General features: G+C 36.4%; 2 pseudogenes; both read right to left on the bottom strand.

Annotated features, from left to right (window-relative positions):
• Positions 1-54,391: 54,391 nt before the first annotated feature.
• Positions 54,392-54,593, bottom strand: LOC126757723 (small nucleolar RNA U3; annotated as a pseudogene).
• Positions 54,594-70,855: 16,262 nt separating this feature from the next.
• On the bottom strand, positions 70,856-71,058 carry LOC126757688 (small nucleolar RNA U3; annotated as a pseudogene).
• Between the last annotated feature and the right edge of the window lie 1,031 nt (positions 71,059-72,089).

The following is a 72,089-nucleotide window of genomic DNA, read 5'->3' as shown; positions in this document are numbered from 1 at the left end:
TACGTCATTTACATATTTTTCAAATACCGTATTTTTGTAAAGTTTTATTCCGCTATCATCATTGGTTCCTAATGTTTATACTCGTATTATACAAAGAAGGCATCAGATGGAATTCAAAATAGCTTTATATTGGAAGAAGGGGTGGTTGTGAACCGATTTCAGCCATATTTCGTACATGTCATCAGGGTGTTAAGAAAACATTATATACCGAATTTCATTGAAATCGGTCTAGTAGCTCCTGAGATATGGTTCTTGGTCCATAAGTGGGCGGCGCCACGCCCATTTTCAATTTAAAAAAAAAACCTGGGTGCAGCTTCCTTCTGCCATTTCTTCCGTAAAATTTAGTGTTTCTGACGTTTTTTTGTTAGTCGGTTAACGCACTTTTAGTGATTTTGAACATAACCTTTGTATGGGAGGTGGGCGTGGTTATTATCCGATTTCTTCCATTTTTGAACTGTATATAGAAATACCTGAAGAAAACGACTCTGTAGAGTTTGGTTGACATAGCTATAATAGTTTCCGAGATATGCACAAAAAACTTAGTAGGGGGCGGGGCCACGCCCACTTTTCCAAAAAAATTACTTCCAAATATGTCCCTCCCTAATGCGATCCTTTGTGCCAAATTTCACTTTAATATCTTTATTTATGGCTTAGTTATGACACTTTATAGGTTTTCGGTTTCCGCCATTTTGTGGGCGTGGCAGTGGGCCGATTTTGCCCATCTTCGAACTTAACCTTCTCATGGAGCCAAGGAATACGTGTACCAAGTTTCATCATGATATCTCAATTTTTACTCAAGTTACAGCTTGCACGGACGGACGGACAGACAGACATCCGGATTTCGACTCTACTCGTCGCCCTGATCACTTTGGTATATATAACCCTATATCTGACTCTTTTAGTTTTAGGACTTACAAACAACCGTTATGTGAACAAAACTATAATACTCTCCTTAGCAACTTTGTTGCGAGAGTATAAAAATCGTAGTTAAAACTCAAAAAAGACGGGGAGCTAGTTTGCAAAAAATAAGGCAACCATATAGTTTATAAGCGAGCAAGTAACAACTCATCAAAGCGTAGCGAAAATGTGTCGAATGTTTCGCTGTATTACGATTGAAAGAGTGAGGGACAAGTGTGGTGCGGTGTTTGTAAATTTGCGTAACAAAGCGAAAAATGTGGTACTCTTACAACATTGAAGCCAACACATTGAATTACAGTTGTTGAACTTAAACTTGAGTAACTTATTATATGTGGCTTGCATGTTGTGCTGTGACAATGACCTTGAAACATAAATATGCTTGAATAAATTGAAAAAATTAGGTGCGAAAAATGAGAATGTCTGCCACGAAAATGTTGCAACAATTACTGTAAATGAAATTCGGTCACCATTTATGAGTAGCTGCAACACACAAGGACACACGTACTAACGACAGGGGGGCGCCACACCACGGAACGGTAATGGAAAAAAATTCGCGCAATGAGCACAAAGAATTGCTGGGGCGCACACAGTTGTAGAGTTGCTGATTCACCATTCGTTTCATTATATGTACTCTCGCAACAAAGTTGCTAAGGAGAGGATTATAGTTTTGTTCACATAACGGTTGTTTGTAAGTCCTAAAACTAAAAGAGTCAGATATAGGGTTATATATACCAAAGTGATCAGGGTGAAGAGTAGAGTTGAAATCCGGATGTCTGTCTGTCCGTCCGTCCGTGCAAGCTGTAACTTGAGTAAAAATTGAGATATTATGATGAAACTTGGTACACGTATTCCTTGGCTCCATAAGAAGGTTGAGTTCGAAGGTGGGCAAAATCGGCGCACTGCCACGCCCACAAAATGGCGGAAACCGAAAACCTATAAAGTGTCATAACTAAGCCATAAATAAAGATATTAAAGTGAAATTTGGCACAAAGGATCGCATTAGGGAGGGCATATGTGGACGCAATTTTTTTGGAAAAGTTGGCGTGGCCCCGCCCCCTACTAAGTTTTTTGTACATATCTCGGAAACTACTATAGCTATGTCAACCAAACTCTACACAGTCGTTTTCTTCAGGCATTTCCATATACAGTTCAAAAATGGAAGAAATCGGATAATAACCACGCCCACCTCCCATACAAAGGTTATGTTGAAAATCACTAAAAGTGCGTTAACCGACTAACAAAAAACGTCAGAAACACTAAATTTTACGGAAGAAATTGCAGAATGAAGCTGCACCCAGGCTTTTTTTGGAAATTGAAAATGGGAGTGGCCTCGCCCACTTATGGACCAAGAACCATATCTCAGGAGCTACTAGACCGATTTCAATGAAATTCGGTATATAATGTTTTCTTAACACCTTAATGACATGTACAAAATATGGGTGAAATCGGTTCACAACCACGCCTTCTTCCAATATAACGCTATTTTGAATTCCATCTGATGCCTTCTCTGTATAATATACTATATGTACATTAGGAACCAATGATGATAGCGGAATAAAACTTTACACAAATACGGTATTTGAAGAATATGTAAATGACTGATAATGAAATTTCGATTATCACTTTATCATGCGAGAGTATAAAATGTTCGGTGACACCCGAACTTAGCCCTTCCTTACTTGTTTTTCTCATACATTTAAATAGGGTTTTTTCCAATTAATTTTTTATCTCTAAACCAGATAAACACTTAATATTGGAGAGATAATATTCTGGTGAAAAATTTAACGCTATACAAAAAAGTTATAGAGGATTTTTTAATATAAAATCATTCCTTTAATAGTTATATGCAGATAAAGTTATGCACTGTATTCACATAGTACACCATGTCGTATGAGCAACACGGAATCTAAAAATCACTTGCATGAATGTTTGATATATTTGATGTATGGTATAACTTTAACTGCGCAGAACATTTAGAGAAACATTTTATAGTCAGGAAGATCTGTTTTCTGGAGCTAAAAAAAAATTACTAGAATATGATATTTTTGAATGTTTTAGATTTACTCGATTGATACAATATAAAAAATTCCATTTAATATACATTTGAAAATAAACATAATTTAGTCACAGTTTAAATTGTAAACTAATAGCTTGTTGCTTGCGGATCTTGGTTTTATGGCAAAAACTGAAATATCAAAACTTCAAGGAGCGTTTGCAAAAAAGCAATTAACTTGGGAAATAAACTAAATCCTAATATTGTATATGCTATACATGTATTAGACTGTTGTTCAATGAGTTTTTAATCGATCACGTTTCTAGCACACACATGCTCCATGAATCACATATATGTGTTTACATCCGTTTGCACTGAATTTCGTGATAATGAGATATCAAATATATACATACCACATACATATTGCATTATTGTTACGTATTAACAAATGGATCTTCTAGAGAGAAATTAGTTACAATTTCCAAAATGAAGAAGTCATTTGATTTTGATGCTAATTTCTATATAGATCAGTGCAAAAACCTTTCGAAATGGTAAAAAGTGAAAAAGTTCTATTCTTTATAAGTTTAAATTCATAGGAAATCCAGGATAAAATATGAAGAATGGAAGGAGAAATAGTTTACGGCTGATCTGAGGTCGGGCAGAGGAAATAAGAAACCCAAAACCAATTTTTGAGATTATGTGAAGAAAAGTGTCAATACAAAAGTTGTAAACCTTTCAGTACCTATAACTTACAACTTTTTTCTATAGGGCTCGTAGTTTTGCCAGAAATCGAGTTAAACGCTCTTCTCCCGTTCTTCGTAAGTACTTTATATACACTTTGTTTCACTGCTATAAAGACCTTATATTTTCGTGAAATACTGAAAAAATGTGTTCTCATTCCAAGAGTGAATGATGTTATTTTAAGCTAATTCTAAAACATTTATTTTACTTTTCCTACTCTTGTAGGTAGAAGCAGAATGTTCTGAAAACCGGTCAGTGTCATTTAGAGTTATAAATTAAATATGTTAAATTGCGTAAGCTAATTGGAGAATGCCTCGCAAAAGCATACTTAACGATAAAGAAAATGAGCTATATAAGCTTTGAATGATAAAGGATTGACCAATCGCTAATTTGCTCGGATTTTTGAAAGTCAATATCAGTGGTGTGTAATTACCGGAATTATAAAGAAAATTATGGCCAGAAAATTTCTCTGGCCGAAAAAAAAGTATTAACACCCGACAAGAAAGTGAAATTTGTCTACAGCTATCAAATAAAACGACGTCAATGCGGAATGTGAAAAGAGAGATCCAATTAAGAATATTTGCAGTGGACAAATCTTTTCGACACCTGAAGATAGTTAAAATCGGATGACTACGCCCACTCCCCACACAACGGTTTGTTTAAGAACTACTAAAAGCGCGATAAATTAATAACTAAGACAAAAGCTGAACTAGGGCTCATGAAAGTTTTAAAAAATATTTTGAATTAATATGTTAGTTTCGTAGAATGTTGAACAAGCTTGAAGTTTGCATCATTCTGTAAGAAATTTTTTACTCTTCAAAAGCTTTGGCTACATTTTTATAGAAATTCTCACAACAATCTAATATAATCTTGTATTAAATGAAATTTCCAAAGTGCCAATTAAATACCAATTTTTTACTAATTTTCTTCTCTCCTCTCCTTGCAGGTATGTTTCCATAGTAGTTGTTATAAATCAACAGCAGAATAATCTTATTTTTAATATCAACGAACGAAGATCTAAACATTGCCTGGTGAGTACGCAGAAGTAAGTAAGAGAGAATGAGTGAGAAGCAACAAACATAAGAGAAACCACAAATTCATTTTGTTTCACGGCACTGGCGTGTGAATTCTACGGAAAATAGATGTGCCGTATGCAAATAGGAATTTGCATATACTCGTATGTATATGTGTAAATATATACACCACAACACATTGATTCAATATTCCAACTAAGGCTACCCATTAGCTATACTTACATACATAGTTTTCTAAGTGTTTCACTGTCATTTGATATTTCTATTTCCATTTTGGCCAAAATCTGCTGTTGCTAAATCTATTCTTGTGCATATTTGCTTTTGAGTGTGATATGACGGCATCAGCTATGCCAGATAAAAGTGAAAATTGGTACTGAAATATGTACTCAACCTCATCATATACGCTCAATTGCTTCGAGTGGGAGTGTGTGAGAGGTTTACTTTGCATGTGGCACTTTCGCTGGCATATCATTCTTCTTAATACCTCATTTCTTGCCTAGAAATAAACACTTTTATTCCTTAGATGAAAATCCAATAAAACAAGCACTTGCTGAAATGAGCGCATATTAAGGGTGTATGCCTTCGTATAATTGTAAAGAATAATACAGTATTTTAAGGCTTTGGTCTGTTTGTTCGGTGCCACTTGTGCACTTTGAGTGACGGCAGGTAAAGTTGATTTCAGTCATATTTGCTGAATAAACAGAATATTTATATATATTAGTTATTAGAAGAAAAGGCGCATGAGACTGGATTCTTTTCTACCTTACCTACAATATATGTATGTAAAAATATGACCATCATTTAAGTTAGCCTTTTATTCCAGTATTGTATATAAAAGGTAAAAGTTAAATCGTCGTAATCAATCAAAAAAAATATATATTTTTCAAAAAATACTAGAGCAAGTATCTTCTTCGCGCCCATTGTTCCAAGAGATATGTGGGAGGGATGGAGACGCTGGCGAAGAGACGTAATTCTTGCTTCACACCGTCAGACCACTGTAGTGTCTTTCAAACAAAAGTAGTAGCCACCAAGGTAGAAACAAATGCACTTCTGCGGTTTTTTTTCTTTTGGGAAGTATGCATCCACTGCGATTTCGACACGGCTATCCAGGCATTGAGCTCACTGAGTGAGTTTAAACTTAATTAGGGAGTGACGATGAGCTTGCAAGAAAAGTCATCCTTACCCAAATTTCGTAAATATGGAAATCAGCTAACCGTGGTCTCAGCTAACCGTGGTCTGCAACCAGCACTTGTGGAGTTGCGAATGCCTTCCGGCCCAAACTGGAACGTAAAAAGTCCACTGAACTGCTAGCTCTTAGAAGGGCTCAAATCGCTGCTTTCATAGGTGTCCTGTGAAACATGTCCCACTGGCATTCACGCGGTGAGGGTAAAGATTTTCTTCTTCTTTATTTGCCAATTCGTATTCGAATATTGGTGATCATATAACATTTAATAATATGTACAGTATTAATAAGCTTAATATTAATATAATAATGTTTTGTTTACATGTTAAATATATACTATATTGTATATTGAAAGAAAAAAATTAAAAAATATCACAGATTTTGAATTATCGCAGCATATTTCTCTCTATCTCTCGCCACATCTATAAGGTTGCCAATGTTCTGGATTCCTGTCCATTGTCGAATGTTTCGAAGCCACGAAAGTTGTTTACGACCAATACCCCGTTTTCCTTCAATTTTTCCTTGGATAATTATTTGTAGGAGCTCATACTTAGAGTGCCTCATAATATGTCCTAGGTAGGCTGCTTTTCTTTGTCTTATAGTCCTTAACAACTCTCTATTGCGGTTCACTCTTCTCAAAACTTCACTGTTTGTAACTCGATCTGTCCATGGGATTTTTATTATTCTTCTAATAAGCCATAGCTCGAAGGACTATAGCTTGTTCATATCTGTGAACGTTTCCATCGCATAGAGAAGCACGGACCAAACATAACATTTTAAAAAACGTATTTTGGTTGTGATGTTGAGGTCTTGGCTACATAATATGTTTTTGTATTTGAGAAAAGTTGTTCGCGGAAATTCGATTCGACATTTTATTTCTTTTGAACAGTCCCAACTTTCATTGATCTGACAACCAAGGTACTTGAAATTTTTAACTCTTTCGATTGGATTGTTATTAATCATGAGGTGTGAGTCATTGTATATGTTTTTCCTACTAATAATCATGTACTTCGTCTTGTTTATGTTAATGCGTAGGCCATATTCGTCACTACGTAAGTTAACTCGGTTTACAAGTTCTTGTAATCCCATCAAGCTATCGGCTATAAGTGTAGTGTCATTTGCATAGCGTATATTATTTATGAAAATACCATTAACTTTCACACCTTGATCAATACTGGTTACCGATTCTTGAAATATTACTTCAGAATATATGTTAATTAACAAGGGTGACAGAATGCATCCTTGTCTTACACCTCGTGAAATAGATATTTCTTCGGTTATATCACCATTGATGCTTACATGGGCAGTTTGTTGCCAATATAGATTTCTTATGCAACGAATCTCTTTGTCATCTATTCCCATAGAATGAAGAATTTCCATAAGTTTATCGTGTTTAATGGTGTCGAAAGCTTTCACATAACCAATAAAGCATAAAAATACATCTTTTTGGACATCTTTACAGTTTTGAACCAAGACTTGTAAACAGAACAATGCCTCGCGTGTTCCAAGACCTTCTCTGAAGCCAAATTGCGTCTTACCCATTGACTCTTCACATTTCTTATATATTCTGGCGTGAATGACTTTAAGAAATATCTTAAGAGCATGTGACATTAGACTAATTAGTCTGTACTCACTACAATGTTTCGCATTATTTTTCTTAGGTAGTGGTATGAATGTTGATTTTAACCAGTCTTTTGGATATTGGCCATTGTCATAAACTTGGTTAAAAAGCTTTACTAAGAGAGTCATATTTTTGTCATTTATTAACTTTAAAATTTCAGCTGGAACCTCATCCGGACCAGTTGCTTTGTAATTTTTCATGGATTGTATAGCTCTCTCTATTTCGCCTTTCGTAATATAATTGCCAGTTGGTCTGTGATGAAGATGAAGATTCTGGTTCAATCTACTGTCATCCGAAAAAACGTTTTCAATGTATTTTTTCCATATACTTTTCTTTTCATTTATATCAAATACCACCCCATTGTTTTCATTTATGAAGATAGAGGGCGGATTTTTACGATGAATACCTGCGGCTTCTTTCAATTTTTTGTGTTAATGGAAGGTATCATGTAAAAATTGTAGTCTTTCAATTTCTTGGCATTCATTGTTTATCCAGTTTGTTTTTGCATTACGGATCATCTTCCTTATTTTCCTATTCAGTTGTTTATACATGTCAGTGTTTTTATTTTTATATTCCCGACGTTTACTTATTAGTTTTAATATGTCATCTGTCATTCAATTATTTTTATTTTTTTCTTTCTTTTTTATTCCAAGAAAGTTTTTTGCTGTAGTACAAATTATCTCTTTTAAGTCGCTCCATATACTTTCCGCACTTCCTGATGGGATATCATTTATTTTTTCATTGATTTCATTTTCAAATAGGCATTTCACACTTTCGTCTCGCAACTTATCAACATTTAGCTTAAATTGCGGCTTACTTTTTTTAAAGATTTTGGAGGACGCATTTTTTCAAGGTTTCAAGGAGGAAAATGAGTTAGAAACATCTAAACACTTTCTCCAGATTAAGATTGAAGCAACTTGGTGGTACTATCAGTTCGCTCATTTCCCGATAAACGGCCATTGATATACGAGGCTATACGTGCGTTTGAAAATATTCGTATAATTTGAGGTCATTCTAAATTGCTCAAATGTAATTTTGGTTTCATGTTTTTTGCTAGATTTGTGTAAAATTTGAATTTTCCTTTCCACTTTTAGAGCTGCCGCCGACCATGTTGCACATAACACCGTTATATACTCGCATGCTTTGTATGTGCATTATATTTTTGCAAGCACAATATATCAGCTTCTGAGTACAAAAGCTTCTTTAGCGGTCTCGGTCCAAGATTTTTTGTAGGAGGAGATTACAATGCTAAGCATCCCTGGTGGGGGTCACGTATTCTAAACCCAAAGGGTAGAGAGCTTTACAAATGCATTATAAAGAATAATTTAAAAACTCTGTCAAGCGGTGAGCCAACTTATTGGCCAAGTGATCCATTGAAAATTCCTGACCTCTTAGATTTTGCTGTATATAAAGGTATCCCAACTCAGCTTTTAGAAGCGGTTAGCTCAGAAGAATTAAGCTCTGATCACTCGCCAATTATTGTCAGCTACAACACATTAATCAATGTTAAACCACGAAAATATTCTGCTTTAAGCAACAAAAGTAATATTTGCATATTTCAAGACTGGTTAGCTCAAAATATGGTACTTAACACCTCTATTAAAACTTCAGCTGAACTGTCATCCAGTTGAAAGGTTTACAAATTTAATTCATAAAGCTGCTTTTGCTGCTACTCCCCAAAAGGCGAATGCATTCTTGCCTCACAACTCATTTCATGTGTCTACAGAAATTAGAGCATTAATACAGAATAAAAGACGTTTACGAAAAAAATGGCAAACCAGCAGAAATCCAACTGACAAAACTATTCTAAACAAAGCCACAAAGGAGCTGAAAGAAAAATTAGCTGATTTCAAAAATAAATCGATATCCGAATATATTGCGAGTTTATATTATAGAAATAATGAAGACCATAAGATATGGAATTCTACAAAATACATAAAACGGCCTAAAAAAAGAAATATACCTATCAAAGACAGTAACAACGTTTGGTGTAGAACAGATAAAAGTAAAGCAAATGCATTTAGTAAATACCTTGAAACAACTTTCTCTCCTTTTGATAACAGTGGCAGGAACAATAATGCTGAAATATTAGAATTCCTTGACATAGCATGTCAAATGTCTTTACCACTGAAGCATATTACACCCGCCGAAATACGTACTGAAATAGAGAAATTGTCTAACAAGAAAGCCCCAGGATATGACAAAATTGATGCCAAAGTAGCTAAATGATTACCTAAAAAAGGAATTATGTTGCTAACACTTATATATAATTCTATTTTAGGCTTAACCATTTCCCTACCCAGTGGAAATGTGCTGAAATTGTGATGGTGCCTAAACCAGCTAAATCTGAGAACGAAATCACTTCATATAGACCAATCAGTTTGTTGTCTCTATTCTCCAAAATATTTGAAAAAATATTTTTGCGCAGAGTATTGCCAATACTAAAAGAGAATAAGGTGATACTTGAACACCAATTTGGGTTTCGTCGATATCATGGTACATGAGGAAGATCCGATTAAGTCGGAAGAAATTCAAGCTACGACAATTTCAGTTAAATTGCACAATCACCCATTGTATCTTATTGCTCTGTATAGTCCACCTCGACATAACATAAAAATAGAAACGTATATGGATTTATTAAAAAAATATGACGGAAGGTACATTATTGGTGGCGACTTTAACGCAAAACACACTCATTGTGGATCTCGTTTAACTACAACCAAAGGTCGAGAACTTCTCAAAGCTATACAAGCAGTTGGATGTAATTTTGTTTCTACAGGAAGACCCACTTATTGGCCTACAGATAGTCAGAAATTGCCAGACCTTCTGGACTTTTTTATAATCAATAAAATACCGAAACTCAATTTATGTATAAAAGATTGCTCAGACCTAAGCTCTGACCATTCTCCAGTGCTACTAACTCTCTATGAAAAGCCAATTATTTCGGCCGGCAAGCCAACTTTATGTAATAAACACACTAATTGGTATAAATTTAAAAATATATTGAATAAAGTCGACACAAAGCTTAAGCACATATCGACTGGTATTGAATTGGACTGTGAGGTTGAAGATTTCACAAAAATAATTCAAAACGCTGCGTGGAAGAGTACACCAAATACCCGCGTGAATCTAAGTGGTACCAAATACCCAAAACGCATCTTAGAAAGTATCCATAAAAAGCGCAAGCTTCGACGGAGATGGCAGCAAACTAGGTCCTCTGCTCTCAAAACTGAGCTTAATAAATGTACAGCGAAACTAAGAGCACAAATTAAAGAGTTTAAAAATTTTTCCTTCAAAACTTATCTGGCTAAACTCACAGCTGATAAATCCACCGACTATTCACTCTGGAAAGCTGCAAGAAATATTAATAAACAAATAAAACATGTAGCACCATTAAAACTAAACGAAACTGCATGGGCCAAAACGAATGAACAGAAAGCTGCCGTATTTGCAAATCATTTGAGAAACACATTTACGCCTAACGATGGGTATGAAATAAAATGTGAAAATAGTTGGATGGATCCACACATAAGCATTTCTCCCGTTACTATTAAAGAAATTAAAAATCTTATCGGGAACACAAGACTCAAAAAAGCACCTGGGTACGATTTAATAACTGGAGAAATATTACGCAATTTACCAAAGAATTGTATAAAAAAACTTGTAAACATTATAAACAGTGCTTTATGCCTAAGATACGTGTCATCACTTTGGAAAGTATCTGAAGTCATAATGATACCCAAACCGGGTAAGCCAGTACACGCTGTTACATCAAATAGACCTATTTCGCTGCTGCCAGCCTTATCTAAAATCTTTGAGAATGTACTCATAAATAGGCTCAAACCAAAAATCGCTCATAAAAACCTAATACCAACACATCAATTTGGCTTCCGTGACCATCATTCAACAATTGACCAGGTACACCGAATCGTTAATTTCGTAGAAAATACAATCGATAAAAAGAACGTTTGTACGGCGGCCTTTTTGGACGTGTCTCAAGCTTTTGACAAAGTTTGGCATACGGGTCTACTGCTCAAATTAAAATACATGCTACCCAAACAATTTTGTGAAATAATTGCTTCGTACTTAAAAGATAGATACTTCCGCATTAAACAAGAGGATGCATATTCAAACTTGCAACTGATAGAAGCCGGTGTTCCCCAGGGAAGCGTGTTGGGGCCAATGCTTTATTTGCTTTTTACCAGTGACCTCCCATCTGATTCTAGTTATATGACAGCGACATTTGCGGATGACACAGCTTTGTTAGCAGCTGGAGAGTCAACTTCAGTATCTAGTCGACGAGTGCAGACAGCAGTCAACGCAATTACTAAGTGGGCATCTAAATGGCGCATCAAATTAAACGACACCAAATCAATTCATGTCGACTTTACCTTGAAAAAGCCGGCATATTGTCCAATTTTATATAAATAACATCCCTATACCATACCATAACAGTGCTAAGTACCTAGGTATCACCTTAGATGCTAAGCTACGCTGGAAAGAGCATGTAAAAAAAAGGAGCGAGCTTGATATGAAATTTGGCAAACTTTACCACCTAGTTGGCAGGAAATCCAAGCTATCAATACAAAACAAACTGTTATTATATAATCAAATCCTAAAGCCAGTTTGGGCCTACGGAGCCCAACTATGGGGTTGCTCAAGTCAAAGCTGTATTGCCAGCATTCAGCGCTTTCAAAGTAAGGTACTAAGGACTTTAGTTAATGCTCCTTGGTACATTAGATCTGCTGACCTGCACCGTGATCTAGGCGTGAATTCAGTGGTAAATGAAATCTCTAAATTAGCAAAGTCTCACGAACTGAGGCTTAGACAGCACGTTAATGAGGAAGGCTCCAGACTCATCGAAACTGCTGGGCGAGAAATCCGGTTGAATCGCAAGAAGCCTTCCGACCTAGTAAGACAACAATAGCAGCAAATGTAGTTCTTAACATTTAGCTTTTAAGTATCTCTTCTAATTATCTAGACCAGAATTGTTGTTAGTATTTTAGTTTTATATACTAGGTACAATGTAAAATAATAATAATAATAATATTATTATTTATTAAAAAAAAAAATGGTACTCCCGTACAATGCCATCATGTAATTAATCACATTATTGATGCTTTCGAACGTAAAGAACTACTATACACCATCTTTACATCTGACATTCCAGAAACTGAAAATGTATTAATTGCTACTTATGCTGATGACACTGCTTTATTGTCGTCAAGCCAGTCGCAAATTGAAGCAACTAATTTAGTGCAAAGAGAATTGAACAAGATTCAGACTTGGTTAAATTGCTGGAAAATGAAAGCAAACGTGAGTAAATCCGTATTATTTACATTAAGGCGAAGCGACTGCCCTCCTTTGCTTTTAAATGGTAATACTATTCCTAAAAGTGATAGCATTAAATACCTCGGCATGCACTTGGACAAACGATTAACTTGGAAACAGCACATACAAGCCAAAAATAAACAATTAAAAATAAAAACCAAAAAACTTTGGTGGCTACTTGGGCATACATCGCAGTTATATCTCGAAAATAAATTACTATTATATAAATCTATACTAAAACCTATATGGACATACGGTGTGCAACTTTGGGGCACTGGTGTAATTCAAATATTGAAATTCTACAAAGATACCAATCGAAAACTCTAAGATTAATTACAAACGCGCCTTGGTTCATAACAAATAAGGCCATTCATTCAGATCTGAATATACCTTTTGTTAAAGATGAAATTAAAAGATTTAGTTCAGCATATTTGCACAGGATAAGTTATCATGACAATCCTTTGGCAGTCATGTTATTAGATGATAATAATGAAACTATTAGACTTAAAAGACACCATTTAGGAATTAAGTAAATGTTTAATTATATATGTTACTACGAAATTAAATGTATAATTCAAATTTTTATATAAACATTTGTATTTAGAACATATTGTTATATTGTATATTATTTTTCATCTCATGGGAGACCAAAAATAAAAGTCAAATTATGGTTTTGTTATCAAATTTGCTTATTATTTACTAAAATAGATTGCAAATAAAATGTATTTAACAAAAAAAAACAAAAAAAAAAATAATTTAAATTATTGTGGTTTCCAATTTCTATTTTTATTAGATTCTTCATATTTTAAGCGGGCTGACACTATTCACACACTTTTTATTGTATTAATAAAAAATTGAGAATGAATGATTTGAGAAATCTTCATTATGTCCGCAAACAATGCCGCAGCATGGTAAGGCAGATTTTTTTTTAATTTTTTGTTTGCTTATGTTTGCTTATTGTATGCAAATACTAGGGTTGCCGCATGCCACAAACACAGCTGCTGGGAAGGCATGGAATCTACTGCTGCTGGTGCGACTCGTGTTTCATGATTGCTTTTGCCATTTCTTCCTTTAATGAAAATCCCTTTTTCTGTGCGCGTACTTGTTGTTGGTTTATTCGCTTTGTTTCGTTGGCACTCATTTTTTCTGCTGCTCATTCCCATGTTGTCTTCACTTGCCATCTCAACCGCATATTCGCATTTATTTTTTGTTCACTTTTGTTTTGAACAGCCATTTTACATTCTGCCAACTACAGTGCTGCCTTCCATTTACCATTTCTTGAAGCCGTTTCATTATGGTGCTTGGCAACGTGATGCAGGCGCAAGTAAGTAAATTTGCTTTCCTTGACTTCTGCAAGATTCAATCATCCAACAACTGCTATTGCTTTTGTTTCACGTCTTAGTTCATATTTCTTTTCAACTTTTTTCCTTGCTATTCCCGTTATGCTCTTCCATTACTGCCTTTTTGTGTTGCTAGTGAATGGTGGCATATGAACGCTTGAGAAGTATGCCGGCAAAGAAAGCCAATTTTTTGTTTAGTGTGAAAAAGTGCATTCGTAAAATATTTGTATGAAGCAATTGCGCCAGTATGTATGCTTCGGTGTTTTACATGCAGTGGACTGGGTAAAGTCAAGTTCCCATATTTTAATATTTTTTTATTTTTATAGGAGAGTGAGTTGCGGTCCTTCCATAGCATAAACTCATAGACTTCGTAGTTTTCCATGAAGAGTTTACAAGTAAAAAATAAGTTATTTGACGTTTCGTGTTATCTTCATTAGCTGAGAGCAAAGAGTTATCATTTGTTGTTTGTTAGCCTTGTATTGGTGTCATATATTTAATTAACAGAATAGCTAAAGTTCAGGCTCTCTTGAACATTTTTGTCTGCGTCAAAATTCCGCTGCGCTCTACTCCAAGTGTAATCATATTTATTAATAATTTATAGAAGATTCCAATTTATAGCAAAATTATCTCCCAATCAACTTGATTCGTGATTTATAATTGTCTTTTAAAGATATTTTAGTTACAGTGGCGAACGCAGGAAAAAAATTTGGGGGGGGGTTTAGGTAAAAAGACAATGTTTCATTATTTTATTCACAAATTGAAGTCTAATCTTCTTTTATTTTGGGCCATAACATTTAAAATGTCTTCCTCCGTCACGTCTATATCTCTATGGATATTCAAGAGAGCCATTCCGTTCAGGCGTGCTTCTCCAGTTTTATTTCTTAAATGTGTTTTAAGCCTGCGAAGTGAGGAAAACGAGCGTTCACTTGAAGCGACAGATATAGGGATTGTTGCTCCAATCTTTAAAACACGATGCACTAAAAAAGTTTTGGATCTCTTTGTTTGATTTAACCAGTTCCTGAAAATATATTCAAAATTTTAGTTAGAAAATATAATCTGAAGAAAAGATTTTTAACCTTTTCCACATTCTAAATTCAGCAAATGAAAAACAAATAATAAGTAAAGTTGTGTATCTAATTCAGACCAGGTTTTTCTGGTTGTTTTTATTAAAAATATAGACATTTTAGTTAAGACACTCAAGTATTTTTTTGCAAATAGCATAATTTTTTTTAATTTAAATTTATTTCACAACAGTTTGCTCATGGAACGAAAACTGAAAGTCATAATAAATGAGTTTTTATTTTTCCTGTATTATGATTAACAATAAACTGTAAAAAAAATAATAGAAACCTTATTGGTGACTTTTCAGTTCAGAACTAATTTTCAAAAGAAGTCCATTTTCGACTCACAATTCCCCTTAAATCTAAAAAAAAATCCGGTTCAGCAGCCACAGAGTTATAAGGCAAGCTCATTACTTTGAAGCAAATTAAAAAAAATGTCTCTGTCCAGTTTATATTTTTCTGGGTTTTTAATTGGCCTACATTCCCACAACTTTTTAATACTATCCAGATACAATAGGTTTGTTTTTAGTTTAACATTTTCATAGTTTCAAAAAATTAAATTCTATCAGCAGAAAAGTATCAAAATAGGCCGTTTGTGAAAAAAAAGTTTCAAATCACAAAATTTAGAAAAAAAAGTATCAAAAAAGATACAATTGTATCAAAACGGCAACGCTGTTAGTGACTAATGTATTCATTTATTTTACATATTCATAAATCGTCGGCGGAAAGATTGCTTTGAAAACAACAAATTACAATTTTTCAAATGACTATGTAGAATTAAATTCTATTATTTAAAAATTCAATTACTTTGGGGGGGGTTTTAACACCCCTTTTACTTCTCAACTACCAACTCAGTCCAAAGTAGCACCTGTTGGCAAGAGTTATCCTGCATTGGATTTCCAGGCTGACATTGTTGGTGGTGTTAATGCTGGTTCCTAAATAGACGAAATTATCTACAACTTCAAAGTTATGACTGTCAACAGTGACGTGTGTGCGGGGGTTCTGTTAGGTGCGATCTTTCCTAGGTCGGAGGTGCAGGTACCTCAAGCACAAGAGGTGCCTGTCCCTCCATTAGATGATGGGGAGTTGGGGTATGCCTTTCGCCTGGTTAGGTCTAAACGGTCCCCAGCTTTTGATGGTTTGAACGGAGAGATGTGTAAAAGCTTATGGAAGTTCATTCCGGAATACCTGGAGGCCATTTATGATAAATGCGTCTGGGAGGGATACTTTCCATGCGAGTGGAAAAGTGCCAGGGTTATTCCTCTCCTGAAGTCCCCTGATAAGGTCAGGAGCGATCCTCGATCTTATCGGGGCATCAGTCTCTTTCCAGTACTTGGAAAAGTGCTGGAAAGAGACATGGTGGAACGGCTTCAGGAGCTAACGCGGGGTATGTGGTCGGATAGGCAGTTTGGGTTCAGGAAAGGACGCAGTATAGAGGATGCGTGGTTCTACGTTCAGAATGTCGTTAGGGAGAATGTCAACAAGTATGTCCTTGGCATATTTGTTGACTTCAAGGGCGCGTTTGATTACCTAAGCTGGCTTGGCTGTCCGGAAATTACTCTTTGGCGGAGTTATTTTTCGGACAGATAGGCCTCTCTTGTCGGCATGAATGTGAGTGTGGAGATCGGAGTTGTTCGAGGCTGCCCGCAGGGTTCCATCTGTGGTCCATATATTTGGAACCTTATGATGGACACTCTGCTTGGGCAGCTCGAGCCACTCTGTAAATGTTGTGCGTATGCGGACGACCTTCTTCTTATGGTCGAAGGTCGCTCGAGGTCTGAGCTAGAACGGGCGGGAGGAGATCTCTTAGAAATCGTTAATTCTTGGGGTTTAGGTGTGGGGGTCGACATATCGATGGACAAAACGGTGGCAATGCTGCTGAAAGGTAGATTGTCATCGGGTCGTCCACCGATTGTCCGTGTGAACGGCGTCAGCATCAGATATGTGACGCAAGTCAAATATCTGGGACTGACCATGAGCGAAAGGATGTGTTTTACTCCACACTTGGCGAATGTGAAGGAACGACTGCAGGCAACTGTAGGCAAAATACGACGGATTTTGAGGAGCGATTGGCATCTCGGACGTCGTGCTGTCCCCACCTTATATGGTGGCTTGTTTGTAGCCTGTGCCACTTATGGAGCCCCTGTATGGTGGGAGACAGCCACGACTATCTGGGGGTCTCAAAAACTCCTCTCAATCCAGCGTTGCATGATGCTTGCTTGTTTGCCTGTATGTCGCACCGTCTCATCGGATGCGATGCAGGTCTTGTTAGGTGCACCCCCTATTGACCTGATTGTCATACAGCGTGCTGTTGCATTCAGGTTAAGAAGGGGCTTGAGTGTGTCATTGCTGCGGAATGACTGGATTTCCCACGGTGATAGGGAGAGGGAGGGCTATCTAGGGAGCAAGAGGCTCCTAGATGATAGGGTTAGGTGTAGGTGGGAAAAACGTTGGGACAATAGTCCTAACGGCCGAGTGACGTACGAGTTCATTCGGGAGGTGGGGTTCGTTGTGGATAACCCAGACTTCAGATTTTGTCTGAGTCTGGGTTTCCTGCTTACGGGACATGGGCCTCTGAATGCATTTTTGCATCAGAGGCTCCTTTCGGATACGTCGGGGTGTTTTTGTGGGGCGGGGTCGGAAAATTGGTCGCATTGGATTGCGAAGTGCCCGATGTACTCGGACATTCGGGATTTGGGTGGTATGGGGATTAGCTGGACTGATGGACAATTAGATGTTAGTGGTGTGATCTCCACTAGTCGGAATACCGAACAGTTAGGGTCGTTTGCGCGTGAATTATTTAAGCGGCGAAGGCGGTTAGTTGGAAGTTAGGGTTAGTTTCTGTATGATTGGTGTGTGTAAGTGATGTGTGTATGGGGTCCAACCCCTGGATCGTAGAATTTTCGAGCATTACCCCTCTCGGCCAGCTTATCAAGTTCTTCATACTCACGCATTTCGGCCTCCTTCTTCTTCTGTCTGCAAATGCGTCTCGCTTCCCTCTTCAACTCTCGGTATCTATCCCATCCCGCACGTGTTGTGGTCGATCGTATCGTTGCGAAGTAGGCAGCCTGTTTTCTCTCCGCTGCAACATGGCACTCCTCGTCGTGCCAGCTGTTCTTTTGCATTTTCCGAAAACCAATGGTTTCGGTTGCAGCTGTACGTAAAGAATTTGAAATGCCGTCCCACAGTTCCCTTATACCGTGTTGTTGACGAGTGCTCTCAGAGAGCAGGAGTGCAAGCCGAGTAGAAAATCGTTCGGCTGTCTGTTGTGATTGCAGCTTCTCGACGTCGAACCTTCCTTGTGTTTGTTGGCGTGCGTTTTTTCCTGCACAGAGGCGGGTGCGAATCTTGGCTGCAACAAGATAGTGGTCCGAGTCGATGTTAGGACCTCGGAGCGCACGCATATCTAAATCACTGGAGACGTGTCTTCCGTCTATCACAACATGATAGATCTGGTTGGTGGTTTGTCGATCCGGAGACAGCCAGGTAGCTAGATGTGTTTTCTTATGCTGGAATCTAGTACCATATTTCGGGCCCCGGCGAAGTCGATCAGACTCGATCCATTTGAGGATGTTTCGTCGTGGGAGGCTGAATTTTCCGACCGCAGTGTCGAAGATACCTTCTTCGCCCGCACTGGCGTTAAAGTCGCCAAGCACGATTTAGATATCGTGGCGGGGGCAGCTCTCATAGGTGCGCTCAGCGCTCATAGAAGGCATTTTTGATCACATAGTCCTTCTCTTCCGTCGGGGCGTGGGCGCAGATCAGCGATATGTTGAAGAACATCGCTTTGATGCGGATTGTGGCTAGACGTTCATCCACCGGGGTGAATGATAGTACTCGGCGACGGAGTCCCTCTCCCACCACAAATCCAACACCAAATTTGGGCGCCTTTATATGGCCACTGTAGTAAATGCCAAAAGACCTCCTCGTCTCAGTCCTTGTCCCGTCCATCGAATTTCTTGGACGGCGGTGATATCAGCCTTCACTCTAAGAAGGACATCAACCAGCTTCTACACATGACCCCATCCTTTCAGTTCATTTACCTTGGTATAATTTTCATCTTTTCACCCTGTTTTCACTACTTTTTATCTTACTCAATTTTTCAGCAGCGTCAACGAAAATTTGCTTCTGCTCAGCTCAACAAGACGATTGACATATTGAAGTCCTTGTGATCGCTTATGTTGTTGCTTTCTGTTTTCTTTCGTTGCCACATAAACTTCGTCTCTACTATTGCTCGACTCACCGAAGCAATGTTGAAACAAAAAAAAACAATAACAAAAACAAATGACAACACCAAAACAACAAAAAAAGCAGCAGCTGCCAGTCATTTTCGACTAACCGCTCGCTAGCCGGTTGGCTCTTTGGTGGTGCTAGTTGGTCTGTAAACTCCGCAATTCACCGCATCTCAGCCAAACGCTTGCACGCTTTGCCTAATGCTCGGGTTACTATTTACCTGAGCTCTAGCACCTTGCGTGCTTTGCTTCATTTAATTTAAAAGTGAAAAATATATTTTGCATCAGTCCACCGGATGGCACTTAATTGTGCATTGTTTTGATGGAGTATACATAAAGGGAAATGGGGAATAGCCAAGCGTTCGGGTGATCAAATCGAGCGAAAATTTTGTTGCCTGAAAACATTTTGGAATGTTGAATAACAGTAAACATAAGTATGTATAAAAATACAAAAGTGTTGTTGATTGGTGAATTCTGACAAACAGTTAGAGAGGAGCAGAGTGTTAATATATGGGAGAAGAAAGGTTGGGGTATAAACATGTAGACACAGTTATAATGTGAAGAGTCTAACGATAAATACTGTATTCTGTTATGGAACGTAAATGGTTTCATTTTAAGAGTTTGAGTAGAAGACAACTTTTGAAGGAATAATAAAAAATGAAAAAGAAACCTAATAAAATTGTAAAAGATGATGAATATGAAATATTATGTATGGTAAGAATATTTCTTTTTCCCGTGATAATCCGAAGAATATGCTCTTCGAAAACTTCTTCAAGTATGAACTCTTAATTATAATGGGACCTTCCTCCATCTTACAGTTTTTATTTCCTGTTATCATAATCTCGTTCCCAACCACTTGAAGATTTTTGGAATGCTCTAAAAAATGGTTTCTCACGATTTTTTTGAAAATCTAAACATTTAAAAGATATCAACGCTTGATGTTTGATTATTTAAAGGCAAAAATTATTTTTATAGCAAAATTAAACAAATCATTATAAATCGGGAAACTCATAAGTTCGCTCTACAAAAATGGTTGTATACAATTTGAAAAATCTCAAGCTGAGATACGAAAACGTTACTAAAAATTGGGATACGCGATTATAAATTAAGAGAAACACACCAATTGCCTGTCTCGAGAAAGTGACTCAAATATTCAACAAATTAAAACGCGTGCGTACGGTTTCACGGTTCGAACACAATAGCGCATTTATTTAATTTCATTTAGCTGCTTAGCCTAAATCTTAACTAACGGCTTAAACTAGTGGTAATGTTCATATGTCTTAAAAAAAGGGGTAAGTATGGTAATTTTCAACTTTCGTTAGATATTGTAAAAGATTACATTGAGGTAAGTAAGGTGAGTAATATCTTAGTATTAAAAATGTATTATTAAGGTAAGTATATAATAACAACAAAATTCAATATTTTATAATTTTTATACTCTCGCAACAATGTTGCTAAGGAGAGTATTATAGTTTTGTTCACATAACGGTTGTTTGTAAGTCCTAAAACTAAAGGAGTCAGATATAAGGTTATATATACCAAAATGATCAGGGTGACGAGTAGAGTTGAAATCCGGATGTCTGTCTGTCCGTCCGTCCTGTCCGTCCGTCAAGCTGTAAGCTGTGAGTAAAATTGAGATATCATGATGAAACTTGGTGCACGTATTCCTTGGCTCCATAAGAAGGTTAAGTTCGAAGATGGGCAAAATCGGCAAACTGCCACGCCCACAAAATGGCGGAAACCGAAAACCTATAAAGTATCATAACTAAGCCATAAAAAAAGATATTAAAGTGAAATTTGGCACAAAGGATCGCATTAGGGAGGAGCATATTTGGCCGCAATTTTTTTGGAAAAGTGGGCGTGGCCCCGCAACTTCTAAGTTTTTATACATATCTCGGAAAATACTATAGCTATGTCAACCAAGCTATATAGAGTCGTTTCCTTCAGGCATTTCCATATACAGTTCAAAAATGGAAGAAATCTGATAATAACCACGCCCACCTCCAATACAAAGGTTATGTTGAAAATCACTAAAAGTGCGTAAACCGACTAACAAAAAACGTCAGAAACACTAAATTTTACGAACGAAATGGGAGAAGGAAGCTGCACCCAGGCTTTCTTCAAAAATTGAAAATGGGCTTGGCGTCGCCCACTTGTGGACCAAAAACCATATCTCAGGAACTACTCAACCAATTTCAATGAAATTCGGTATATAATATTTTCTTAACACCCTGATAACATGAACGAAATATGGGTGAAATCGGTTCACAACCACGCCTTTTTCCAATATAACGCTATTTTGATTTCCATCTGATGCCTTCTCTGTATAATATATACATTAGGAACCAATGATGATAGCGGAATAAATCTATACACAAACACGGTATTTGAAAAATATGTAAATGACGGATAATGAAATATCGATTATCACTTTATCATGCGAGAGTATAAAATGTTCGGTGACACCCGAACTTAGCCCTTCCTTACTTGTTTTTATACTCTCGCAACAAGTTGCTAAGGAGAGTATTATAGTTTTGTTCACATAACGGTTGTTTGTAAGTCCTAAAACTAAAAGAGTCAGATATGGGGTTATATATACCAAAGTGATCAGGGTGACGAGTAGAGTTGAAATCCGGATGTCTGTCTGTCCGTCCGTCTGTCCGTCCGTCCGTGCAAGCTGTAACTTGAGTAAAAATTGAGATATCATGCTGAAACTTGGTACACGTATTTGTTGGCTCCATAAGAAGGTTAGGTTCGAAGATGGGCAAAATCGGCTAACTGCCACGCCCACAAAATGGCGAAAACCGAAAACCTATAAAGTGTCATAACTAAGCCATAAATAAAGATATTAAAGTGAAATTTGGCACAAAGGATCGCATTAAGGAGGGGCATATGTGGACGTAATTTTTTTTGGAAAAGTGGGCGTGGCCCCGCCCCCTACTAAGTTTTTTGTATATATCTCAGAAACTACTATAGCTATGTCAACCAAACTCTACAGAGCCGTTTCCTTCAGGCATTTCCATAAACAGTTCAAAAATGGAAGAAATCGGATAATAACCACGCCCACTTCCCATACAAAGGTTATGTTGAAAATCACTAAAAGTGCGTTAACCGACTAACAAAAAACGTCAGAAACACTAAATTTTACGGAAAAAATGGCAGAAAGAAGCTGCACCCAAGCTTTTTTTTAAAATTGAAAATGGGCGTGGCGTCGCCCACTTATGGACCTAAAACCATATCTCAGGAACTCCTCGACCGATTTCAATGAAATTCGTTATATTATGTTTTCTTAACACCTTGATGACGTGTACGAAATAGGGGTGAAATCGGTTCACAACCACGCCTTCTTCCAATATAACGCTATTTTGAGTTCCATCTGATGCCTTCTCTGTATAATATTTCCGTAGCATCTATGGTTCGAAATTGGGCGAAATATATTCACAACCACGCCTACTTCCCATATACCACAATTTTGAAGTCCATCTGATTCGTTCACGTTAAAGTATATAAGTTCAACACGAGTGAAGATAACGGACCAAAACTTTTCACAAATACTGTATTTCTGGTGTAGCATAGCCCGAATAAAAATCACCGAGATCAGACCATTTTATTGAAAATATCGGTAAATATCTCAGATATTCTAAACATATTCATAGGAGATGTGTTCCTTCCAACAGTGTTCGTCTGTGCCAAAAATGGGCAAAATCAAGCCAATATTTCTTCTTGCCCCCACATACCTCTTATTTGATTTTCACAATTCTAGTGGACTTTGTGCCGAATATATTGGTCAAATTTTGAATTACCTTAATAAATTTGCATGGAAATATGTTCATACTTAAGTCAACGTGTTGGCCCCCATATACATATGTAATAACACGATTTCTGCCTTTACTTTTTACTTTACGCCGAATATGTATATTGCGTACTTCCTAAGATATCTTTAAAATATTATAAGAATACATATATGTGACCTGGAAAACGGAAAGGGGGCTTAGGTGTCAAAAAATTAATTTTCACTTTTTAGTTGGTTCGGATGGAAGATGAGATGCTTTTTCACGTGATAGAATCCAAAAAGTCATAACTTGTTTGAAAGTTAGCTCCTTTTTCGTGGACCAGGTCACATATTATACATTAAATTTTTTAGGCACATGTAAAATCCAACTATATTTGAAAGTCAGTAAGAAATACTAACGTAAATTAATAGTAGTCTAGTATCAAAGGCACGCAATTAGAAAACCTGCTTTTCAGATGGACCAAATTAGTATTAATTGTTTTAATTTGGCTTATGCGAAAAAATCGCGATTTACAAAGCTCCATAGATAGCTTATGGACGGTTTAGGTATTAAGACACAGATGTGTACATAGACCTAATAATTTACAATATTTAGCATATATATTTAATGGGAATTAGTATTTATTCTTTAAAATTGTTTTCAATGTATTTGGCTGCAAATCCCCTTACTCAAATGTTATTGAATAATTTTTAAAACAAAAATGGCTTACCTACCTTTGTCTATTCATAACAACTCAAACTTTCAACCTTGATATATGGTATACTTAAAAATTGTTTTCACAAATTTTCTACCTACATAGTTTAGCCTTCACGAGCGAACTTTTGCGGAAGATGAACTCATTTGTTTCAGAAAGCATTAAAAAAAGCAATTTACGTAGGAGTTTTCCGTGTAAATACTTTCAAGGCTATTAAGCAAATTACTAATTTCTAAGAGATATATATATGTATGTACTATACGAGTATATGTATAATTTATATATTATTATGCTAGATGTTTATACTTTCAGTTACACTAAATAACTTGAGTAGTGAAGTCTACATTTTTAGCTGAAGTTTTAATTAATTAAGTGAAAATTTACCATAGTGGTGTTAGCATCATAAATCATATCAATATAATAAAATATAGAACGAATCTATATCATCATCCACTTGAAAAGAAGACTGAAAGAAGACCAGCAAGTTACCCTAAAAAGAGAACACAGGAGTCATTCGGAAGAAAAATCAGAAAGTATTTACACACTTGTTTTAATAGATTATGATTAAATTATTTATTTTTTTAATAGATTAAGATTAAGATTAAATTATTTATTTTCTTTAGTAAGATTGAATTTTAAGAAATTATGCCTAGATTAAATAAAAGATCTGTTGTACAAAGTCGACTTGAAAATAGAAGACGTATGCAGATTCTTCGGGCTAACTCATTATATAGAGCTAGTGAGCAATCACATAATACTCAAAGCCAGGCTAATCGCAGATTAGATCCAGAAGTCCGCCTGTCAGAACAAAGTACCAATACAGTTCAACATAGGACAAGGCGACAAAATCAAGAGGTTCGGTCTGCTGAGCAAAGTATAAATACTGTTCAGCATAGGTCTCGGCGGGAAAATCCCGAAATAAGGTCAGCTGAACAAATCATAGATACCAATCAGCATAGAACCCGGCGACAAAATCCTCAATTTCGCTCTGAAGAGCAAAGTAGGAATACCCAAGAACATAGGTCCCGCCGGGAGAACCCAAATCTTCGGTCTGCTGAGCAAAGTATAAATACTGTTCAGCATAGGTCTCGGCGGGAAAACCCAGAGCTTAGGTCTGCTGAGCAAAGTATAAATACTGTTCAGCATAGGTCTCGGCGGGAAAACCCAGAGCTTAGGTCTGCTGAGCAAAGTATAAATACTGTTCAGCATAGGTCTCGGCGGGAAAATCCCGAAATAAGGTTAGCTGAACAAATCGTAGATACCAATCAGCATAGAACCCGGCGACAAAATCCTCAATTTCGCTCTGAAGAGCAAAGTAGGAATACCAGAGAACATAGGTCCCGCCGGGAGAACCCAAATCTTCGGTCTGCTGAGCAAAGTATAAATACTGTTCAGCATAGGTCTCGGCGGGAAAATCCCGAAATAAGGTTAGCTGAACAAATCATAGATACCAATCAGCATAGAACCCGGCGACAAAATCCTCAATTTCGCTCTGAAGAGCAAAGTAGGAATACCCAAGAACATAGAATTCGACGCCAAAACCCTATTATTCGGTCAAATGAGCAGTCTCATAATACCGTAGTACACCGAGAACTTAGAAGAAATCCTAACTATAGACATTTAGAGCGCATACGTGATCAGATACAAAGAGAACGTTCAAGAAGAAATCCTGAAACAAGGAGAGAGGAACGTTATAGAGAAACGCAACGACGACAGCTTATCAGGAGGGGTGCAAGGTTAAATGAACAAATTTTAAATCAGAGACGTCAACAACAAAATCTGGTCCGTATTCATAGTATTGGCTTAATAATGCTCCCAAGATCAACCTTCAAAGTCCTGAGACATTCTCCGAAGTCATTGATTTCATTGACACTTATGTTTCAACAGATAGTTCAGTAAGCCACTTGGAACATTATTTAGATTATCAAAAGCATAATCACAGTCGGTCGTGTACTAGAGAAATAAGAGGACAACAATTTTGTCGTTTTGGTATACCATATCCACCAATGCCTTGCACACAAATATTGCTTCCTTTTCCAGACACAACCCAAGATTTGGAAAGGCATAAGGAAAACTTTTCTAGAATTCAAAATGTTTTAAATTCAACTCTGACTACAGAAGATATATCGAATTTAGATAATTTTGAAAATTTCTTGAGCGATAATAGAATAAACATGTCTTTTGATGACTATTTGTTAGCTCTGAGATCAAGCTTATCAAAACCTAAAATTTTTCTGAAAAGAAAAATGCAAGATCGTTTTATAAATGCTTATAATCCTCTTATTTTGGAACTCCATAGGGCTAATATGGATATCCAATATATACTGGATGCATATGCTTGCTGTTCCTATATAATTAATTATATTAACAAATCGAACAGAGGAATTTCTAGGCTCTTAAATGAAGCTATATCAGAAGTAAATGCCGGAAATTATACAATAAAGCAAAAACTTCAACATATAGGGTCATAAATTTATATCAGGCACGGAAATATCTGCACAAGAAGCTGTTTATTGCTGCATTGGGCTTCATCTTTCGGAAGCTAGTAATGGAGAAATATTTATAAATACCTCACGACCAGAGGAACGTGTGCGAATGGTAAAACCTAGGGCGGAACTTCAGAACCTTCCTTCAGATTCTACTGAAATATTTGTAGCTGGTATTTTAGACCGTTATGTGCAGCGGCCCGATCAGTTAGAAACTGTTTGCTTAGCAGATTTTGCATCTATGTTTAAATTTGTGAAATCCAATAGAATAGTGCAAGACAGTGATCATGAAGAAGAAGAGAGGGAAGATAATAACGTACCAGATATTGGGGTACCCATTGCACTTAGAGACGGCAGCGGTTTTGTTAAAAAACGTACCAAACCAATTATTATTCGGTACAGAAGGTTTAGTCCTGATGTGACCAAAGTTGAGTATTTCCGCGAAATGGTAATGCTTTTCTATCCATGGCGGAACGAACAGGAAGATCTTATTGAAAATGATAATGAGCTAACTTGTATAACTCACCGTATTTTAATTGAGGGAAATCGAAAAAAATATGATGTTTTTGATCAAAGAGAACTGGAAAGTGTCTTAGAAAGTCTTTATAATGAGACAGACTTAGAAGAAGCTGTACAAAATGAACTACCTGTTGTGGAAAATGAGTTTCGGGTGTTAGCACTTCCAGAAATAAGCCCTAATATTAATTTGCTGGAATTGCATGGCGAACATACAACAGATAATGGTACTGAATCTGATTGCAATATTAGGCTTATTAAACTACCCCCTTTAATTTCGGTTGAGGAATTATTTTCTCTAGTTCAAAGTTTAAATATTAAGCAAAGAACATACTTGACTCATTTGATGCATCAGATTAAAACAAGTCGACCATTTTATGAATTCATTGGGGGCGGAGCAGGTGTTGGAAAAAGTCGTTTGATATCTGCAATATATCAAGCTCTTAACCATCGCTTCAATTCTACACCTGGATCCATCCCAAGTTCTTTAAAAGTTCTCCTTTGTGCACCTACGGGTAAAGCAGCATTCGGGATAGGTGGACTGACACTTCACTCAATATTTTCTCTTCCTGTAAATCAGCTGAATAGAGAGTTGAGGCCCTTAAGCAGTGACATAGTTAACTCTTTGTATTCCAAACTTGCTGATTTAAAACTAATCATAATTGATGAAATATCAATGGTGGGCGCTCGAATGTTTAGCTATGTTGATGCTAGGCTTAAACAAATTTTTAAAACAAACAACCCATTTGGTGGCATACCGATTATAGTGTTTGGAGATTTGAAGCAACTCTCACCTGTTGGAGATAGGTGGATATTTTCTTCTAACTCTAATGATGCTTACAGCACTTTAGTTGGTTCTCCTTTGTGGGACTTATTCAAATATTTTGAATTAACAGAAATAATGAGACAAAGGGACGATCAAGCTTTTGCTATTGCGTTAAATCGTATGGCATCTGGCACTATGACAAATGATGATATATCATTAATTCAAACTCGGGTAGTTAATTCTGAAGAAGTCCCCGATGATGCGATCCATTTATTTTGGTCAAACGAAGAGACAAATAATTTCAATGCCCTTAAGCTCAGTCGAATTACAACTGAAGCTATTTCTTCAACTGCCAAAGACTCTGTAAGAGGAATGGGTATAGGTGATCAACAAGGGAATATTTTGGAAAGAGTTCAACTTTTCAAAACTTCTGAAACACAGGTTTTTGTTTTTTTACATAGTCCTCAATACAGTCAAAATAAATGAAAATACAATTCAATACTCAAAGTACACAAATTGATCTAATCTAATTAATTTTACAGCAAAATAAAAAAATATGTAAATGACGGATAATGAAATCTCGATTATCACTTTATCATGCGAGAGTATAAAATGTTCGGTGACGCCCGAACTTAGCCCTTCCTTACTTGTTAACTTTGATTTAGTTTAAGGTGGACTTAAGTCGTCTTGCAGTATTTTGTTGTTTTCTATTTTTGCTTTCTCATTTGCTCATAAATTTCATTTTAATGTCAAAGTAATTTGTCGCAAATGTGTAAAAGGGAACACACGAGAGGAAGAGAGAATAAGAAAGTGAGGTAAACAAATCTGACACACGTGGGGCCACAAGAGTATAGCATACCGTATATTCGTCTTTGATTGCAAATTCTACTATATGTGTATTATGGCATTGTTGGAAGTATTAACCAAAAAGAGATAGCTTTGCCAGTCTTCAACTTCTGCTCAGATATTAGGAGCTTAGGAATAATAGCTTAAATTCTAAAAAGAAACTTTAAACTTTTGACAGAATAGCACTAATTGTAGTATTTTTGTCTTTTTTCAAGATTTTATGGTATCCTTAATATAAAGTATTAAGGGACATATATGTACCATTTGAATTAAAAAAATCGATTTACATATATTTTCTTGCAACCAGTTGCTTTAGAGGACTATAGTTTTGTTCATTTAACGGTTGTACGTATCACCTAAAACCAAACGAGATAGATGTAGGGTTACTCATATATATAAATGGTCAAGACCGCCTATCCGTGCAAGCTCTAACTTATGTAAAAACTAAATATCTGATAAAACTTGGTATATCCTTATCAAAAAACGGACTCCTGCCACCTCCCCAAAACACCATTAACATAAAACCTATAAAGTACCATACCATATCATCGAATTAAACAAGTAAGGAAGGGCTAAGTTCGGGTGTCACTGAACATTTTATACTCTCGCATGATAAAGTGATAATCGAGATTTCATTATACGTCACTTACATATTTTTCAAATACCATATTTTTGTAAAGTTTCATTCCGCTATCATCGTTGGTTCCTAATGTATATATTCGTATTATACAGAAATAGCATCAGATGGAATTCAAAATAGCGTTATATTGGAAGAAGGCGTGGTTGTGAACCGATTTTACCCATATTTCGTACATGTAATCAGGGTGTTAAGAAAATATTATATACCGAATTTCATTGAAATCGGTTTAGTAGTTCCTGAGCTATGGTTTTTGGTCCATAAGTAAGCGAGGCCACGCCCATTTTCAATTTTTCAAAAAAGCCTGAGTGCAGCTTGCTTCTGCAATTTCTTCCGTAAAATTTAGTGTTTCTGACGTTTTTTGTTAGTCGGTTAACGCACTTTTAGTGATTTTCAACAAAACCTTTGTATGGGAGGTGGGTGTGGTTATTATCCGATTTCTTCCATTTGAACTGTATATGGAAATGCCTGTACGAAACGACTCTATAGAGTTTGGTTGACATAGCTATAGTAGTTTCCGAGATATGTACAAAAAACTTAGTAAGAGGCGGGGCCACGCCACACTTTTTCCGAAAAAATTACGTCCAAATATGCTCCTCCCTAATGCGATCCTTTGTGGCAAATTTCACTTCAATATCTTTATTTATGGCTTAGTTATGACACTTTATAGGTTTTCGGTTTCCGCCATTTTGTTGGCGTGGCAGTTTGCCGATTTTGCCCACCTTCGAACTTAACCTTCTTATGGAGCCAAGGAATACGTGCACCAAGTTTCATTATGATATCTCAATTTTTACTCAAGTTGAGATGCACGGACGGACAGACAGACATCCGGATTTCGACTCTACTCGTCACCCTGATCACTTTGGTATATATAACCCTATATCTGACTCTTTTAGTTTTAGGACTTACAAACAACCGTTATGTGAACAAAACTATAATACTCTCTTTAGCAACATTGTTGCGAGAGTATAAATATAAAGCTGTAAATTGGTACAGAGGATTGTAGTACCAAGAGGCATTTGGGGGCAAAATTTAAGTTTAATGTACATACCTCCTAAATCACTTAAGCTACAACAACCAAATTTGCTGAGTGGAAATCTTATAAGAAATTCTACCAGAAGTGTGAAAATAGATTACCTCTTAGGATAACCTCGCTCACTCGCCATATAACGGTACTGTTAAAAACTACTAAAAGCGGTAAAAATCAGTAACGAAATACGCCAGAGACATTAAATTTTACCACCAAGATGGCATGAGAGCTTTATGGGAGCCGGTGTGAAAATTGGAGGATGGGCGTGGCAACGCCTACTTTATGGTGAAATCCCATATCTCGGGACCCGACCCACCGATTCGACAAAATTTTTTATGTAGCATTTCTTTTACATTCTTATGTCACACTCACATTCGGACAACAACCACGCCTACTTTCTATAAAGCACAATTTCAAATTGCACTTTCTTCGTTGAGTTCCCAGTACAAAAAATCAGAAAAAATTAATATAACGTGAAAAAGTTTTGCACGACTAATTTATTTAGTGTGTGTCACCTAATGACCAAAAATTATTTATGTAAATAAAATCTGTTCAAGCCCCTAGGTACCGAATATTTAGACCCTGTAGATAACTTTTGATCGAAAATGTCAGTCAATGTATGATATATATAACTGAAATGAATCCTTCTCTTATAATGGTTTGTCTGTATGTCAAAACTTGGTAGAATTGAACCAATACTTCCCTTAGCCCCCATATACTTAATATAAAGATTTTCGAACTTCGGGCCGACTTTATCCATCATATATCGGCCATATGTGAGTTACCCCAATGAAAATAAGAGAGCTTGGTTTACTCATAACAGTGTATCTTATTTGTTTAAAAGCACACACACATAAAATTTCATATCATTCCGGTGAATATTTTCGAAGTTACACCCAAATTTTTTCTCAAAATAGTGTTTTCAAAGTCGGTGATCAACATTAGATGAAAACGCCTAAACCTATTAGTCTCAAACGAGCTTCTTAAATATATGCTTTAGTAATTAAACGATGATTTTTTCTCACATATAAATATTTTTATTATAAACTTAAATGGCCGAAATTTTGGTCAAAAATCGATTTGTTTTTTGAAACACCGCAATTTTGTCAAAAAATTTTATTTTGCTAATATCTTTTATTTGTTTTGCTAGATTTAACATTACTTTACCGAAAATTTCCGAGGAACCAGTTCAGACATATAGTGGCCACCGCAAAACGTCTTTTTTGGGCTTCCCGAGATGAGCTGTAGTTCTTTCCAAATATATATTTTTGCTAATACTAAGTCTTAAAATACGGTTAAATTTACCATTATATGTGTACAAATTTTAGCTAGGTCAAATACCTTCTTTTAATTAATAATACCAATAAACAACGGATTCCAATGAGCTAACAAGAGCTTTTGAAAAACAAACCATTCTTATTTGTTTATATCTGTTGAGAAAAATAGATTACCAGAATGTAAATAATTCTTTAAAATTTAACCGTTAACATTAGGTTATTAACTAAGTTTGAAACTGGTCTGCTAATAAAGCCTGTTCGTATGTTTTTTTTTACGAACTTTATGCTGTAAATATGATTCGGTATTTAACCCTCTTAGCTCGTCTATTAAGCACTTAGTTAAGTGAATACAGCACTTCTCTAAGTTTTATATAAGCTTTAGCTATGAAAGCTGTGATTTAGTCCTAGTTCGTTTGATTACATATCAAATGTTAACCTTTTAACCAAAAACTTTAACATAAAATCAAAAAATAGCTTTGTCCGACCAATATCATGTTGCTTGAAAAGCATAAACCAGACTTCTATAGTATGGGTATATTCAGATTTCTGACCAGTACTTAAAGGCTACAATCGTAAATGAGATATTTTTGTAAGTCTTTACATAAACAGATATTACGTTACAAACATTTATGTACATTATTACCAACACATACGCATGTATGTAGTCTTAAGCATGGATATTTTTTACCAATACCCATTTCTATCAACACTGTAATTCATGTTCATTTTGGGTATATTGAATAATTACTTTAATATTTAATGTATGAAATACAAATACTGTACTGGCTATGTAAGAGATCACAAATGATCCTAAAGTAATAAAAAACAAGTAAGTTTCGGGTGTCACCGAACATTTTATACTCTCGCATGATAAAGTGATAATCGAGATTTCATTATACGTCATTTACATATTTTTCAAATACCGTATTTGTGTAAAGTTTTATTCCGCTATTATTATTGGTTCCTAATGTATATACTCGTATTATACAGAGAAGGCATCAGATGGAATTCAAAATAGCGTTATATTGGAAGAAGGCGTGGTTGTGAACCGATTTCACCCATATTTCGTACATGTCATCAGGGTGTTAAGAAAATATTATATACCGAATTTCATTGAAATCGGTTTAGTAGTTCCTGAGATATGGTTTTTGTTCCATAAGTGGGCGACGCCACGCCCATTTTCAATTTTTAAAAAAAGTTTGGATGCAGCTTCCTTCTGCCATTTCTCCCGTAAAATTTAGTGTTTCTGACGTTTTTTGCTTGTCGGTTAACGCATTTTTAGTGATTTTCAACATAACCTTTGTATGGGAGGTGGGCGTGGTTATTATCCGATTTCTTCCATTTTTGAACTGTATATGGAAATGCCTGAAGGAAACGACTTTATGGAGTTTGGTTGACATAGCTATAGTAGTTTCTGAGATATGTATAAAAAACTTAATAGGGGGCGGGGCCACGCCCACTTTTCCAAAAAAATTACTTCCAAATATGTCCCTCCCTAATGCGATCCTTTGTGCCAAATTTCACTTTAATATCGTTATTTATGGCTTAGTTATGACACTTTATAGGTTTCCGGTTTCCGCCATTTTGTGGGCGTGGCAGTTTGCCGATTTTGCCCATCTTCGAACTTAACCTTCTTATGGAGCCAAGAAATACGTGTACCAAGTTTCATCATGATATTTCAATTTTTACTCAAGTTACAGCTTGCACGGACGGACGGACAGACAGACATCCGGATTTCAACTCTACTCGTCACCCTGATCACTTTGGTATATATAACCCTATATCTGACTCTTTTAGTTTTAGGACTTACAAACAACCGTTATGTGAACAAAACTATAATACTCTCCTTAGCAACTATGTTGCGAGAGTATAAAAATGAAATAGTTGTGTTATGCCGTTGAGAACACTTATGATTAAAATATCTGTACAGCGTCCTTGATATATACATTAAATATTAAGGTCGGTTTCTGAACAGGTGTTACAGGCGCTTTAAGCATGTTTTGCAAAAACATCTTTCAAGCATGAAACAATTTGTTTTCGTTTAAATTTTTCTCACAAGGATGCTGCCATTACATGTTTCTTGCAGCTTTTGACAGTGGATGACGGTTACAAAACCCAAATACACACGCGAATACTATATACAAAGCCCATATTAACAAATGAGCAGCAATTCATATAACACGTACAAGCATGCTCACATCTGTAAGTAAACACAATTTAACATCCGTATCACATTTGACAATTAACGCGGGATTTGCTGTCATTTGAGTACTCAAGTGATGACTGGTGAGAGATGACAGTGAACGGGGCCCGGATGGGGTTAAACATTTGACTTGTAGCTTTTGCACTAAATACAAAGCTATTTCATGCCGCTCGTATCACCCTCCAGCAACGTTCTGAAACTTCAATCGAGCTTTTTATGCAATCAAATGTTGGAGTTGTATACTTGCGCTGTCTATTTAGGTCAATAAATGTTTTTTTGTTTTATTGCAGTGATTTTCCGTAATTTCTTCAATTCTAAGTGATACTGAAAACTGTAAATTCAGGGGAGAAATCAATAATACATACCAACATATATATATATGTACATATACTTTAGGGTGCACCTTAGCTATATGGGAGAAAAAAAAATATACCGTACCGGGCATCACACAAAGTTGCATTAGAGTATAATATTATGTTCTGCAAAAAATTTTGGCTTTTGTATAATGGGAAGACGAGGGTATAGTGACCATGTTTTACAAATTTTGAATAACTACGATGTTGACTGACAAATTAGTATTATGGCATTATTATAATAAATAAACTTATGGCGACATAACCATAACCATAAAATGCATCTGATTTGACTAGCAGTGAAGAAAATACTTACAGCGGAATATAATGTTCCACCATGTTACTGTCACGAAAGTGTCAACTAACGTTAAAATCGTAATCGTTTTTAGTTTAGGCCATATTTATAACCATAACCATAAACGATAACGATAACCGTACAACCTAAGCAATCGCTTATTGATTTACGGAATTTAAATATTTTTCCCAATCGTTGCACTTTTTTCCGGTCAGCTTGAATTTGTATTTTTACTTGATTTTTCTTCAACTAGTATTAGCCTGCCCACATTGAAGACGGTGGCGGCATCGCGGCATCTGTCAAATTATTTTTACACATGATTCAATGGCGATGACGTTTTTTTCGCGACACGACTACGGGGCAGTCAATCATGAATGCCGCTGTCGCCAGATTAAATCTATTTCTATTTTGACAAGGCGGCTAAGCGCGTTAAATTTTCGGGACACTTATTACTTACATTTAAAACTTATTTAAATTATTGGAAATAGTTAAATTAGTCCGAAAATGGATTTTTACTAGAAACTAATCGAGAAGGTGAGGAAAATGCTAAAAATTTACAACATTTGCATCAGCTGTTAGGTTGTCGCTGTCGTTGTTATTATATTTATGTCGCCAATGCTTTGGTTTTTTGTCGTTGTCGTCTGCAGCCGCCGTCTTCAATGTGAGCAGGCCCAATAAATTAATTATAGCACGGTTATAGCTTTGGGTTTATGGAATGTAGCAAAATTATTCAAATTAGTTTTTGAAAAACTGATTGTTATTGAAGTCATGGCCTCCTTCATGTTTCGCATATTCATTTAAAAGAATTTTTAAAAATACTATTATTCTGTGAATTCGGTCGAGCATATACAGACGTGATAATTATTTAGTTTACCAATAAGTATAAAGTGTGCTACCTCGTGTAATTTAAATAAGACAATTAAATTAAATTAAGTTAAAAATGGAAACCAGGGCACAAGAAAAGTTATATCTCCTTGACTATGATGAAAGCCAAATTGTCGGTGCTAAGTTGCCATCCAACGAACAAGTTTTGCGTTTGCTTTTTTATAAAAAGCGTAAAGTAAAATTAAGTCACGTGGTGCTGCTTAACTTCTTAAAGAAGTGGAGGTTTTTTGGGCTAAAGCACGAATCCCAACGAAGAATGTGGACAAAAGTGTTTTAAAACTTGAAGGCTTGTATCAGGAATGGAAGGGGTTGCAGAAGAGCTCTAATCGCCGGACAACAACGCAGGAAAATCGGGAGCAAGATTTTGTTGCAACTTTTATTAACCTTTTTGACATTGCCCACGCTGATGCCCTACAACTAATTACGATTGAGGAAGATAAATTATTTCTTCTAAGCCAAAGGCAGGAAGGGAGACCCGGTTCAATGATTGGTTCAGATCGGGTCTTGTTGGAAAAAGAAAATAGGAAACTCTATCGCAAAGCTGTAGGAAAACGTAAAAGCGGCGAATATGTTGCTAACATCCATGGTAAGATTATAATTTAACACGGTTCGAGTTTGACGTTGTTTAGCGTAAAAATTTTAGTTTCACCATATTTTTATTGTTTGTGTCAAGTGTGTTGCAAAAAGTAGAAATTTTTTCCTTTTTGTGTTGTTGTTTAATAGGCGAGTGTAAAAATCCCGAATGCACGTTATCACGGGCGCGAATCAACTTTATTACACCCGAGCTTGTCACAGTTCTGGATAAATGCAAAGTAAGTGATCGTGATGCGGGTCGAATACTAATAGCAACTGCTCAAGCTTTAAAACATGACGTTAACGACCTTATTATAAACGGAACCTCCCTTCGACGGTATCGTTCACGAGTTCGAGTTAAATCCGCCCTAAAAATTTATCGCGCCTTCAAAAACCAGGAAATAACTGCTGTGGTGGTTCATTGGGATGGTAAAATTTTACCATCTTTGATCAACTCAGAGCACGTTGATCGGCTAGTGATATCATTCAATGGTACTGTACAATTGCTTGGAATCCCAGATATTTCTGCAGGCGCGGGAAAGCAACAGGCGTCAGCCATAAACAACTTGCTCAGTGAATGGGGCCTTCTTGAAAAAGTGCAAGCCCTCTGCTGCGATACAACAGCGTCCAATATGGGACGTTTTCAAGGGGCGTGTATAATTTTAGAGCAAAAATTAGAGAGAGACCTTTTATATTTACCCTGCCGACATCACATTCTGGAAATAATTTTGCTGAGCATATTTGAACAAAAAATGCAAGTGTCTTCTGGTCCTGGTGTTCAAATATTTCACAGATTTAAACAGATTTGGCAGAAAATAAATCAAATGAATTTCAAATGTGGTGTTGAGGATAACTATGTGAAAGACACACTTGTGGACGCATCAGAAATTATAGAATTCGCCTTGCAGAATCTCAATGAAAATCAACCACGAGAGGATTATAAAGAATTACTCCAGATAGTTGTAGTTTTTCTTGGTGGTACGGTATCCCAGTTAAGGCAATTTATTGCTTAAAAATATTTTTATTTCGGGAGGAGTTTAATTTAAGCAAATATGAGGAAGATGGAATTCGGGGCATTTGTATATTCGTTGCAAAAGTTTATTTGAGAGCCTGGACAAGAGCACCCGTTTCTGCAGAAGCTCCTAGGCAAGATTTAGCTTTGATCAAAAACTTGTATGCTTACAGATACATAGATGAAACGGCTAGTCAGAAACTGCTACACAAATTTTGTAACCATTTATGGTATTTAACTGCAGAAGCTGCAGGATTTGCCTTTTTTGACCCACAAATAAACAATGACATAAAAAAACGTATGGTGACCGCTTTGAAAAATGTTAACGATACCGCGGAAAAAAAGTTGATTGTACCTTCACAGGATTATAGCCTATATTCCGACAAAAGTATTGAAGACTTTCACAAAAAACCAAAACTTTCTTTAAAAGATTCGGTATAAAAACAGATTTTTTAGCAAAAAATCCTGTAGAATGGAAAGATGAGTCATCTTACAATATCGGATTAAACATAGTTAATAAAATAAATGTTGTTAATGATTCGGCAGAAAGAGCAGTAAAGCTTATGGAAGATTTTAATAACGTACTTTCAAAAAATGAGGAAGAAAAGCAATTTATTGTTCAAACTGTAGCTGCTTATAGGAAACTTTATCCTGACGCAAAAAAATCGACACTTTTGCAATAAGAGCATTAATGTACTATGTGTAAATGCATATATGTATATAGAAATGTATGAACAAAATGAATTTATTAAACTCGCTTTTCTTTTTCAAAATGCAAATACCCTTTCTTATAAATTTTAGAAATAAAATCGAACATAAAATTATCACTGTAGTATTATTGGTTTATATTGCAATTTTTTGAATCTTGCAAACTTTACCCTTTATTGCGGCATGTCTTCCCCTTTTCCAAAAGCTCTAGTTTTTTGCATAACATCGTTTTACTCCGTAATACATATTTTTAGAGGTGTGATGCTCCATAGTTCAAAGTCAAAAAATAAGGCGCACCCTAATATACATATGTATATGTATATACAGTAAATGTAAATAGATTTTCTTAAAAGGGTGTTTATTTGCAGAAAATTGGTATATGCCACTATATAAACAGTACATCGATGCCGATAAGATTTCATCAATAACTTCGACAAACTGTCGTAGGCGTGCTGAGGGGACGTTAGCATAGGAATTTTTATTTCGGTTAGATCCTACTGGCGTACGCATATCAATTGGGGGAACATGTAATAACCGTCGGAATATCTGTAAAATTCATATATGTCCCTGAGATATACATACATTCACCATATAGAATGTTCTTTTGAATGATAATTAACATTCCCCACTAAATTTGAAGTATCTGTGTTCTTTCTTTCAAAAAGTATTGAACCTCGAAATTAATCAACTTTATATATAAATGATTAGCATGACGAGCTGAATCTATTTAGCCTGCCTATATACGTGAACTAGCCCCTTAGTTTTTGAAACATCGATCTGAAATTTTGCGCACGTCCTTTCCTCACCATATAGCTTCCATACAAGCTGAACGATCGGAATCAAGTGCATGTAGGAAAAACTTTTTTGTTTGACAATATAGCTTAACGAAATTTGGTATAGACTATAATGAAAAGCAACAATGTAATCTCCGAAAAAATTCTTCAGATCTAGTCTTTATAACATAGAGTCGCCATACAAACCGATGAATTAAAATCTAGTTCTTGTAAGGACTCGTTTTCATTTATGAATGTTATTATATCTTGGGTGAAACAGAAGTTACCTTTTCTTCTGGTTTTTATGTCTTCATTGTTTTCGGAAAACAAATTGTGTGATTTAGCTCTGAATGAGAATGGACTAGGTCTAAACCTCAAATCCCTGATATAATGAATTATGGTCCTCTACTTGACATTTTCCACATCAAATAAATAAAGTTATAAGTTAGCTTCTTCGAACAACTTTTTACCATATAAATTTAGGTAGCATGAAGTAAAATAAACATAATTTCTAATTAATGGCAATAAATATAAATCAAGAATATAGCAAATTTGAATAAAATTAGTTGAATTCTTTCGGAACATTTCTTAACATAAATGTTTGCCTTTAGTAAAATATAGCACACTGTCAAGCCAACTTAGAGATAGAATAGTAAAAAAAATTAAGGTGATGATGATAATCTATTAAATGGATACTCTATTAAGCGGATATCTCCATTAACCATGCACATTGACCGATCGCACAATTAGTTCATGTTTATGAAGTATAATCTATTAACTGGACGGAAAGGCTGGTAACCAGACATTGCGAAAGCAGCCTCATGTTCGTTATTTTTTCCAATGAAATTTATTTGTATGAACATATTCAAAATTAAACCTCAAGTACAATCCTTTTAATTCTTATACAGACAAAAACGGTTTGCCCTTTATTCGTAAAAAACATGTTCACTGTATTGAATAGTTTATTATATAAATAACTAGCTGACCTCGCAGGCGTTGTCCTGCGTGAAATTATGTGTTTTGAAATGAAAAGAAAGTTAAATTTATCATCTCATTTTTGTTTTCAATGTAACGCAGCTTGATAAACAACATTTTTTGGTTTCTGTTCCGGTGTACAGAAAAGATGGTTTTCCAACTCGTGAGCACGCCACGTACATATATCTGGCCGTGTGAAAAACATAGCATTTCCAAATTTATGCCACACACTATGCGACTATCCTTGTGTCCTGTTGATTGTCTTCTTAAATGTAATTTTCACTGGAAACGGGATACGTTAGAACTCAAAGGAATTCGTAGAATCAAGCATTCTTCCCCCTTGTATTCGATAGGTGCGTCACAATCAGTCGGGTTCAATCAGATTGCGAAACATAATAACGACAGATCCAACTTTGAGACGCAAATGATGCGGTGGCATACCAAGCCTGTCCAAAGAATTTTGAAATTCCACTGGATAATTCACGGCGTCGTCTTTATTGTCAAGACGATCGATCGATTTATATGAGCGCAAGTCTCCCGGAATTTGACTTTGAATCTTCCAGTTTAAGTTAACAACGGTATTTTTGGCAGCTAACATTGCGCGTGCACTTAAGGAATCGTAGTTACAATAATTTGTCCAATGTCCGAACATTCGTGATGAGTTCATCTTTCGTGAATTGATTGATTGACGGCAGATGGAATTGATATCAAACCACCGGAAGTATCAACCGGAATTGACCCATTTCCAATTTTTAGCGAAAACGATGAAAAATCGCTTCGGCAATGTTATTTTTGTTCGATTCCTATAATTGACGCGGATTTGAAGGCTGATAAATTGAAAGGATTATCGCGAAAAGTGTGCGAACTTCATTTGCATTCCAGTGATTAACATGTTCCATCAATTGTAAATGCTGGCTTACTTCTCCAAAACTTGCACACACCGTACCATTCACAATACGCAATGACTCAAATGAGTTAAACCGAGTATATTAATCAATAGCAACCGAAGGTAGAAACAATTGTCGGTTTTGGGTGGAATTTTCATAACTTTTTCATAAATGGTATGGAAATTCCATACAGCCCTACTTAAAATGCTGAATATCTCGAGAAGTATTAATGATAGCGATTTTTCCCTCGGACCTTTTTTGTAGCATATAAAATTTCCTACAAGTTTGTGGTGAATGTTTTTTCTATAGCTCTTGTTATTTACGAGTTATATACAAAAAAATGCGGATTTCATGGAAAAATCAGGTTTATACCCCCTTACTACCTCGCCGGTATGAGTTACGACTTTGTTGCATTGCGCACTTTTGTAGAGCGAATAATTCTGAGAAATATGCGTCTAAAGTCAAACGATGCCATAAAATACTTCTGATCTGTAGGAATTTTTGTTAGGGTATTTCCAAGGAAATTTCGTGACGGCACTGAAAAAATTAATGGTTCAAAGAAAAAAAAACACTCTAATTTATATACACTCATGCCGGAATTACATGTGCAGATATTCTGCGTGCAGATCTGCACTATTTTTTTCAGCCAAAACACATGTGCAGTAAATTTTGACAATCAGCTGATTGCAATAAATAATTGAAATTGAAATTAAAAATTTTAAAATGGAAGTGGAAAGAAAAAAAAGATTGCAACAATTGCTTTTACTTCTAGTTGCCAAAAAGAAATTAATTAATATTTTAAGCTTGTGCGCGATAAGTGATAAAAAAACACGGGTGTGGACGATTCCTATATACTAAGCGGAAAATGAGAGAGAGCTGCATAGTTTTTTTCAATAATTTATTCATCTATATAAAAAACAATAATTCCTCTCAGTTTCAAAAGGCTACTCGGATGCAAGTGGATCAATTTAAGCTTCTTCTAAGCTTAATTAAAAGGCGTATAGAAAAACAGTTTCATATACGTCGTCCAATACCAGCAGAATGTCGCCTGGCAATAACATTAGTGTAAGTACATTTCGTTTGTAAATTTTATAATAAATAAATACATATGTTCATCAACTCTTAGATATTTGGCCCATGGAAAAAATTTTATTGGAAACATCCGCAGCCATTTGGGATGAACTTTCAGGAATATATTTGGCGCAACCAAATGAACATGAGTGGAGGGAAATAGCCGATTCATTTTACATCACGACAGGAATGCCTCATGTTGTAGGAGCTGTTGACGGCAAACATGTCCAAATCAAGTGTCCGCGAAAATCCGGATCACTGTATTTTAATTATAAGCAATATTTTAGTATTGTGTTGTTAGCCGTTTGTGATAGCAAATATACATTCACCGCAGTAGACATTGGAGCTTACGGAAGCCAAAGTGATGGCGGAGTGTTAAAAATCAGTGGTTTTGGAAACAGAATATTAAACGGAACAATGAACCTACCAGAAGCAGAAAATCTTCCACGTAGTGCGATAAAATTCTCATTTTATTATGTGGGAGATGCTGCTTTTCCAAAGTTGAATAAATGGGTTACAATTGAAAATACATTTGGCATTTTAGTGGCTAGATGGCGAGTTCTCAATAATTCTTTGGATATGTTTCCCGAAAATGCCAATACCATAGTTAGAGCTACATTAATTTTACATAATTTTGTAAAGTTCCATAACGCCGAATTCTATTGTCCCAACAACTTCGTTGACCACGTAAATGAAAGTGGCATTCTAATTGAAGGGCAGTGGAGACAATTTGTAGCGCCATTACATCAGAGTACGGTATTATCAAGCGCTAACGCAAGACGAAGTGCTTTTGATACCCGAGATCTTCTTAAAAATTATCTCTTCTTTAATAAATAAGTAAATAATTCAATGAATTTATTATAAAATAAATATGTTGGTTCTACGTAACCTGTATGGATTTGTATTCCTCAAAATTATTTGCGCTGAAATAACAAAAACAACAACTACAAAATAAATAAATAACTTTGTACTTTTTTATATACTTGGAAAGAATGAGCTTTTATTTAAAATTTTATTTAAAACTTATTTTTTGCGATTTACTAAAAATTGGTGGAATGTTTGAGACATTTGGAGTTGTAACTCGGACATTTCCAGGCTATTTAAGTTAGCTCCCTCCGCCTGCTTGGCAAGGCTTTCAAAAAATAATTGAATGGCGGATCTCTCCGTGCCACCGACCAACATTTCCTCTGCTAACGTCGTCACTCTTTGAAAGTCTCTATTCGAGCTTTCAAGCAATTCCTCTATTTTACGTTTCCGTCCAGTCTGCGTCTGCGTCTGCGTCTGTGTCTGTGTCTGTGTCTGTGTCTGTGTCTGTGTCTGTGTCTGTGTCTGTGTCTGTGTCTGTGTCACCGACCAACATTTCCTCTGCTACCGTCGTCACTCTTTGAAAGTCTCTGTTCGAGCTTTCAAGCAATTCCTCTATTTTACGTTTCCGTCCAGTCTGCGTCTGCGTCTGCGTCTGTGTCTGTGTCTGTGTCTGTGTCTGCGTCTGCGTCTGCGGTGATTGAGGAAGCATATTTAAACTGATACTGATACAGGCGGATTCGCCAAGGTCGCTGAGGAAGGAGTCGTCATCTTCTGTAATCACGGTGCCATAATTGCCTTATGTGCTGAAAATGCATATATAATAAATAATACAATTATACAAATAAAACAAGATTATACAAAACTTACTTCAAGTTGTCCATTTCAACGTCCTTTAAAAACTTTAGGCTCTCCATCCACTTCCACTTTTTGTGTGGCGAATACACGCCGCTTCCTGACGGTTTCTTTTTTAGGTCCTTATAAAATTTATCCCGTAGGGTCCGCCAACGGGCCTTTAGCTTCTCACCTAAAAACATTCAAAACATGAATAAATATAAATTTTCTGTTAGGTTATAAAATTATAGATTTACCTGGAATATTCAATTTCTGCGATAGCTCTTGAAATTTGGCGTCCCTCAGGTAGCTATTTTTATAATTTCTATGACTTTTGTCATATAGGAACCGGTTTTCGCTCCCAAACTCAATTAATTTTTCTTCCATTTTTTTTAATCTTTTGTTTATTTTCACTGAACAGCTGAGCGCAATTTAAAATGTTGCCGGACTTTGCTCAAAAATTAATTATTTGAATGTTGTCAGCGCTGCCTCTGCGCAGAGAAATTCAAATTTCACATGCCGTGCAGATCTGCATTGAGGTGCAGAATTTGAACTGTCAAATCAGTACAAATTTTTTTTCTGCACGCAGAATTCTGCACATGTAATTCCGGCATCACATGTCAGTCTGACACCGAAGCAGGAAGAAAACAGATAACAAATCGCTAGAAGTTTATGACAATATGTGCCGAAAAATTAGTTAAACGGATGCAGAGTGTGGATAAGTATGTATACAAGTATATGTGAGTTAAGCGGATTTAATAGAAAGAAGAAACATTTGTTCATAGTTTTTGAAATATTCTCCAACTATAATTCTTATGAAGGCTTGACTTTTAAAATTGAGTAAGAAACAAGAAAAGACGTTAACTTCGGCTACAGCGAAGCCTTCATAAATAAAGAAGGCAAACAAAAACTTGTTATACCCTGAACAGGGTATATTAAGTTTGTCACGAAGTATGTAACACCCAGAAGGAATCGTCGGAGACCCTATAAAGTATATATATAAATGATCAGTATGTCGAGCTGAGTCGATTTAGCCATGTCCGTCTGTCTGTCTGTACGTCTGTCCGTCTGTCTGTATATATACGAACTAGTCTCTCAGTTTTTAAGATATCGTTTTGAAATTTTGCAAACGTCATTTCCTCAAGAAGCTGCTCATTTGTCGGAACTGCCGATATCGGACCACTATAACATATAGCTGTCATACAAACTGAACGATCGGAATCAAATGCTTGTATGGAAAACTTTCACATTTGACAAGATATATTCACGAAATTTGGATATGTTATTTTCTAATGCAAAAGAGTAATATTTGAAGAAATTGTTCAGATCGGTTAACTATAGCATATAGCAGTCATACAAACTGAACGATCGGAATCAAGTTCTTGTATGGACAACTTTCACGTTTGACAAGATACATATATTCACGAAATTTGATATATGTTATTTTCTAAGGCAACAATGTAATCTCCGAAGAAATTGTTTAAATCGGTTAACTATAGCATATAGCTGCCATACAAACTGAACGATCGGAATCAAATGCTTGTATGGAAAGCTTTCACATTTGACAAGATATATTCACGAAATTTGATATATGTTATTTTCTAAGGTAACAATGTAATCTCCGAAGAAATTGTTCAGATCGGTTAACTATAGCATGTAGCTGCCATACAAACTGAACGATCGGAATAAAGTTCTTGAATGGACCACTTTCACATTTGACAAAATATTTTGACGAAATTTGATATATGTTATTTTTTAAGGCAACAATGTAATCTCTAAAAAAATTGTTTAGAACGGATTACTATAGCATATAGCTTCCATACAAACTAAACACATAGTTACTAACAGAAAAGCCCCTGTGAAGGGTACTTAGCTTCGGTGCAACCGAAGTTAACGTTTTTTCTTGTTTTTATTGGTCAGTTTGTATGTCAGCTATATGGTTAGTGGTCTGGTATCGGCTGTTCCGAGACATGAGCATCAGATCGATATCTCAACAATTAAAGGACTAGTTCAGGTATATGCGGAGAACTATATAGGTATGTGTATGCTCATCATGCTGATCATTTATGCATAGAGGGAGAGAAAACATTATCATGAGAAGATGAGATCAACGAGTCTAAGATAATGTGGATCAAGGAACTTAGCGAAAGAGAGAGAGGGAATATTAAAATTAGTTTGTTTTATGAAATGTGAATTGAGAAAAGCTGAGAGCAAATTAATGAACGGCCAAAGTGTTTCTAAACTTTAACTAACTACATCTGTTCTCTCAGCAGTATTCCACAGGTGAATACGCAATACTTAAAAGAGGTCATAAAATGCATTTTCTTTTAATTCTACTAACGTACATATTTGCAAAACACATGCATACGCATGCATGTGATCCCATTAGCAACTGAGGCAGTCGACGTGGTGAAATTTTGAATTCATGTTCATTTCAAAAACGCTTTGCGTGGTTTAATGAACCGCATTTTGTTACCCCCTTGGCGTTTCTGCATGTGAGGAAATAAAAAAAAACCCATTAAATACATACAAACGTTTCGCAAATGTATTCCATTTGTGTGTATGCATTTCCCCTTCATTCGCTTGCATTTGATTATTCCGGCACTCAGCTAACTACGGAGCAGTTTCCCTCGATTTTCTGCTGCCTTTGATTTTGGTTTTTATCTGCCGCAAATCCAGTTTATTTGCCATTATTAGCTAAACACAAAACATATCTTACAACGAGTGAATTGAGTGTAATAAAATTTCACAGTAAATTCACTTATTTTTAATTTAACGCATCGGCGCACATTTCAGTGGCAACACCAAGTGTAGAGCAAAAATCAGAGTGGAAACAAATAGCGGCGTGCGGGAAGTGGGCAGAGTCTGGGCGAGGTAACAGCCATGTTAGTCAAGCAGCGAGGACTAACAACTAACGACATTCATATGTACGCAGGTGAGAAAAGAGGGAACATTTTCTTATGTTCTTATATCGGGTGATTTTTTAAGAGCTTGATAACTTTTTTTTAAAAAAAACGCATAAAATTCGCAAAATCTCATCGGTTCTTTATTTGAAACGTTAGATTGGTTCATGACATTTACTTTTTGAAGATAATTTCATTTAAATGTTGACCGCGGCTGCGTCTTAGGTGGTCCATTCGGAAAGTCCAATTTTGGGCAACTTTTTCGAGCATTTCGGCCGGAATAGCCCGAATTTCTTCGGAAATGTTATCTTCCAAAGCTGGAATAGTTGCTGGCTTATTTCTGTAGACTTTAGACTTGACGTAGCCCCACAAAAAATAGTCTAAAGGCGTTAAATCGCATGATCTTGGTGGCCAACTGCCCATGCATCCCGAAAAATGCACTGTTTGGTGTGGTTTGTACGCTGGTGGAATCATTGGACCGTATGTTTTCAAAGATGCTGTTGGACGCAACGTTACGGTGAATGGCGATCGCTATCGTTCGATGCTAACAAACTTTTTGTTGCCAAAAATGGAAGAACTGAACTTGGTTGACATGTGGTTTCAACAAGATGGCGCTACATGCCACACAGCTCGCGATTCTATGGCCATTTTGAGGGAAAACTTCGGAGAACAATTCATCTTAAGAAATGGACCCGTAAGTTGGCCACCAAGATCATGCGATTTAACGCCTTTAGACTATTTTTTGTGGGGCTACGTCAAGTCTAAAGTCTACAGAAATAAGCCAGCAACTATTCCAGCTTTGGAAGACAACATTTCCGAAGAAATTCGGGCTATTCCGGCCGAAATGCTCGAAAAAGTTGCCCAAAATTGGACTTTCCGAATGGACCACCTAAGACGCAGCCGCGGTCAACATTTAAATGAAATTATCTTCAAAAAGTAAATGTCATGAACCAATCTAACGTTTCAAATAAAGAACCGATGAGATTTTGCAAATTTTATGCGTTTTTTTTTAAAAAAAGTTATCAAGCTCTTAAAAAATCACCCGATATATCATATGTATTTTGAAGATCATAATTTTTTTGAGGTTATCCAACAATTGCGGATTGGTTTCAGTTGAGCCAAAAAGTTAATAGATTCTAGGAGCAAAAGGAAGGAAAAGGAAGCAACGAAAGAAACGGTTCTGTTAGAAGACAGGGTTTTTATAATTCTAGATATTGTCTAAGTTTGCCTTTAAACTCAATGCCCTCATCTGACATCTATATTCCAAATGAATGATTTTTACATGTTCTTTTAACTTAGAAAATGAAACACACCGTTCATTGTTTAAGGATTTAAGCATGATCAGCAACGGCTCTTCTTCTGATGAGAGGTCTAATTTAATTAAATTATTCATTGAATCCACTTCTATGTACAGACAGAGTGTCTCGAGTGACAATTGCGCATAGTTAAGATCCGTTGAAATAGAAATACATTATAATAATTGCTATGTAATCGCTCGTCACTATACTCACACTCTCTTTCCCACTTCGTCTCTCTCTCTTTTTATATAATTATCTGGGTTCACTCGGTACTTCAACTGCTGCTATTAAATATTTTGCAAGTCAGTCGCAAATTATTTACTGCGCCTCCGCTTGGAATCTACATTTGTTTCTATGTGGAATCTTCTGTGCAGACAGCGTAAGCAACATCTCTACCAACATAGCTTTGAGTATCTCTCCGCCCAAACAAAACCAGTTAATTTTGCGTGAGTTTTCGAATTTTGCACATTTTCAATTTAACTTATTGTTTTTGTTTTTGTGTGTGTGTCTGACTGTGCCTGCCCTATAAGAGAGTGCTCTAGTTTCGAAATACAAGGTCTGTCGCAAAAGAAACAGAACTTTTTAAATATAACTGTTTCTGGTGGCGCCACCTATTGGTGGGTATATGAAACAAAATGTTTGATCTCTTGTTGACATTTAGTAAAAATTTTAAGACAATTGGATAACTACGATCGATGTTATCGATCAAAAAGTGACAGCAGCTTTTGGTCATCGGTCGTAAAATGCATTTTGAACAAAGAGCAAATATTAAATTCTGTTTTAAACTTGGGAAAACGTTTACTGAAACATTTCAAATGATGCAAAAAGTTTATGGTGATCAGTGCCTATCCCGTAGTAATGTGCATGAGTGGTTTAAGCGATTCCAAGAAGGTCGTGAAAACCTCTGTGACGATCAGAGTCGGTCGTCTTCAGAAGTCAAAAATAAAGACAATGCTGATTTGTTTTTACGATTCCGAGAGTACTGTACACCGAGAGTTCGTCCTACCTGGCCAGACGATTAATGCAGTGTTTTACCTTGGTGTTATGAAGCGTCTTTTGTCACGCATTCGTCGTGCTCGACCACAATACCGTGAGGCAGGGTCCTGGCGCCTGTTGCACGATAATGCGCCGCGTCATCGGTCGACGCTTGTCACTGATTTTTTGACAAAAAACTCCATATTAACCATTAATCACTCAGCCTACTCACCTGATCTGTGATTTTTACCTATGTGGAAAACTTCATTTGCCCATGAAAGGACACTGGTTTCAGGACATTTCAGCTATCCAAAAGGCGACGACCGATATTCTCAAGAGCATTCCGAAAAATTACCTTAAACACTCATTTGAAATGCTAATTGACCGGGCTAAACGCAGTATCGAAGCACAAGGAAACTAATTTGAATAAAAAAATATAACTTTTGAAAAACATTAATTTTTTGTTGTTTTTCTAACAGTCCTGTTTCTTTTGCGACAGACCCTGTAGATTACTAGAAGTGTTCTGTATATTTGAAAAAAGATTAGCAAAATTAAGCGCTAATATGATCTTTAACACTTCGGCGAAGATGCGTGTTTGAATAGCTTCGCACTCCACTTTTGCCTTTTGACACACTTACCACTTCCACTTCTTTAAATGAGTCACCCGGGTAATTTACAATGGTAATTCAGTATGGATTTAATGTGCAATCTTAACTAATATGTAGAAGTTTACTACAATTAATTTTGATTCGATTTGCAATTTAAAAGGAATATGCGGAACGAAACTGATCGAAAAGGCGCGAGGATTACAGCGGCGATGTTAGACGATTGCACATCAAAACGAGACTGATCAAACTTTAAAGTTGACCATTTTGACCAGTGTGGTATGTGTTTGCGTGTGTTTGTTTTTTTGTTTTTTTTTTTTATAGTAGGGGGAAGCATCGAAAGCCGAGGTGCGGAACTTTAATCCGCTAAACCTAACCTACTCCCAACTCAAGACTCTCCCACGGAACCACCGATTACGTATTACTTCGTGGGAGGGACAGGACAATTATGTCTCCTCTATTACGCGGACTGACGGACGCCTTGTCTGTTGAAAATGACTTAGTTTTGTCATTATGAATGCTGATGCTTCGCTAACAGCTTTCCATTTATCTGTCGGCTGACACAAGTGTGTCGTTAGATTCTCGACCGTAAAACTACCACCGAGTGTGGTTTTTTGTTTTTCCCTTGTATTTGAGAAACATGGGCAATGAAATAGTACATGTTCAGAGTCTTCTATATACTCTGTACACGTCGGACAGTACGGACTAATGTCATTGTGGAATCTGAAAAGGTAGCTTCTTAAGCACCCGTGTCCACTAAGTATTGGGGTTAGATAAAAGTCTAGGTCCCCATGTCGTCTGTGCATCCACGTGTGGATGTCCAGTATGAGTCGAGGAATTCCACCGCTCCTGCCACATTTTAGTGCTCTTTGTTTCTCTCCTCTGATCTTGCCGCTACTGTTTTAGGCGCTGATAGCTGATATAATCGCTCGAGTTCTTCTCCCTGGATGTCAATGGGTGGCATACTGGATAACAGTTGAGGTTTTGAGCTTATAGCTGCCTTCAGGACTCTATTAGGTATGCCATCTAATCCAGGTGCTTTGTTGTTTTTTATTTTCCTTACTATGGCCAGGAGCTCCTCTTCTGTGACTAGTGGGGGTGACTCTGCAGCTTCGTTTCGCCGCTTGGCATAGGAAATCTGATCGTGTTTCGGGAATAGTGTTTCGACGACTTTTTCCATAAAAGATGCTTCTTTAGGTTGTTTGTGCTTACTTTTAAATGTTGACATACAGATTTTGTAAGGAGTTCCCCAAGGAGAACTTCTCAAAACGTAATTTTTTGCTACGGGTAATTGCAGACTCCAGAAGCTTCTTGTGGCTTTTAAATTCTTCTCTAAGTCAATTTTCATTCGTTTCATTGCGGTTACGCTGCAGACGCCGTCTAGCTGAATGACAAATCTTTCTCATATACCGGGCGCCGCTTGTTGTGATGAATTGTTCTACGCATTGTGGCGTCGCATGCAGCGAGCAGTTCCTTTCGCACAGTCGATACCAGATGGGCGGCTTCGTCATCTGGTACTCTTGATGCACTTCAGACTAGCTCAAACAGGTCTGCATCGAGCTCATGTTGCTTCCAGCTTCGCTTTTGGGAAGTGTATCTGCTGAGGAGTTCCGGCTCTGGGGTGTACGAAATTTGAACTATAATCGCCATATGATCACTATTTGTGTATATATTTGACACTGTTCACTTAATGTGCCTGCTGAATGAATCATTTGCGAACATAATGTCAATTATGGATCCTTTGTTTCCTTTTTGGTATGTGTTTTGCGTTCCACTGTGTATTATTGTTGAATTCGTTTGACTTAGGAATTCTTGGATTAGGCGCCCGCGATGGTTTGTATATCTGCTGCCCCATGCAGTCGACCATGCATTAAAATCCCCCACTATTACAATTGGAGCTTTGCCTCTGGTTTCTAAAGACAGTCTTAAGAGGAAATCTTCAAATTTTGTAATTGCTGCGCTGGGAGGAGCATAGCAACTTACAAAATATATCCCCCCTATATTCGCCCATGTGAAACAGTTATGAGCTTCTCTGGAACTGGTCTTAAAAGGCTGTCCTTTGCAGGACCATATATCAAACTGCAGCAGTTAGGCGCAAGTGATCCAGGTGAAAACACTTATAGCATCTGGGAATAGGCGAGTACACTGTGAGCAACTACGTATTTTTTTCATATTTTTTACGCTTGATTTCTCCAGGTTTTGGATTCCACACTCTTTTTTTAGTGCCTCGCAGATTTCTTCAGGTGTAGTAATTTCATCTAAATCCTTACACACTATTGTGACGCTATGAGTTTTTGGCTGTATCAGCGCCATTTCACACACCGCTCCCTCTAAGACGGCTTGGAATGATTCGGCTCTCTTGTCCGCCTGATTTTTTAGCTCAATCAGCAGGTCTGCTTTCATCGTTTTTCGTATATATGACACGTTTGATCCCAACTTTTCAAGACCGCTGTCGCTTTTTATCTTCCGGAGAATATTAGCATACGATGCACCTTCCTTTTTCGTTATTATGACGGCGTCCGGTTTCGCTCTTATTTTCTTTTGAATCGGCTTCCTATTTTTAACTACATTTACCCATTTTTCGCATGCGTTATGTTGACCCGTAGTATCTATTACTTTCTTGACCTCACTGGTCATTTGTTGCACATTTTTAGTAGCCTTTTTAGGCTTTTTTGTGGGGGGTAGTTCTCTCGATGCTTCTCGCAACCGCTTTGGGGTATTTAAATCTTTAGAAATATGAGAAAGCTGTGTTGCTTTCTCAGCCATAATTTTCTTCTCCGGTTTCTCGGCTTTGTTATATAAGCTCATTATGGTACTCAATAAATCGCGCATAGGCTTGTTTACGTGCCTTTGACCAGCCATCATATTTTCCAACTCTTTTTTTTTGCAACCCAGCTTTTAAAGTAGTTGGACGATTCATTATTTAGTGATTTCTCTTCACTTTTGCTTGCCCGGTCAGCAGTTTCGTCACTAAATGTTGATCCAGCAGCGGTGAATTCCTCGTTTCGGCCGTTAGGGGGCGTTCTCAGGATTTTAGAACTCCTCCGAAAAGGATTCTGTGGTGTACGCCCCATACTATTCTCAGAGGCCATACCTCAGTGGGAAAATAGTTGGGTTCACCTGTCAATGAGTACGTTCAGTCCCTGCTGCTAACACCTAATTTAAATTATAAATGGTTGGCAATGCCTAAACCAAAATCAAAACGAAAAGTAGAAAAAACGAAAACAAAGCAGCAAATTAATAAAAAATAAGCGCACGTTTGATTCGCTGTTAGTAGGGGAAATAATAAAAAGTATAACTAAAAAATTTGGAAATTTGCCACGAAGGGGCAGGTATTTGGAAATAATTTTTTATTTAAATTCAATTGTACTGTTCAATGTCTTTAGGTTTTGTATCCACTTAGATCGTCCGGAATTCCGCTAAGTCCCAAGCCAAATTAAGTGTGATTTTACTATGAAAAAAATAGGATTATTTCACGAATAATCCAAGAGCTCAAAAAACACATCCACTTCACTCAACACTAGATATGTATGTTTGCGTGTGTGGATGTCCTCTCGCGTGTGGGTCCTGTGGAATGTGGGTTCTGTGTGTGTGGTGTATTGGTGTAGTGGCATTAGGTGGCTGCTATCTCATTTAGCCAGTGCGAAATTTTACAAAATTAGAAAATGAAAAGAAAAAATTCAATCTCCGCAGTAGACGAAGTGTTTATGATTGCAGTTGATTTCGAATGAATGTTTTTAGTTGATCAAATAAGGTGTAGTTTAAATATTGATTGGCTTGTGGACTGCCCTTGAAATCTATATTAAAATATTGAAGTTATTTACATTAAAGGTGATTCAATAGTCATAGTTTAGTATTTCCCTGTACATTGAAAGTACAATAACTACTTGAAAGGTTGTGCCATTGTTCTCTTTGAATTATGGGAAAGAGAAATCGTTAATCCTGAACGCCCAAAATTACTGAATGTCATATCGCTAGGTATGCTAAACTAAGATCAATGTTCCACAACTTCGATTGAAAACAGTTTGTCTCTGTAAAATTGTTTTACGAGCTGAACATGGTTCTTTTTTCTTTCGCAAAATCATTTTAAGAGAACTGTTGGAGCTATTTGTTCCAGTTAAGCATAATTGGCGTCAAGATTTATGCCTTAATTTGATATCATGCTACTTTCAACAACTAGTGTATTTCCTAAAAAATAAATTGTGAATTGAGCTTAAAAGCCATCAATGCCATTAACGTAACAGTCACAAAGCGACTTCTTTCTCTCCGCCCATTTAACCAGATTTTCGCGAATGTTCTACGCAGATATCTGTCAAAGTAAACTTGAACTCACTGGATAATTGTTTGCGCATGGCCACAATGTAAAGCCAAAGTATAAGCAATACGTTACTCCACAGTTCCGTGTACAAATTCAATCCATATTGATAGACGCGAAGAGAGAGGAGAGTAACTCCAACTTTTGTTTGCTACGTCAAGTGCTGAACACAATGACCGCGACAGACTGCAGCAGCACGACAGTGAACTGAAAATGGTGTCGTGAAGCCTACTACATGTGAGAAGGAAGCAACATAACAATGACCGGCATGTACACAAACCAACACAGCTGTCCATTTTGTATGTACACAATTTCGTTGTGGCCATACTAATACCTTGCACTTCAATAAAATTTTAATATTTTGTTCAAAGTAAAAATTTTTATGCAAAAAATAAGTAAATAGGTATATATTTTTATTTTAAATTACCAATTGTTATTACAAATGATATAATAGAGCTATAATATAGCAATTTTATGATTTTATTTGTAAAATAACGTCAAAATTGTTAGAGCTGTGAATAATTTTACATTTCACATATTAGTGGCACACCACTCTACCTCCTCTTTTTACTTTACTGTCGTCCTACTGCCGTTGGCAAATATAAGAATATGTTGAAGTTAGCGAGAGCGACAACTGTCGGCCTGCAGTCTGCGTGTGTATCTTAATATTTGACAGATGTCGTTTGCAGTCTGTCGCGGTCATTGTGTTGAGCACTTCAGTCAAACGTTGAACACTGACGACGTGGGATTGAACACTGCTGCTGCTTCATCAGTTTGTGTGTAGTGTTCAGATTTAACCTCTTCGTACTTTCACCTTGATTTATTTTGACCTTGAACCTGGAATTATTGCACCAGACAGTTTGGGTCGCGAAATAATGCCACCAGCCAAAAAGGTGCGTGGAGTCCCTACGCGCGGATGAGGTTATACTTCTTAGTGATATTCCAAGAAATGCATGTCATTTTGTATGAAAGAAAACTAGAAAACTTAAATTCACATTTTATAAATTTATTATAATTTATTATCTCCCCGAGCATGCCTTTGCCAACAAGTCGTCTTTTCGCGACGATGGCAAAAGCTAAAAATCATGAATTGCACAACTTTCTGGTGCTTCTCGCAAAAATCTGCGTCGATATGTATTCACGATCATACGTATACATACATACATATTTACGCATGTTTGTAGGTGAAGCTGCTACAGCGGCAAGGGGTGACATCGGCGGCCATTACTTTACTTATGCCATAGAAATTATATTGCTACGAATATGGAAATGACAACGAAATAATGCAAATATGCATATTTCTAAAGGTCATTAATTTCGTTGAAGAAATGAAAGGAATGAATGATCCTGAGAAGTATAGTCTTAACTTTTCAACGGCCAACGCAGATCATTTCAACCAAAAGGAATTTATTCATTAAAATCACCACTTAGAAGTCGTTTTATCCGTTGTAAGCGAACGATTTTCGAAGAAACATCATTTCTAATATGCCACAAGACAAAAATAGAAATGAACTTCTTAAACCTCACGCTGTCAGATAAAACGATATACCTCGTCATCGCGGGTCGATTTCCAAAAAATGTAAATGAAGACTACTACAGAAATAATCCTGTAAAGTATAGCCTTAATTTTTCAACGGCCAACGCAGGGTATTTCAACAAAACTCACATAAAATAGTTGAGGATTCGCAGAAATGAAAGACAAAGGAAAGAAAAAGGAGTATAACTTCAATAATGCACAAGCATATAAACATACATATGCGCACACATGTGAATAGTCACCTCGTCATCGCGGGTCGATTTGCAAAGAAAGTAAATGAAGACTGACCAGAGAACTTAAAAGTATAGAGAAGATGCAGGTTCGATTGCGAACATTTGATAGATTCAAATTAGGGAATTCACCGCATTTGTTAACATTATAGGTCGTAACTCGCCTCGCAATTTTAACATTTTTTACAATTCTCTCACATATTCTAACCGAGAATATGAAGAGACAGAAATATATGTATTTATAAAATGATTTATTTGATATTCCTGAGGATGGAAATATGTATGTAGATCTCTTTTATTTTTGATTTATTATTTTTCAAATTAATTAATGCTAATTTTATCTTATTTTATAATAACTCATTTTAAATATGAATATAAAAGATTTACCTAAACATTATGAAGATATTTTCATGATTCATACGCAATGTACACGAATGTAAGCAATTTCGTTTTGCCGTCGGCATTTCAATTTCTCATGCTTCAATTTTTGCTTTCAACCAAGAAATCGCTTGTATGTATGTATGTATGTGCAATATATGCCTTTGCGTTTTGCCGTCGGCATTTCAATATTGACATGCAAAAGTAATTATGTATTTCATTGCTTCGTTTTGGCCCAATTTTGTATATTAAGACAAGTGTCAATAATTGTGAAAAAATCAAATAAATATTTACATATTAAGTATAAATCTTCTTCTTACATGTTCTTTGTATATATCATATGTAAATAAGTATTGAGCTTTCTCCTACTAATATATTGGGCAAATTGACAAGTGTCAATAATTGCGCCAAAATCAAATATATTATATATTCATATGTAAACATGTTTTAAACTTTACATAAAATTGAAGTGTCAATAATTGCGCCAATTTTCATAAAGTTGGAAATTTTGCGCGAATAAGACGTGTGCGGGTTAAGTCGTGAATTTTACTTATATTAATTAATTTGAAAGTGCCGAAAAATGCGAAACGAAATTTCAATAAATTTAAATAAATTTACATGTATTTTAAATTATTGCCCTAGTTGTCCATGAGGAGGATGGGGTCATGTGTAGAAGTTCACGCAAGTGAGGAAAGTTCTCTGATCGCCATTCACTTGGGAGTGGCCAGAAACGATCCTTTTACATATGACTCAAGCAGCTCCCGACTTCCGGTCTTTGACCAAGTATCCTCTGGGTAGCCTGAGAACATCCGTTCGAAGGTGAGCTAAAGTGAGAAGGCGAAACATCCCCTGCATAGGGTTGTGCGCTGGGTTTGGGACCCGCCACGTAAAAAGCCTATCCCAATGAAAAGCGACAAACAGCCTCGGATGAGAAACCCCTCTTTTGATAACGACCATGGCAAACGAAATAAGGACAACGATATCAGGGCATGCACCTGGAATGTCCGGTCCCTTAATTGGGAAGGTGCCGCTGCCCAGCTGGTTGATGTCCTCGTGAAAATAAAGGCTGACATCACCGCCGTCCAAGAAATGCGATGGACGGGACAAGGACAGAGACGAGTAGGTCCTTGTGACATTTACTACAGTGGCCATATAAAGGAGCGCAAGTTTGGTGTGGGATTCGTGGTGGGAGAAAGACTCCGTCGCCGAGTACTATCATTCACTCCGGTGAATGAACGTCTAGCCACAATCCGCATCAAAGCGAGGTTCTTCAACTTATCGCTGCAAAAGCAAAACGAAAAGGAGAAAAAAGCGGAAAAGCGAAAACGGAGAATAGCTGATTGATTAAAGCAAAACGGCAAATTAAAAATAAGCGCACGTTTGATTCGCTGTTATTAGGGGAAATAAAAAGTTATTACTAAAAAATTTGGAAATTGGCCGCGAAAAGGGGCCGGTATTTGCAAATAAATTTTGTTTAAATTAAATTGTACTTATCTACTTGTACTTGTACTTATGTTCTCAAATCGTCCGGAATTCCGGTAAGTCTTAACACAAAAAACCTAGTGTTTTCACTATGAAAAGCTAGGATTATTCAGCGAATAATCCAAGAGCGTAAATAACACGTCCACTTCACTCAACACTAAAAAAATGTAGACAGCGACATAGAATCTGATGACTGCTTATTTTTTCTTTTTGTTTTTGATATGGCATCTCAAGGAGTTGAATTTAGCTTCAGAAGGTATAATAATTTTTTACAAAACACATTTCTCAAAATACTCGCAGTATAACGATTGCAAAACATAGCTGTATGGATAATCTATTAGGTATAACAATTATGAACAGTTATTAAATAATTAAATAGTTTTAGTGGATATGTAAGTTTATTTCATTCATCGACACCCACAACATTATTTGAAAAATATCGACAAAAGTTTTACCAAAAGACGATATTACTTGTGAAATATCGATCAATTTTTTTAGAAAAATATGCATTCAAGGCGGCCTACGGATATCACACGACCAGCTGCGAACTTCCCAAAAACTTCACCTTGTGAACTTCATCAAATGTTTTATAGCGTAAAAATCCTCTAAAAAATTCATTGAAGCCAATTAAAACAAGAAAAAACGTTAACTTCGGCTGCATCGAATCTAATATCCTCTTCACAGGTGCATTTCTTTTAGTAACCATGTGTTCAGTTTGTATGGACGCTATATGCTATAGTAATCCGATTTTTTCGCAGATTACATTTTTGCCTTAGAAAATAATCTATACCAAATTTGGTGAAGATACATTGTCAAATGTGAAAGTTTTCCATACAAGAACTTGATTCCGATCGTTCAGTTTATATGGCAGCTATATGTTATAGTGGTCCGATATCGGCCGTTCCGACAAATGAGCAGCTTCTTGAAGAGAAAATGACGTTTGCAAAATTTTAAAAGGATATCTTAACCCCTTGTTGTCTGACGGTACTCTCCAGTACCACTTCGAATTTTTCTGTTTTAAACCGTTTAAACCGTTCGTGTTTAAAAGCCGATACTATTGGCATCCAATTTCCATGGCACTGAAAAAACGAGTGTCCAGAGAAGAGATCGTAAGGGCCAAGCAATACAAGTCCAATGCCCAATTGTGACTAAAGTTTATAACTCTTTTATGGGTGGAGTGGACCATGCAGATCAGCTGCGTTGTGAATACGGTATAGGTAGGCGATCGAAAAAAAAACATAGATTGTTTTGGGGGCTTTTGGAAATAACTTTCGTTAATTCCTACATTATATACTGTCAAATCCCTGATAAAATTACTCCACTAGAATATAGGCGGTCAGTTGCACAAGGCTTAATGACGCAAAAGGATGTTGGTGCCAACAAATGCAAGTTGAGTCTTGCACCAACACACGCTAGCAAAAAACGTCGTGGTAAAAGTGATACAGTACCGAAAGATGTCCTATTAGGTAATTTGGGGATACATTGGCCAACATTTGGTGAAAGTCGAGGTAGATGTGAAATGTGCAGTTTAAAAAAAATTCAGTCAAAGCCGCATTCGAAATGTCAACACTGCGGAATATTTTTGTGCTGCAATGAAAAAAAGAACTGTTTCTCCGAGTATCATGGCATTAATGTATGAAAAATATGAGCTCCTCAAGCCCGACGGTACCTCTAAGTACCATATCGTTTTTTATACTAAGATGTCCTTTACATTTTTTTATTGTTTTTATTGCTTAATAATATATGACTACGAATGGAAATATGTGAAAACTTATTAGATAATTGTCTTTATTCTTGGTTTGGTCAACAAGGGGTTAAAAATTGAGGGACTAGTTCGTATATATACAGACGGACGGACGGACGGACATGGTTAAATCGACTCAGCTCAACATACTGATCATTTATATATACACTTTAAAGGGTCTCCGACGCTTCTTTCTGGATGTTACAAACATCGTGACAAACTTAATATATGCTGTTCAGGGTATAAAAAACATTCGGTGATTTCAAACAAATATATATTAGCACTTATCTTGCTTTTGTACTTTAATCACCACTCTTAAAATATGAGTACTTTTTCACAGACTCACAAACGAGTTTACTACAAGCTTTAACAAAGAGTGAGTGCATATGCAAATTAAATTCCCTTAGCAATGCTCCTTGGCACTAATTAACGCAGATTTCAGACCCACAAATATTAATCTGCAACAATTTACAGTAGAAAAAAAATTTATACTTACTACATACATACAATTCATGGTGATTACCGATATAACCACTCACAGTGTTTGTTTTTAGAAACTTACACATACACGCTAGCACATCTTTTTATAGTTTCTGTTTTGGCACAGTAGTTGCACTTGAATTATAGGAATACATTTTATTTAGCATTTTAATAATTTAATGTAATTCAAACCAAAAATAATTAAAACACTTGATGTTATCAGCATATCACTTTAAGTCACATACCTGAATTAAATTACAACACATCATATGATATTACATAATAGTTACACACTTAAAATATTCACACTAATCCGAAATTTCATTCCACATTGCTAAATCATGAAATTTTATGTTTTTAAATAGCACGTCACATCACTATATCATATCACATCTTACGATACCTCATCACATATACGCATTTAAAAGGTTCACACTAACTCAAAATCCCGTTTCACGCTTCTAATCCTACCAGCCAAGAGTGGTTAATAAAACTAGTGAAACAGTTTAGAAACTCTCACAAGTAGTAGAAGTGGTGAGCTCGCCATAGGTCGCGTGAAGATTCTAACCACGTTTCCCCTCACACGTACGTATACATGTGATCATACATCTCTGTTGCGCTCATTCAGCAGTGTCATATAAAAAAGTATATCTGTTCTGCTCTAATATCCCCAATCGACAGCTGATGCAGGGTTGCATTTTCTCTTTCCTAATTTAAAATATTTTTAAAATTTTAAACATTTTAAATAAAATTTTTTTTTATTTTTCTTTATTAATAAACATTTTTTGCAGAATTACAAATATGTACATATGTATGTTCAATAAAAAAATTATTAAGATCTGAAATATAGACTAATCATATAAAATGATAAAAATGCCTGAAAGAAAAGATTAATTAAATAAAAATAGTGATAAAATCTGAAAAAAAGTTTAATTAAAAAAAAAATAATAATAGCATCTGAAAGAAAATAATAATTATATAAAACTGATAATAATATCTGAAATAAAAGATTAATATTATCTGAAAAAACAACAAAATATATTAAACACAAATAGAATTGACTCTGAAAGAAAGATTATTTATATAAAAATCATAATAATATTTGAAACAAAAGAATAATATTATCTGATTAATTAAAATATAAAACAAACATTTGTTTTCACATAATATATTGGATTGTGCAGGCCGCCTTAAACGCATAAAATACATACATACATACATATGTATGTATTTATTTTTGCGTATTATATTGGACTGCGCAATCCAATTTCAAACAACACACACTTATTTTCACATACTTACTTAACAATTTATATTTGCTGCTTCTGATGATATTGCTGCTGCTGCTATTTACAATTCAGTTCTGATTTCCAATGCTATAAAAACAAATGAAGTAATTATTTGCAAAATATTGTTGAAAAATCACATAAAATTTATTCACTTACCTTCTTATTGTACGAGCTCGAATGACATGCGTCTTTCAATCGTTTGTTTATTCCCCTTTTTGGGATTTTCTTTTGGCACTATTGACAATTATGTTTTCTCCTTCGCATTCATTCAAATAAATCAAGAAATGAAAGAAACTTTTTTTCGTCGCATTTAGGTAAGCAAAAAATAACCCGAAAATGTGCGTTGGTGTTAGTGCATAGAGAAAAAATGTGTAGTTGTATTGAAATATTTGAGAAAAGTGGTTAGCCGTGGCTAGCAAGGAAACCACCAAATTTTGAGTTATTAATTAACGCGTCTCATCACAGCATCACATCGTATTAGGACATCACATCACAGAGGCTCACTTAACCCATAAATCTATTCCATAGCGCAAAACTAAATAAAAAAAATATATTACATTAGATCAAAACATAATATCATATCTCTGCTATTTATTTATTACTGAACACAACTACGAATTTTTCAACATCAAACCCCAAAATAGGAAATCTTGTATCAATTCGTCACATCACAGTCATATCATATCCAAAAAATAATACCACATGAAATAGCGTCATTCAACAGCACATTACTTTACATCAATTCTTATAAGTCAGAATAATAACTTACCTTGTTACATAATATAACCTCACCTAAAGTGATTTTTCCAGAACAAATCTTAAAATGATCTTATATCAAAATTCATAGCCACGATTAAGACACTTCTTATTATGTTTTTCAAAAAAATCATTTCTCTCAAAAAACCAACGGAGCCCTTAACCTACGGAAACTTCAGACTTACATCCTCGCATGTCTAATAAGTGAGGTTTTTAAGGAGAATATATTTTTTTTAAAGAGAGCTCAAGAAGTGACTAGTTGTAACTATCGTATTTTGGGTTTAAACTGTTTTCATACACATTAATAAGAATATCTCTTTTTTTCTGTAAGGAGTACATCGAAGGAAAACTAAACAAAATCGTAACCGAGCCGGCAAGAAGCAGAGCGTAAAACAACAATAATGATAGTAGAGCGTAAGTAACAAAAGTGCATTAAGGCATTAACAAGTTCAACTGAATGCAAGGGGGACAAACACAAGCATGCTCACATAAGTACACAAACTCACACATCCTCATTCGCCGCTTGATGGCCCTCAGCCCTTGACAACCAAGCCGTTGGCCACAAGTTGGCTGTGTTCTTACCACCGGACAAGCCTTGTTTACAACGCAAATAATTTTGTTTGAGTATGTGTGAATTGCGTAATTGTGGCGTAATTAAATTCTTTATCGAAACTCAATTTGCGATTTCATTTTTCAATCAATGCATTAACTAGTGTGCTTGTAGTATAGGAAAATAAAGGTACTTAATATAGCAAGTGTTTGGACGAATGGAAGCCATCGGCTAAAGATAGCTGCTTGAAGGATTCTTGGGTTGGGGTCAAAATTCTGCTTTTTTGGAAATTCTGCATTCATAAAGTCAATGGAAGTTATGGAAGTCAATATTCTGGAATTCAAAATTCTGGATAACGAAATTCTAAATTGCAAAATTCTGAATGGCAAAATTCTGTAATTAGTTTGTTATCAACACGCATTTTTAATCATTAATTACAGAATTTTGCCATTCTGTAATCATATGTTTTATTGCCTAGTAAGTTGTTTTTTACAATTGCATGATTGTATTTGTTATTGTTATTGCTTCGTTTGTTGTTCTTCATTTACTTTTTTGTACTACCATAATGATTTAGTTTACTATGTACCTACATATACTGCAATTTCATTAATAAAAACGTGCTAAATATTTTTGTGAAATGATGGAAAATATAACTGTGGTGAAGTCCAATAAAGAAAAAGACATGTTAAACGTCGACGGCTACTTCTTCTATGTATTTGGAACGAAAAAATAAGAAAACATTTATCTGGACTTGTTCTGAACGAATTAAAAACAAATGTACCGTGCGTATTGTCACACAATTCGATGGCTGTGAACATGTTATACGAAAAAAAGAAATGAACATTCTCATGATCCATTAATGTAGTATCTATTTGATCTTTATTTGTTAATAATGTTGTTTTTTGTCTTTCCGATAAACATGTTTGAATTTTGGAATTATTTTGGAGGTTATGTTTTGTTTATGTTATATTATTATGTATGTATAAGCAAATTTATATAAGATATACGATTTGGCTCAAATTTTGGGGAAAAATTTCCAGAATTAATTCTGGAAAACGTAAATTCCGGAATTATGAAAAACCAGAATTTTGAAATGCAGCCAAAAAAGGCGAAGGAATTGCGGAATTCCGATTTCCAGAATTTTGTCGACCCAGAATTTTGATTCCGGAATTTCGACTTCAGAATTTTAATTTTAGAATTTTGGCCGTTTCCCGGATTCTTTCCACAAATGAGGGAAGTTTGAAGAGGCTATTTGATAGTCGAAAATCACCATTAGGTAAAAATTCTGATTTTTTTCACTCCAGCTGCCCAAGGTCTCTTAAGTTGGAGTATTGTGAGCCGTAGAATATAGCCCGTCTCATCGGCGTTTAGGTGATGTTCCAACGGCTCACCATCCTCCATACATGCGCTGCATTCCGACGAATTCACTTTTCTCATTTTCTAAAGGTGGGTTCTTAAGGGTGGTGCCCTTTGACGATCCCTACAATACTACTCACTTCCCGTTTGCCTGGAAGTAGAAACTTTTTGGTCTGTCCGCCGTCATCACTACCCCAAAATGACTTTGTGGCATGTTCCGTATCGCTAGTGCTCCCAGACCCGAGGTATTCCTCTTAGGTCCATTGCTTCAAACAACCATTGAGGAAGCTGCATGAATCTACAACAGATTTAGGGAATTGTGTTGCCAGCTGCCCCGAGCGAAGTAACTCGTCTGCCTTTTCATTGGTTCTACTTATTCCTACATGACTTGGAACCCACATGATATTAACCGAGTTACCTGCTGATAGTCAAGTTATTGCCTGCTTGCATAAACTAACACAGTGAGACTTAGTATTGGAGCTACGGATAGCCTTAATTGTCCCACGGCAATAAACTAGTAGGTTTATGGAATTGCATTTTCTGTTTTGACCTGAAAGACTGAATCGTAGTCATTTATTCGTTTAAAATAACCTTCTTCATATAGTTTACTACAAAAAAAGCCCGCCCCTTTTCCTATTTTGTACTTTATTCCTTCAGTGAATATGTAGATTTCAACTTTTAAGCTGTCGACCGCGGAACCTTTGGTCATTTATATCCATTTGTAGAAAGAAAGTTTATTAACATAACGTATGACATATCCGACAATTTTTCGACAATGCAATCCACCAAATTATCATAAACCTCACTTTGGGGCGTGCAGGAATTCTAAATTCAAAGATCTTTAGAAACTCTGCACTCGCGGTCTCAGGCAAAACCAAAATCAAGAAAATAATTAAGTTCAGCTGCACCCTTCACAGGTGCAGATTCTTACATGCTATTAAAAATGTGTATCTTGCTTTTTTGTACTCTTGCAACTAGTTACTACAGAGTATTATAGATTTGTTCACCTAACGGTTGTACGTATCACCTAAAACTAAGCGAGATAAATAAATATATATATAAATGATCAGGATGACGAGAAAAGTTGAAATCCGGTTGACTGCTTATCTATCCGTCCATCGGTGTAAGCCTTAACTTGAGTAAAAATTGAGATATCTTGATGAAGCTTGGTATGTGGGTTCCTTGCTAAAAAAAATCAAGTTCGTAGATAGACATAATCGGACCACTGGCATATGTATATTTTAAACCACTTAAGCAATAATAACAAAATTTGCTGAGAACATATTTTATAAAAAAAACTTCTACCAACAGTGTGAAAATGGACGAAATCGAACAACAGCTACGCCTAGTTCTCATATAGCGCAATTTTAAATTTCCCTTGGTTCGTTCAGTTTCCAGTACACAAATCAAAAAGCAATTAATGTAACGGGATTAAACTTTGCACGAATAATGCCCTTAGTGTGTGCCAACTTATAACCAAAAATTGTTGAAATCCAGCAAAAACTTTTCAAGCCTCTAGGTACCGAATATTTGAACCCCAGTACCTAAAGTTGACTTTTGATCGAAAATATCGGTCAATGTGTGAGATATATAATTAAAATTCAGGGATAATCCTTCTCTGACAATGGTATGTCTGTATTTAGAAATGGGTTGTACCGAGCTAATACTTCTCTTAGTCCCCATATACTTAATATAAAGATTTTCGAACTTCCGATGACATTGTACCGCATATATCGGCTAATATGTGAGTTATCCCAATGAAAATAAGAGAGGTTTTACCCATAATAGTGTATCTTTGTGCCTAAAATAGATAAATTTGAGCGAAAACTTGGCCTAGTCCTTATATAACTAATATCAGGATTTTCGAAGATCCGGCTAACTTTACTCTATTTGAATGGTTTTACACCCTGAACATTTCCCCGGCCTTGACTCCTGCAAGTTTCAAAAGTATAAAATGTTTTGTTGCACCCGAACTCAGCGCTTCCTTACTTGTTGACGATCAGTTTGAATGGCAGCTATATGATATACTGATCCGATCTGAATAATATGTTCGGAGATTGTGCTGTTGCTTGGACAATACTCTATGTCAAATTCCGTGAAAACATCTTGTCAAATAAAAATGTTCGTTGTAAAAGAACTTGATTTTGACGTTTCACTTTTTATGACAGCTGTTTGTTATAGTGATCCGATTTCGGCGATGCCGAGAAAAGAACGAATGAGAATGTTCAGATTGATTTCTTAAATACTGAATTGCTGATTCGCATATTCTATAATAATAGAAATAGCTTATCCAAATGCCCAGTTGATCGAAGTGTTATTTGAGCTCTCTAAATACCTTTAATTAGTTTAGGAACAATTTGATTAGCTGACTCCAATGTCTAAAATTACAGAAGTTGCTCTAACGTCAAATATACACATTCCGATATCATAAGTCTTACAGTGCATTATGGGTTTAGAAAATATAATCTATCATCAATTCCAATACATGTGTAAGATATAATCAATACCCAGAGCAGAAATAGATGGATAAGTTAGGTCAAATATCCAGCTTATAACATTTATGGATTACTTATGGAAGCCAATCTGAATATCAATTTAATTGAAAAGTCAAAAACTAAAAAAACCAACCCACGTTAAAAGCCTTATTGGATGAATTTTAAATGCTTTGTTGTGACCAATGCCGTAGAAAAAAGGCAAAATCTTAGACTGCTATAGCCTTAGAGTTTACACGACGTCAAGCTTTAACGAATAAAAAAACCTTTTTTGGAGAAACCAACTATTTAATTGGAGTTACGGACAACCATAGAAAGTTACTGACTGAGATAACCATACTTTTCGACGCGGACGTCAAATAGAGTACCAAAGACAAATATGATAACGTAAGTTATGTGGAAAGTGGAAATTTCGGTAGTCCTTCCAGTAATTAACAGTTCATGTAAAGAAGCAATCTGTAGTACGTTCCATGGCGGAGCCTCTGACAGAATCGCAGTTTTGACCTATTATAGGTCCTCATTAAAGTTTTCGGAGACTGCTCTTACAGCAGTTAAGGATTGCTATTTTCGAAAGCTGTAAAGCTATTGTATTTATAACCCTTGACCTTAGATAGTTCTTGAAGAATTCTGGAGAAATTTAAAGGAATCGAGGAGCTCAATTTCAATTCAAACTAATTTTTATGCATTTTTAGTATCAGTCGATGCACAGTCAGTAGATCCACAGAAGTCACTCTTGTTTAACAAATTATTACAAGCACAACTTTCAAAGATTTCATCATCTTAACGAGCTGAGTCCCTCAGTTTTGAAGAAATCGAGCGGGTTCTTTTTTCAACAAGAAGCTGCCCATTTCTCGGACCCATGATATCGGATCACTAAAGCGTATAGCTGCCATACAAAACCGATATCCACACCGATCAAAGTTCTTCTAAGGAATCCTTTGTATTTAAGCTACGAAACAACCGAACTTTTTCTTGTTTTTTATTTCACTTTCATTTTTCCATTTATTCATTTATTCAAAAGTATAAGTATATGGGTTCACATTCTTATCGCTTGTCATTTTTCCATTCTCCTCTCGCTTTATAGAGCTCAAACTGAGTCAATCACATTGAGATAAATTCCAATTAAAATTTTAATTAAGACACTTGTGGATATAATGTTGAGCACGAATATAATCGCAGTCAAAAAAAAGGTGCGTGGAGTCCCTACGCGCGGATGAAGTTATACTTCTTAGTGATATTCCATGAAATGCTTATCATTTTGTATGAAAGAAAACTAGAAAACTTAAATTCACATTTTATAAATTTATTATGCACATAAAATGAAGAAATATATTATATCTTCTTCTTTTTAATTGCCGTAGACGCCGCTTACACGATTATAGCCGAGTTAACAACAGCGCGCCAGTCGTTTCTTCTTTTCCTCCCAACGGAGTGGAGGTCTTCCTCTTCCTCTGCCTCCCCCGGCGGGTACTGCGTCGAATACTTTCAGAGCTGGAGTGTTTTCATCCATCCGGACAACATGACCTAGCAAGCGTAGCCGCTGCCTTTTAATTCGCTGAACTATGTCAATGTCGTCGTATATTTCGTACAGCTCATCGTTCCATCGAATGCGATATTCGCCGTGGCCAATGCGCAAAGGACCATAAATCTTTCGCACAATTTTTTCTCTCGCAAACTCGTAACGTCGACTCATCGGTTGCTGTCATCTCCCAAGCCTCTGCACCATATAGCAGGACGGGAATTATGAGCGACTTATAGAGTTTAGCTTTTGTTCGTCGAGAGAGGACTTTACTTTTCAATTGCCTACTCAGTCCGAAGTAGCACCTGTTGGCAAGAGCAATCCTGCGTTGGATTTCCAGGCTGACATTGTTGGTGGTGTTAATGCTGGTTCCTAAATAGACTAAATTATCTACAACTTCAAAGTTATGACTGTCAACAGTGACGTGAGAGCCAAGTCGCGAGTGCGACGACTGTTTGTTTGATGACAGGAGATATTTCGTTTTGCCCTTGTTCACTGCCAGACCCATTTTCTGTGCTTCCTTGTCCAACCTGGAGAAAGCAGAACTAACGGCGCGGGTGTTGAGGCCGATGATATTAATATCGTCGGCATACGCCAGCAGCTGTACACTCTTATAGAAGATGGTACCTTCTCTGTTTAGTTCTGCAGCTCGAACTATTTTCTCCAGAAGCAGGTTGAAGAAGTCACACGATAGGGAGTCGCCTTGTCCAAAACCTCGTTTGGTATCGAACGGCTCGGAGAGGTCCTTCCCGATCCTGACGGAGTTTTTGGTGTTATTCAACGTCAGTTTACACAGACGTATTAGTTTCGCGGGGATACCAAATTCAGACATCGCGGCATAAAGGCAGCTCCTTTTCGTGCTGTCGAAAGCAGATTTGAAATCGACGAAGAGGTGGTGTGTGTCGATTCTTCTTTCACGGGTCTTTTCCAAGATTTGGCGCATGTTGAATATCTGGTCGGTTGTTTATTTTCCAGGTCTGAAGCCACACTGATAAGGTCCAATCAGTTTGTTAACGGTGGGCTTTAATCTTTCACACAATACGCTCGATAGAACCTTATGTGCGATGTTGAGGAGGCTGATCCCACGGTAGTTGGCGCAGATTGTGGGGTCTCCATTTTTATGGATTGGGCATAGCACACTTAAATTACAATCGTTGGGCATGCTTTCGTCCGACCATATTTTACAAAGAAGCTGATGCATGCTCCCTATTAGTTCTTCGCCGCCGTGTTTGAATAGCTCGGCCGGCAATCCGTCGGCCCCTACCGCTTTGTTGTTCTTGAGGCGGGCAATTGCTATTCGAACTGCTTCATGGTCGGGTAATGGAACGTCTGCTCCATCGTCATCGAATGGGGAATCGGGTTCTCCTTCTCCTGTCGTTGTGCGTTCACTGCCATTCAGCAGGCTGGAGAAGTGTTCCCTCCATAATTTAAGTATGCTCTGGGCATCAGTGACTAGATCACCTTTGGGGGTTCTACAAGAGTATGCTCCGGTCTTGAAACCTTCTGTAAGCCGCCGCATTTTTTCGTAGAATTTTCGAGCATTACCCCTGTCGGCCAGCTTATCAAGCTCTTCGTACTCACGCATTTCAGCCTCTTTCTTTTTCTGTCTGCAAATGCGTCTCGCTTCCCTTTTCAACTCTCGGTATCTATCCCATCCCGCACGAGTTGTGGTCGATCGTAACGTTGCGAGGTTAGGCAGCCTGTTTTCTCTCCGCTGCGACACGGCACTCCTCGTCGTACCAGCTGTTCTTTTGAACTTTCCGAAAACCAATGTCTTCGGTTGCAGCTGTACGTAAGGAGTTTGAAATGCCGTCCCACAGTTCCCTTATACCGAGTTGTTGACAAGTGCTCTCAGAGAGCAGGAGTGGAAGCCGAGTAGAGAAACGTTTGGCTGTCTGTTGTGATTGCAGCTTCTCGACGTCGAACCTTCCTTGTGTTTGTTGGCGTGCGTTTTTTGCTGCACAGAGGCGGGTGCGAATCTTGGCTGCAACAAGATAGTGGTCCGAGTCGATGTTAGGACCTCGGAGCGCACGCACATCTAAAACACTGGAGACGTGTCTTCCGTCTATCACAACATGATCGATCTGGTTGGTAGTTTTTCGATCCGGAGACAGCCAGGTAGCTTGATGAATCTTCTTATGCTGGAATCTAGTACTACAGATAACCATATTTCGGGCCCCGGCGAAGTCACTCAGCCTCAACCCATTTGGGGATGTTTCGTCGTGGAGGCTGAATTTACCGACCGTAGTGCCAAATATACCTTCTTTGCCCACCCAGGCGTTAAAGTCGCCAAGCACGATTTTGACATCGTGGCGGAGGCAGCTCTCATAAGCGCGCTCCAAGCGCTCATAGAAGGCATCTTTGGTCACATCGTCCTTCTCCTCCGTCGGGGCGTGGGCGCAAATCAGCGATATGTTGAAGAACCTCGCTTTGATGCGGATTGTGGCTAGACGTTCATTCACCGGAGTGAATGATAGTACTCGGCGACGGAGTCTCTCTCCCACCACGAATCCAACACCAAACTTGCGCTCCTTTATATGGCCACTGTAGTAAATATATTATATATTCATATGCAAATATGTTTTAAACTTTACATAAAATTGAAGTGTCAATAATTGCGCCAATTTTCATAAAGTTGGAAATTTTGCGCGAATAAGACGTGATGCGAAACGGAAATGCGAAACGAAATTTCGATAAATTTAAGTAAATTTACATGTATTTTCATTTATATTTAATTGTCAATAAATTTTTCGAAAATTATTAGCCCTAGTTGTCCATTTTATTTTCTCACACATTTCAGCCGATTTTTGTAGTATAGAAACTTGACCGGCGTAGAAGCAAAATGAGAAACAATCATACATACATATATTATGTCGTTTGCACATTTGTCTGTATGTTTGCGAAAGCAAATGTTCTACAAAAGCATATTTCTATACTTAAACAAAATTATTAGAACCATCGTATGTTTCTTAAATGAATAACCAAACCATACTTAAGTCAGCGTAACCTAAGTGTCAATGGTGGTGTTGGTGGTAAGCGCTTGGAAAGTCAAGATGCTACCACATGTTCGAATCTCGACAGAATAAATTTTTAATTTTTTGCTTTTAACATGGTATACTATACAAATAAATATTTTTCTTACTAATAGAAATTAAATTTATCACAGCAATATTATGTATGTATATGTAGATATATTATGTATATTCCTGTGATAAATTTAACTTCTATTAGTAAGAAAAATATTTATTTGTATAGTATACGATGTTAGAAGGCATACATCTTCTATCCTATCTTGTGTATCTGCACATGCTCATATGAGTGTATGTATACGCACGTGCGCGTTCAGAAATTGATATCATATTTTCATCGCTAATCAATATACTTATTACATGTGCGCGCATTGACTTGCATGTTCATACATTCAAATATATTTATATGTACATATATTTGCATACATTTCCAAACAAATAATGCACAAGCATACAAACATACATATGCGTACACATATGAATATGCCACCAACAAAAAATTGATCTTCACAAGTCAATATGGCAGCCAAATTGGCGAAGAACAAGTGTAGTAAATTTTACAACAAAAACGATTTCATTCATGAACGCAGGCGCAAATTCCACAAGCGATCTCGCTTCATTCATAAAAACAGAGGCCGTAACATCTCCCCGAGCATGCCTTTGCCAACAAGTCGTCTTTTCGCGACGATGGCAAAAGCCAAAAATCGTAAATTGCACAACTTTCTGGTGCTTCTCGCAAAAATCTGCGTCGATATGTATTCACGATCATACGTATACATACATACATATTTACGCATGTTTGTAGGCGAAGCTGCTACAGCAGCAAGGGGTGACAATCGGCGGCCATTACTTTAATTATGTCATAGAAATTCTATTGCTACAAATATGGAAATGACAACGAAATAATGCAAATATGCATATTTCTAAAGGTCATTAATTTTTTTGAAGAAATGAAAGGAATGAATGATCCTGAGAAGTATAGTCTTAACTTTTCAACGGCCAACGCAGAGCATTTCAACCAAAAGGAATTTATTCATTAAAATCACCACTCAGAAGTCGTTTTATCCGTTGTAAGCGAACGATTTTCGAAGAAAATTCATTTCTAATATGCCACAAGACAAAATTAGAAATGAACTTCATAAACCTCACGCTGTCAGATAAAACGATATACCTCGTCATCGCGGGTCGATTTCAAAAAAATGTAAATGAAGACTTACTACAGAAATGATCCTGTAAAGTATAGGCTTAATTTTTCAACGGCCCACGCAGAGTAGTTCAACCAAAAGACACGCAAGATAGTTGAGAATTCGCAGAAATGAAAGACAAACGAAAGAAAAAGAAGTATAACTTCAATAATGCACAAGCATACAAACATACATATGCGCACACATGTGAATATGTCATCAACCAAAAATTGAAACATTGTTCTACAAAAACAACAACAGCATAAGCACGGCAACATTGTGTTGTTGGTAGAAAAGCCGAGCTATGCCGAAAGAAACGAACAAACGATCGTCGATTGTCACCGCTTCGCTTGCTGCTCGAACATTTTCGCAGACAAGGTTGCGTTAGATTCATATTGAGCAAGGTTGCGCAACCTGAATTTATCGCAACCTTTTCCGAGCTCGTATAAGAAGTATAACTTCAAAAACATGACAGTTGGAAACAAAAATTAATCGAACACACCAATTAAAACAGTTACAAAAATATTGCTTGCTGGAAATTATTACTGTTGAGTTGTTTTCAATTGTGTCAGGTGTGTCTTTGGCTTTGCTTTTCTTCATACACAATTGATTGTTTTTCACAACCCTGAGGCATATTTTCCTTTCATTACCCGTATATGTACCCGTATATGACATACTTTTGTGTTCTAGTGTTTCTGTGGCTTTAACTCGTTTAGGATTCTATTTGTTGTTGGAAAATACATATACGTACATACATGCTTACACTGCTAGAACGTGGCAACAGTAAACAGTGGTGACAATATTCGTAAATATCCGAAGATCATGAAATATTACATAGACGGCCATAGAAACACTTATTTCGGCTGATGGTCTTAGAAACCTATAATAGTTCCTCCGAACCCATGTTTTAAGTCCATAAAAGGTTAAAAGGTCTTCCATATACAGATTTAATTAATATATCAAAAAAAAAACACAAGCCAGAACTTAATTTACAGAATATTATTACCTTTCTTTTTTACCGTGCGCACCACGCCTAAAAAATGCCGTTTACTTAAAAAGTAATCATATCGTTCACTTTTCAGTGAAATATTAGG

The sequence above is a fragment of the Bactrocera neohumeralis genome, chromosome 4 (genome assembly GCF_024586455.1).
Source record: "Bactrocera neohumeralis isolate Rockhampton chromosome 4, APGP_CSIRO_Bneo_wtdbg2-racon-allhic-juicebox.fasta_v2, whole genome shotgun sequence".
NCBI lineage: Eukaryota > Metazoa > Arthropoda > Insecta > Diptera > Tephritidae > Bactrocera > Bactrocera neohumeralis.
This window is presented reverse-complemented; position numbering and strand designations above follow the sequence as displayed.